This window comes from Phragmites australis, chromosome 13 (genome assembly GCF_958298935.1).
Source record: "Phragmites australis chromosome 13, lpPhrAust1.1, whole genome shotgun sequence".
Lineage (NCBI taxonomy): Eukaryota > Viridiplantae > Streptophyta > Magnoliopsida > Poales > Poaceae > Phragmites > Phragmites australis.
The window spans coordinates 25,866,194-25,935,881 of NC_084933.1; the positions used below are offsets into that span (position 1 = coordinate 25,866,194).

Sequence of the window (69,688 nt, forward strand, 5' to 3'; positions counted from 1 at the left end):
GTGGATCAGGATTATCAAGTGCTGGTTTGTCATTTGTTATTTACCTTTCACTTCTGTATGCATGTTCTTCTCTGATGTGTTAGGTTGTCAAGTTGCATACTGATACTATTAAGTGTCCTGTTAGGCTGTTATTTATCAGTCAAGTGTTAATATGATGATTTGCTATTATGATCACATTGTTTGCTTATTTGTTTGATAAGTAATGAGTTCTTACATTAAGGCTACAACTCATTTCCTTTATGATTGCATGCTGATAAGTGATAAAACCATGTTGACATGTTGTAGCTATTATTCTTAAATTGATATCCTGATGGTTTGCTATTATGGATTTATGGTCAAACCATTTTGCACTTCTTGTATGACTGCATGCTGAAATGAATCAAAATATCAAATGATGATTATTGGTTGTATATATGCAGTATATATGATGATTCTGAATCTTAATGGTTGTATTACTGCATGTTGAAATGATGATCCTGAATCCTGATGGTTGCAAATCTTGTATGACTGTATGTTGAAATGATTATTTATGGTTAAATCATGTTGTAGCTGAATTGTTGATTCATGATAGGTTCTGTATGATTTTGGGTCCTGTATGACTGAATCCTATATGATTGAATTGCTGAATCGTTGATTCTTGTATGACTAAATGCTGGAATTTCCTGTTTTTATATGATTTCGGGTCTCCATCGGGTTTCACGTCCTCACAAGGTTCGGGTTCAGGATTAATTTTACACACGTCACATGTTTCGGGTTCTAGTCGGGATTTTGTATTTGGGTTCTGGTCTCGTAGTCTCGCGTGGGCTCCCACGTTTAACAAGCCGTCACCAAAAGTCCGCCAAGCCAAACCGCCACGTCCGTGCCGCTCCGCTCGATAAAATCCCTCCGCCCCAAAGCTCCCAAAGCCAAAGCAACTTCCACTCCGAACGCAACACATAGTCCAAAGGAAAATCGACCAAACGGGCTCGTTCTTGCACGCCCGCATGGCTGCCCCGGAGGCAAGCAGCCGCCGGCGCGCGGAGCTGTGCGCGGCGGCCGTGTCGGTCGCGGACGCGGCCTCGTGGTGGTGTGCGGTGGCGCTGGTCGCGCTCGTGCTGCTGGGCGCGCTCCGCGCGGAGACCGCGGACGACGGCGACGTGGTGCGGTTCCACGGCCCGCGGCTCGGCGGCCCCGCGGCGCGGCCTTGCGAGGAGGTGTACGTGGTCAGGGAAGGCGAGACGCTGCACAGCATCAGCGACAAGTGCGGGGACCCGTTCATCGTGGAGCGGAACCCGCACATACACGACCCCGACGACGTCTTCCCAGGGCTCGTCATCGCGCTCAGGCCTACCAAGAACACCTAGCTCTGGGCTCTGACATCGCGGTGGTGCGTTTTCTGCACGGCCGATCGAGATGAGCAAGAACTCAAAGAGTTCTGTGTAGCCTTCTCCTTTCTTCAGTTTGCTTCAATCGATCCTTGAGATCTTGACAACATCTCTCCTTTCCGGATGAGAGGAAATGATAAGCTGTGTATACTAGAAAATCACACGAAAGTATAGCTAAATCAAAAGTCGATGGACCGGCTCTATGTTTTGTTTGCGTGCATGTTCTTTTTGGGATATTCTTCCCTTCCCTCTTGTTGCGCAGCTCCGGTACTTTTCGTGCTTACGTATCGACGCAATCAGGTGGAAAAGAGACGTACAGTAGTTAGTTTCGGAATAAAGTTTTGGAAATCGTATTTATGCAGGTTGGTCATCGAGTGAGGTGAGAGGACTATCAACCGCCTTCAATTTTGGTTGGAGTACAAGCGCTTTTCGCGTGACCAAGAATGCCTTGTTAGGTCACTAGCTCACAACAAGGAAGCCTAACACCCAAAGCAAGTGTACGTTGCATACGCATGTACCAAGTAATGGTTATTTTAGCTAGGGACGACAGACTAGAATAGCAGTTGAAGAGATCATGAACGGCTGTTAATTAGCATCATCCACCACTTGCCGTACACCGTCCAGGTCCAGCCGATGAACTGCCCTGTTGGCGGTTGGCCATTTCTTGTCGAATTTTGTGGATACACGGAAGAATGCTCGAGCAAATAGGACGTACATCTGCAAAGGAACAGACCAGCAGATGGGGGCTAGTGCGAAGAAAAATGCGCGTGATCTGTGCACCGTAAGCCCACGGCAACACAGTACGGACTGGGCCCTTGTGAATTGTGATTCCGCTGGCCGCCTAGGTTTATCAGATCAAGGGTGGGCCTGGCAAAATGTGTGGAAACCATACAAGGGGGCGGGCCAGCAAGTGTAGCGGCGCGGCGCAGGCCTCAGTGCGGGCTGCCGCGCTAAGATTCAGGATTCGCACGGTTCGGGCCGAACGTGAGTTTGGTAAGTGGGGGCGCGAGGTGGTCTGCGCGGGGGCCCAATCACCCGTTAAAATTGTAGGTGTTTCGGCCTACCGGCCCCCGCCGAGCGTAGGCGGTGCCCAGTGGCACGGTGAGTGATGATAGTGGAGTAGGTGATAATTTGTGCAGTAAGTGGGAGGTGACGGTGGATGGATGTAGGTGATACTGGGACACTTTTCTTTTGTTTAGAGACAAGAAACTCTCTATAATTTGCTAGATTTAGATCGTATCAGTCGTGAGGTGGTCCATATGCCCCTCCAATATCTGATTATACATCATGAACTGATCTATGCTTAGATCATGAATCAACCACTTAAATTATGGCTCAATGTTTTAGATCTTTTTTTTATGTCTCCTGCTTATTTCATTCTTTAGTTCATGCTGTAGTCATCATGATATTGCTAGCAATATGTTTTACTTGGGACTTAGCAACGCTGAGAAGTGATGAAAGTATTTTCACCACAACAACTAGGAGATCATTGTATCGTCTATGCATGCAGACAACCAAATAAACTACCTTGTATCTCATTTTTAAAAATTCATGTTCACAGATCAACTAAACAACTTTTCTACTTAGCCAGACTATAGATATACAGACAACCAAACAATAAAATATTGCATGCACACAATCTAACTCATGTGAGCGTGGCTCACTAGTGCGACCCAGAGCAAGGAAACACAACTATGCCACTTAGGCACGTAGCGGTTGTTACAGGCACGGGCACGACACAACTATGCTTGAGCCTCTCCTCCTAGCTACGACATGGACCTGTTCGATCAGGAAGTAGGCACATTACTTGTGGAAGATGTAGGAAGAAAGAGACAAAACGTAGCGGCCGGATGGTTGGATCCCACGTGTACTCTCGAAACGAGCGTACATATAGCGGATGGAGACCGGAGAGGAGAAGCATGCAATACTCTCAGAGTCGTTGTACGATAAATAGTTACCCATCGCATTCGATCGCAAGTAGGATGGCAATCAAATGTGACGGGCACAGCTAGTGTTCTCGTGGGCATATTCGTACCTGTGAATTTTAGCACGCCCGTAGGTACCTGTCGCTTGTGGGCATACCCGTTACCCACTCTCGGGCGACAGACGATGACGTGGGCATTTAGACAGCTAACGAGATCTCACTCTCACTCTCTCCAGCTCTGCTCACCTCATGCTTGCCTCGTTGGCCCTGAGGGCGGCGCCTGGTGCCATGAGGCATGTAGCGGCCTTGATGGATGGTGCGGTCATGGGGGAGGCTAAGGAGGTCGACCGCTGTCGAGATCTCGTGGGCGCCAAACCTCATGACCGACCACTACTACCTGGCCAACTGGGCAACCACTATCGATTCCCACTGACATCCGAGCCACGCACCTCGCCAGCAATTACGCCCATGTGTGAGGCAACGAATATGATACATATGAGGGAGGTTGCACACGTTCTAGGGATGCAGATGGGCGAAGGAGGAGCGAGGAGGCTCTTGGGTAGCGGATGACAGAGGGGCGACGGGGCACTCGGGCCGTCAGGTGGCCATTGGGCAATTCTGCCTATGGGGATTGGGGATTAGGCTTGTGTGAGATGTGACTGTGAATGGTGGCGATGGGCACGAGGATTAGGGTTGGAGTTGACGGACCTGAGAGTGGGAGCATGAGTATGTCGGACTGGGCTCACCTATCATATGTATATATGGGTAAATAGGTGTCACATGTGTGAGTAAGTCTTACCCATATCCGTATCTATATACCCGTTAGGTAGCGATTTGTGCACATGAATATACCCACGAACAACAAATAAGGAACAAATCCAATCCTATTAGGATATTTACATGCGAATAAACATGTAAAACTATCATCTCTAATCGCAAGGCATCACTCTCCGCTAGGCTTGAATACAAAGCATATATTTTCCACTCCATATCAAAAAAATGGATCTAGAAAAACGGATATTGATGGTCTTATCTGGATACAGATACGAATATTTCCATATTAGATATAAATATGGATGTTCCTCATCTAGATAGGGATATGGAAATGGAAACACTTTTTGGACCGAATACGGATACGAAAATGAATATCCGATTAGATTCAAAATGGATAATATCCGTTTTCAGTTTTTCAGATTCAAAACTTAGAGATAACAAGATTAAAATAACTATATTTTTCAAACTATAAGTTTAATTTATAATCTGACTGCACCATTATTATCTTTGTAATTAAATCTACAAAACAAGACCACACTTGGCTATATTTTGATAGGAAAATTTTTATATGACAAGTGAGCCCCACATGTCATACTCTCAATTACTTCAAATTTTGATATGGTTGCAATCTAAATTTATACATAATTTAATAGGTCTTTATCATTTGAATGATATCCATATCTGTATTTATATACGGTTCGTATTTGCACTATATTTGTTTTTGATACTATCCGTATTCATTTCTATATTCATTTTTATTTCCGACTAAAAATAAAAATAAAAATATAGAATAACCGTTATCTATTATATATATCCTATCCGTTTTACCCCTACTCTCCGCATTCTTTCCGTCGTGTCTAACGCCTGCACGAACACAGGCAGCGCGGGTCAAATTCATACTACCATCGCCATGGCTGCATACACATTAAATAATTCTGGTGGTACATCGGATTGTAATCCGTGGTGCTGCAGACACTTGGATAGTTGGACACGTGACGATGGAGCCACATCTTTCCTTCCAGCTTTCAATTTCAACCAGGAATTAATCAAGGTACGCTTCATCTAACGAATTTAAAAAAGAATATGGGTACTCTTTGTGGTGTTAGTTATGATCTTGACTAACGGAGAGGTAAGAGAGGCCTTAGGCCCACAACTTAGGGATCGGAGATGGAAACCAATTATTGATTTCGGTCTTGAGACGCACATCGCTAATTAAATAAAAGGGAATGGGAAGATGGACATCTCATTGTGATGGATGCTCTCGAGATTAGTCTCACCTTGACACTCCCAAATCTTAAAAACCGATCACTAAGGGTGCTGCTACTATTTGAATGCCATCACCGCCGTCGGGTCATCCCGGCGTTCGCCCTTGATGCCACTGCATCATCAACAATGATGCGGGGCTACATTAACAAAATGATCCATGTAGCTTCTTCACCGAGCGACCGAGATCATCATGATGGCTTCTCCTAGCAACAGTTAGATCAATTAATTTCCGCATAAATCTAAGTGTTCATGTGTTAGGCTGGTTGAGCCTTATCACTTTGTTAGTCTAATGTCTAACATGAAGTTCATCGAGTTGGTTGGCGGCGATGAATGCTGTGCCTAGGTTTAGTGGGAGTGTCTTCATTCCAACCTTGTCGCTGATTCATTCAACACATGCCAAAAATCTCGTATCATCCAAAAGTAGGTTAAGGAAGAGAGAGATCCTTGGGCAGCCATTGCTTTATTGATGCTGGTTTTGTGGATCTCTATGTATCAAGGGCACACATGATATAGTTGGTGATGGATGCATATGTTGTAATTTTGATATGGATATTTCAGGTACTACTTCCTCTAGTCCCTTATATATAAGTCTAACTCTTTTCACATTGCACCAAATATAAGTTTATCAACAACTCTAAGGCATCTTTTTACTTCTACTTTCTGTTTTGCCCCTATAAAAATGCACCTAATCAATAGAGTAAATAAGCCAACTTCCACTAATAATGACAGTGAATGAAAGAAAATAGGGTCTTTGCATCATCTACCTTAATTCGTGTGCACAAATCCAAATAGACTTGTATAAGAGATAAGATGAAGTATATAGTTCAGAGTCAATGAAAAGAATCACCATGAGAGCATGCATATGTGCTCTTAGAGCTGGAAACGAGCCGAGCTGGGCCGAGCTCAGCTCATTCAGTTTCCCGAGCTGAATATTAGGCTTGGCTTAGGCTCGACTGAGCCACGAGCCAGCTCGACTGGCTCGCGAGCTAGGAGTTTTACAATGTCTAAGTTGACAAAGCAACATCATTGGTGAACTCCCTGACATAGCCTGAGACACACACAAAGTTAGGCTCAACAACATAGCCAGAGACATGCAGGGCACACACACAGCAACATGGTCACTCCAACCCACACAGCGGCATGACCACGCCGGCACACATGGGGACATACTCATCAACACCGGAGACACACACAGAGTCAAGCTCAACATCGGCACGACAAAGGGGAAAACACACACAAATCCGAACAGCGACATGACACAAAACCATGCACACACTCGGTAGAACAACTCGATTGCGCACAGTACACACACAACACACGTAGCCAGAGACAAGCAAACAAAATGGCTTGATGACAGAAATGTCGGAGACACAAGCTTCAACATCCAACATGACACAAGCTTTGACGACACGAAGGTCGGAACCTAACACTTCAACGACACACCGGTTGGAGCCCAACACAGAGAAATTAGCAATGGTCAGGGATAACACACACATGGTGATACAAAGGCCGAGCACAAATCAGAGAGGGAAGCCAGTAACATACCTCGTACAAGACGGTGACATTAGCAAATGGCTCACCGATGCACGTTCAGGGGCCACACGGCGACGACAGCATACTCAGGCAGTGGCAGCAGGGCTAAGCCACTCCCCAATCCACGCCATGGGTGCTGGCGCGTCTCTGGCAGAGTGGTGGTGACGCAGTGGGAATCTTTAGATTGAGAGACGTAAAGTCACAGACGCAGTCACCGGGTCATGCAGAGTGGGCGAGTGGTAGTGGCATGGTGAGAATCGTCGAATTGGGAGATGTAGTAGCAGACACGGTATATGCAAAAGTTATGCTCGTTTTACTGAAGACAATCCGGTTCACCTATCAAATTGCGATTGTTAGCATGTGATATTTAGAAATTTATAAAATATTTGCACAACTTTGGATGCAGAAAATTTTTATATGTAAATCAACAATTCAGTAATCAATAATTCACTGAATTCAATATCAAATAATTTAGTACTTGTCACTTTATGATCCATCACCTATGACATTTAGCAACAAAGGTTAAAAGGATAAAATATCTTATTTCTTTCACAACAATATAATAGCTGAGGTGGTAAGTAGGTTCGCAAGCGAGAGGAGGTCGCGGGTTCAATTTTCACGAAACGCAAAGACTGAAACTATTTGAAAAATAGTGTGGCATGTGGGGTATACGTGATGTGCCCCTGTGTTAGGGTGGCTCAAGTGATTTTTTTTTTTACCTTTTCGTGTCTTAAAAACACGAAAAACACTCATGGATAACTATTAAGATCCGTCACTTATTTTCAATCATAAGTGATAGGTCATTGTTACGACCTGTCACCTATGATCTTCATTAGTGACGGGTTAAGTTGGTTTTTATCATCACCAATAACAACTAATCAGTGACACATTCAGAATGACGGATGTGAAACCCATTACTAATGACGATTACCACATGTCACCAATAATATTTTTTCACATAATTGCTAGCTCGTGAGCCTCCAGCAACATTTTTAGCCCCATGTGCACTACCACTAATTACTTCGTTTAAATATACATTACCTATATCAATTGTCGTATAGTAATACCGGGTGACACATATAACTCAATGGAGAAGGGACGATCAATCGATCCACACATTTTGTCATCCCGTTTGATTAGGTACGGTGAAACTCCATGATCAGATGCTCAAGACCCACATCACATGCTTGATCACGGAAGCTCAACGATATATAAGCAGACAAGAGAGGACAGGACGATTCTCTTCTGTAGCCTAGCTGTGCATAGGGGTTGAAACTTGAAACAAGACAGATGCGTGCCCTATTAGTAGACAGTACAGTGACTACGTCTGCGAAAGCTTGTTTTGGCCATCTTACTGTGCAGAGATCTTGGCATGACATGACTGAAAAAAAGAGAGGATTAAATGCCATGGCGTATTCGGTCGGTATCAGTCCTGCGTAATCGTTGTACCTCCTTGTCTTCAAATAATTCAAGGTCGGGGTACGGCGAGTAGGCGCACTGTCGCAATGCAAAAGCTATCTATGTCCATTTCCATCGGAAGAGACCTGAAGCATACAAGACAATTGACCAATGCACAAAACTACGACACCAAGCCCTTGTCCTGCTGCCGGAGCAAGGGCCACGAGTTCCGAATTCCAAAGAGCTATGTTGGTGAAAAACCAAATTAAGATATGTCTTAATTTATTTATAATAATTTATTTGATAATATTGATCTTGAGTGAAATTTGTTAACATGCGTGTGTTTATATATGATTTTACCTATTGCTAACTATTGTTGGAACGTACAATATAGTTGAAGGGAGTCTAAGAAAAATTATCTCATCGGATCATCCGTGCGTTAGAATTTTGCACTCATTGGATTGTCCGGTGTTAAGGTGAAGAGAGCACTGGAGCATTTCATTACATAAAGAAAAGTTGGAATAGTGCACCAGATGGTCCGATGAGGACAAGCGATGTCACCAAACTAATTCTTGTGGAGAGAGTGCAGAAGCGAGTCAAGTGGAGATGAAGGCATCGGATGATTCAATGCTTATGCCTTGTGCACACCAGACTATTCATTGGACAAATTCTTATAGAGAGATTGTAAATTAGAGTTTGGTGCATGTGAACTGACTATATGATCCTGTGATGGACATGAGTTTATTGGAGCATCTCACTGGAGCTTTTCTTGCAGAGAATAAATTTTTTGTGCGTAATCGAAGTTGAACTCACCAGATGGTCTGGTGTTTAGGAGCAGAACACACCGGAATATCCGGTGTTCATGATTTCTGCATGATGTGCTTTCATTTGAGGATTTTTGCTTTGAGCTAACCTGGAGATGGTTTTGGAATGGGAAAAATATGTTTGCTTGTTTCATGATATTCTCAGCTGGATTAGAGGGCAATTTCAAAATCTTTTGATAGAGAATGAGTATCTCATTTCTCTAGTTGAGAAGTGCTCAAAGGGCAAGGGAAAATAAATTTGATCTTATCCAAGATCAAGATCTGTGCTGATAAAGCAGGTTTGTCTCTTGGATTAGGTTTTGAAAGGATTGCTTACAATGGGGAGAGTAAGACTATGTTTACCACACCTACTATCCTAGAAGCTGAAAAGTTCAAGATTGATGCTACACCACCACCTATCAAGAAGAAACTCACATCACAACCCATCAAGAAGAAACTCACACCACAGCCTAAGAAAGGTCCACAACCTAATGTGAAGCCCCTGTGAGAGAGCCTAGAGTGACCAGCAATCGAGCTCCTGAGAGACTTTACCATTACACCTACTATCAGAGGAAGGGTCACTTGATTGGGTTTTACTTTCGCTGTAGGAGAGATGATCAGCGTGAGTGGGAGTGGAGTACCCGGAACGTGTACCGCCCCTCTGTTAGTGTACATGAGTCTTCTCCTCGCTCCTACCCACGAGTCTCTAGCGCTTTTCAGTCTTTTCTTAGAGGTGTTGCTCGACGTGAATTTTATCATGACTTATATGGTTTTGGTCCACGTGTAAAAGGCTTTGAGTCTTAGCACTTATGCGGACTATATTTTTCTCATCGTGGTACTTGCCCTGAGCATGTTGGCATTAAGTTGCATGCATCTACTATTTCTACTTTAGGGCGGATGACCTAGTACTGGATTCCAAGGAGGTTTTTGACTATTCCTAGTACTGAGCCACTCATATGTAGGTGGTAAACGGAGGTCTGGAGAACAAGTGGCTCATCAACTCTGGTTGTTCACGTCACATGAATGGAGATTCATAATGGTTCACCCCAATGAAGCATCACGAGTACATCACATTCGGGGATGATCAGAAAGTTAGAGTGAAGGATAAATGAATGATAAAGGTAAATGAGAGTTTCACTCTCAAAGATGTGACTTTAGTTGAGCATCTGGGATATAACTTACTTTTTATATCTCAGTTGTTTGATGAGGACTTGGAAGTGCGCATTAAGCGTAATACTTCTCAAGTTCTTAATTCTTCTGATGCTTTGATTTGTAAGATTTCTCAAGTTGGGAGAGTTTTTGAAGCCAATTTTTCTGAGTCTTCTAGTTCTTCTTGATGTTTAATTGCCCACTCTTCTTCTAAGCTTTGTATGTGGAATAGGAGACTATGACACTGAGATTTGATTTGCTTACCTGTTTGAGTGCTATAGGCTTGATCCAAGGATTGCCTAAGCTCAAGCTTGAGAAGAACCTTATTTGTACTCTTTATCGGTATGGCAAGATGGTTGTCGCTCCTCACCCACCAATCAATCTGGTGATGATTGAATGACCAGAAGAACTTCTCCATATGGATACTATTGGTCCTTCCCGGGTTTGTTCATTGGGTGAGAAGTGGTATGTACTTGTTATTGTTGATGATTACTCTCACTACTATTGGGTCTTCTTTCTTGTAAGCAAGGATGTAGTGTTCTAACATTTTCGAAGCTTAGCTTTGAGATTGGATAAAAAAACTTCCAGGTGCATCGAAAGCAATTCACAGTGATAATGACATCGAGTTCAAAAACTATCTCTTTGATGCTTTCTGCCTTAAACATGACATTGAACATCAATTTTCTACCCCATGTGTTTCTGAGCAGAATAACGTGGTTGAAAGAAAGAACATGACTTTGGCGGAGATGGCTAGGACGATGATGCTCAATGAGCATAGGACTCTTAGGAAGTTTTGGCCTGATGCCATTTGCACAACATGCTACATCTCAAATTGGATTTCTTTGCGCTCAATTTTGTATTTAATTTCTTATGAGTTGCGCTTTGGGAGGAAGCCAAATGTTTCACATTTGAGAGTTTTCAGTTGTCGGTGTTTCATCCTAAAGCGTAGTAATCTTGACATGTTAGAGTCACGCTCTTATAATAGCATTTTTCTTAGGGTATTATCTTCATAGTCATGCTTACAGAGTTTACAATGTTGACACTGACACCATCATAGAATCCTGTGATGTGACTTTTGATGAATCAACCATATGTGCTAATTTTTTCTTTGAGTGTGCTGCTGACCAAGAGATAAGCAAGATCATCTTTGTAGATAGCGACATTCTAGCTCTTGATGATGACGAGTATGATCCACTACTTCCCTCGACCACACCTCCTCCAGAGCTGGCTCCTGTTTCTTCTACTCCAGCAGAGGGTCCTATAACTTCTACTTCCACTTCAGCTACTCTCGAGCATGCACTAGTTATGTTTGAGGAGGAGGTTCTCTCAAGGCGTAAGGCTCCTCAACATATTCAATAGTGACACCCTCCACACATGATGATCAGTGATCTCGATGAGAGGGTAACTAGGTCCAAGTCCACTCACCATGCTTATTTTATTGATTCTGCATTCATTGCTTCATTTGAGCCCTATGATATTAGACATGTTTTATATAATTTAAGTTGGGTCAATGCCATGCGTGAAGAGCTTGAAATTTTAATAGAAACCAAGTTTAGGTCTTTGTAGAGCCACCCTTAATGTTCACACCATAGTCTAAAAATAGGTTTTCAAAAACAAACAGGGGGAGGATGGGTCCGTAGTGAGAAACAAGGCTAGACTAGTAACTTAGGGTTTCACTAAAAAAGAAGGGATAGACTTTGGAGAGACCTTTGCACCGGTAGTTAGGCTAGAAGCCATTAGAATCTTTCTTGCTTTTGCGGCATCCTAGGGTTTTAAGCTGTATCAAATGGATGTTAAGAGTATGTTTCTAAATGGTTTCATACAAGAATAGATCTATGTCAAGCAACCCCCTAGGCTTTGAACACCAAATACCCACATAGAGTATATAAACTTCAGAAAGCTTTGCATGGGCTTAAGAAAGAGACTAGGGCTTGGTATGATAGGCTTAGGTCTTTCTTATTAGAGCATAGGTATGTCATGGGGTTCGTTAATAAAACTTTATTCACTCTCAGATATAGCAAATATTTCCTACTTGTTCAGATTTACGTGGATGATATCATTTTTTGTGGCTCTTCTCATACACTTGTGGCCAAGTTTGCAGAAACTATGAGCAGGGAGTTCGAGATATCGATGATGGGCGAGCTCAACTTCTTTGTTGGACTTCAAATCAAGTAATGTAAGCAGGATACATTCATCCACTAGACGAAGTAAACCATGGAGCTGCTAAATAAGTTTGACATGAGCGACACGACGGTACCTCGACTGTGCTTGATCTGGATGAAGATAGCAAAGCGATGGACCAGTAGGAGTTCAGAAGCATGATTGGCTCCCTTCTATATTTGACGGCGACAAGACTAGACATCCACTTTGCCATCTGCCTCTGCGCGCACTTCTAAGCTTCACCGAGGACATCTAACCGCTAAGTGGTGAAACACATTGAGGTACCTCAAGCACACTTTTAAGTATGGACTTCGGTTTTCTGCTTCCTCTTTGCTTTCTCTTCAAGGTTTTTTCGATGTGGATTTTTCTAGGTGTAGAATTGATAGGAAGAGTACTTTTGGTACGTGTTATTTCTTGGGTACTTCTCTTGTGTGCTGATCTTCTTGCAAGCACTCTAGGGTTGCACAGTCTACTATTGAAGCTGAATATATAGTTACCGCTAGTTGTTGCTCACAGATTTTGTGGATGGTTGCTACCTTGAGGGAATTTAGGTTAGATTTCAGGAGTGTGCCACTTTTGTGTGACAACTCTAGTGCCACCAGCTTAGCTAACAACCTAGTTTAGCATTCCAGAACAAAATATATAGATGTGAGATTCTATTTTCTGAGAGACCACAATGAGAAAGGGGACATAGATTTAAACTATATTGATACCCAAAACTAGCTAACTGATATCTTCACCAAGCCTCTAGATGCTACTAGATTTGTCTATTTGAGAGGAGAGCTTGGTGTGTGCCATTCCTGTAGTATTGTGTAAGGGAGAGTCTTTCATGTACATACTCTATCTTATTTTTGTTGCATTTGTATTTTCATCACATTTTGAATGATATTCATAGTAGTTAAACTCATTTATATGTTCATTGCACTTTTTTTACTATGTGTGAATTTGTGCTAAATGTAGTGGATCTATAACAATTTTGCGAGCTTAGACTTTTTATTGCAGCATATCATAAAATATGCTGAGCAAGCTTGTATTTTCTAAGGATGAACTTAAAATATGAATGATAAACCTAATCACTTGTCACCCTTGAGTGTTTGCTTTAACTTGATTAGTGTTTATATTAGGGCTAGTTCTGTGAAAAGCTTGTGCTAGGCCGCTTTGTTCAGCTTCACAAATCTGGGGTCTTTGATCTTTATATATGTAAATGTTTGACCCATGATTAGCCCTTGAGAGAGCATGTGCTCTTTTGTGTCGCAAAGGCATAATTTATCTTGGCTTTGTAAAAAATTATATCTCTTGAATCCTATGTTAAGTTTATCAAATGAATGATCAAAATTTGAGCTAAAATTGCATCCAATACGATGGCTTAATGCTTCATGTGGTTTGCCAAAGAAGTGAACTCATGGTTGCTAAAGTTCACCTGAGGATAAAAAAAATGTTCAAACGATAAATTTAACTTGTGCTTTTGTAATGTTCTAAGTATGTTCTTTTTCATCTTGTCCAACTAAAGCTTGGATTGATATGTTCTGTTTGCATAGCTCGTCGGGTTGAACTTGGTTGCCTAGTTTGAATTTGATATAGCACTAGTTTCTCTGATTTTTGCACTGACTATGAAATTGTGGATGCTTTTGTAGTGACATCTTTTTGATAATTGAACAACATATTAAAAACTTATATACTTCCAGTGCTTGTGATATAGAATCACTTTGAGACTTTGTGCGCTTTTGAGTTATATTGTTTACTCCTTATAGTACTTTGAACTCTCTAGTCCTTGCAAGTGCTTTGTGATCTATATGTGAAACTTTGTAGGTTTACATTGTATTCGCACATTTTTTGTATTGTCCAATGGGAAGTAAAATGGACGAAATTGCATAAGATAGGGGAGCCTTTGCATGTCCTTATCCCTTTGTGCATTCATGATAAATTCATTGCCAATAAGCGGGGGGGGGGGGGGGAGGGGGAGAAAAATGATACAAGAGGGAGAAAATACAATATCGTGAGTTTTGATTGCTTCTTTTTGGCTTCTAGTTTTAGGCTTTTGCAATTCCATCTTATGCTAAATGATCTTATTATTTTGCTTTTCTTTGGTCTTTGGATCACTTAGATGTGCTTATTGGTTCTTGTGTTTTAACTCTTTTCTTGATCTTCATATGTGTTGTGAATGGACTCATCAAGGGGGAGTCATTGACAACGTTAGTTTTGAGTGGAATTTGGTTGGCATGAGTGTGTTTATGCAAGATTCTGCTTATAGCTAACCATTATTGGAAAGTACAATAGAGTTGATGTGAATCCAGGGAAAATTACCTCACCGGATCATCCAGTGATTGGGATTTTGCACTCATCGGATTGTTTGGTGTTAAGGTGAAGGGATCATCAAAGCATTTCAGCGTAGAAAGAAAAGTGAGAGTAGTGCACTGGATGGTCTGGCGAGGGCAAGCGACATTACCAGACTAATTCTTGCAGAGAGGGTGCAGAAGCGAGTCAGGTGAAGATGAAGGCACCTGATGGTCTAGTGCTTATGCCTTGTGCACATTGGACTATTCACCGAATAAATTTTTGCAGAGAGGTTGCAAATGAGAGTCTGGTGCATGTGAATAGACCGAATAATCCGGTGATGGACATGAGTTCACCTGAGCATCTCACCGGAGCTTTTCTTATAGAGAACAAATTAGCACAAATGAAGTTGAACTTACCAGATAGTCTGGTGTTGAAAGGATCTAATGTCCCTAGAGGGGGGGGGGGGTGAATAGGGCACTAAACAAAAACACTAAACCAACTACCAAATTCTAGAACAAAAAGCAATCTTAGTGTAGAATGAATAAAAGCAATTAGACGACCTAGCAAGCTAGAATGATAAGCACAAATATGCAAGCATACAGAACATAAGTAAACTGCAGAATTGAAACTTGCATGAAGGAAATGCTAGAAGCAAAATACGGAATGTAACAAGCGTAGGAAAATGGGACATCGAGTTTTTCTCGAGGTATCAAATAGTTGACACTCTCCACTAATCCTCGTTGGAGCATTCACACAAAGATGTTTCTCCCCCTTGAGTCACTGAGACTCAAGTGCTCACTAGTGATTGCCACTGCTCCATCTCCATATTGGCGGGCATCAAACCAAGTACACGAGCTTCCCGGGGCTCCCACAAGACCTCCAAGAGCTCACAGAGAACACCTCCAATCTCCACGACCGGCTAGATATTTCCAACCACCAAGAGTAACAAGCTAACTGGTTCACTTGATCCCTATCAAACCTAAATAGCAGCTAAATGCACACTCGCTACTCTTGAAGCACTAATGGAGTCATTAATCTTCAATTAAGAACTTGCAAATCATCTCAAGTGCTCTCCCTTGCTTCTAGATGATACACACTGTGTATGAATGCTTCTGAGCTATAAGAGAGACGAATGAAACCAAGTGAGGGGGTATATATAGGCTAAAGGTCCAAATCTAGCCATTGCCCAACCACTCACATTTTCTGTGAATACCGGATGGTGCTGTGCACACACCTCTATTAATAGCGGACAATCCAGTGAGTATACTTTTTCCACACACTGGTCTGCCAGTTGTCAGAGCCGTTGAAAAATGCTCCGGTGAGTTATAGTCTTCTGGACTGTGACACAAGTCACAAAATACTTCGGCGTGATATCCATCTCATCACCGGATCATCCGTTGCCTTATAATCCATTTTCTCTGAAAATACCAAGCTTCTGTTAAATAGTCTAGTGATAACTCCTTTAAGTCACAGGACAACACGGTCAGTTCAACTCAAATTTTCTCCAAAAAAACAGTCCTTCTATTAAATAGTCTGGTGTATACATCCTTCAGATCACCAGACAATCCGGTTCATGTAACTTCAAATTTCTCTGAAAAATGACTCTTCTATTAAATGCTTCGGTGCAAAATTCCTCCCATCATCGAATAATCCAATGAGGTCATTTAAAATCTTCACAGAGAGGGAAAATAGTCTGGTGAGTTTAATCCTTCTCGCACCGAACAGTCCAGTGAGAACTAATTTTCTGGAACTCGTCCAATTCTATCGACTTTGAGTTCTAACTTCTCACCCATAGACTTCTGTGAGCTACCTAGAGCTAGAATTTCACAAGTATGTATCCAACTATGTATAGACTTAACTAGATCAAGATACAATACTTAGCCCCCTTTATAGTATGGTCAAAAGACAAAAAAAAATCTATATCTACTCTAAGTGTCCTTTATCACTTTGTAACACTTAGAACTAGAAGATCCTTAATCTTGACGCAAAAGTCCTTTGATCGACCAATAGAATTCTATGAGGGAAAAAACCCCATTCAATCATTGTGAACTAAAAAATTTGATTCCTTTCAAAACATACGCTTTAGTAACAATGATGTGGTTGTCATTAATCACCGAAACACTTACCACTTGTTTAGGGGCCTATATGCTACATGTGTTCAAGAGCATAACACATCGGAACATCCGATGTTTATGATTTCTGCATGATGTACTTTCATTTGAGGATTTTTGTTTTAAGCTAACCTGGAGATGGTTTTAGAGTGGGAGGAACATATTTGCTTTTTTCATGGTGTGTAGGTGATGGATGCATGTGCTTGAATTCCTCTCCTTCTAATCTCTCTCTGTTGGTTCTCTTATAAGTTTGAAAGTTTTTTTTTATTATGATTTTTATTTTTCTTTTGACCAGTAGTTTTATCACCTTTGTGAAGTAATTTTTCTTGTTGCTAAAGGCATATACGTTCATATGCTCATGTATTTGAGAGGATCTTAAATCCTCTTGCCTTTAGATCATCAACTTCGAGAGTTGCTTCTTTTAGTCACTATCTTTTTACTTTGTTCTTCATCAAGTTTCAAACTTTTGTGTATAAAGACACATAGAAAGGTCTTAAATAGAATCTATGTTTCATATTTTATCTATAGAGTCATATTATTTTGAAACTTTTTTCTCGTTTTGTCTCTCTAAAATTTACGATCCGTTATATGTTTTAAAGAGCGTCGAGTGAAAAATATATATCATATATTTTATAAAAAATCAGTAAGATGTCTATTGATCCATCTCTAAGCGACTATCTCGATCCTACATTTCCTGAAGATCCTAGTCCACACGCGATTTTTTTACCCATGTATTAGTACTATGGTTAATTGTATCAGTACTCATCAGTAGAGAAGGTTGCAGGCCCATCATATACCTGGACGCAAGCAAAAACAAAGGCCGGACGTGGACGTCGTTAGCCTAGTTAAACGACAATATCATGTCGTTGAGCTGAATGTGTATCGAGTGGACCAGAGACGACGAGCCATGCTAGCACTTCATCCCTTGCACGGCGGATTGCTTTGAGATTGTATCTGGCAAAAGGACGGCGCGTCGTGTTTCTCGTGTCTCGTGTTTGTTTACGAGATCGACTGGTTGCTGCATCTACGCCAAGACATAACCAGCTGGGTCCTCGATTTGCTGGTCTGCGATGCAAGTTATTTTGGCACGTACTACGGCTAAGCCAGGCCAGGCTACCACGAAACGGTCCCTGGATATCGTTGAGCTCACATGCCCCGGACTCCTGACGCGAAATATTGCATTCACGGAGCACGAGGGCGAAGACGGGTAAACGCTGGCCACTGACGCTCGCAATCCAGAATGACGTGGTCCGGGTCGAAATCTTCCACGTCCGCGACCGTTACACGCGAGCACAAGGCCACCGCAGCCGCGAGTGCCGTCTCAGCCACAGCAGTTCGGAGCAGCCCGTCTGTCCCTTCTTCCTCCCTCTCCTCCCCACGCGCGCGCTCTATAAATTCCACTCCCCACTTCCGCCCGCAGCCTCCTGTCTTGCCCGGCGGCACACGAGGTAGCAGCAGCGCCATGGCACCCTTCTGACCGGCCGCTGCTGACTGCTGTGCTGCACATCTGTCCTTCCCGTACCGGCGGTACCGCGTTGTACATGTGTGTGAGTAATCCTCTGACCTCCGCGCGTGCCACCTGCCCGCCCACGCACATGACATGGTTTGCATCTTGCTTACATGGGTGATGGGTGGGTTTCTTTCCCGGTTTCTTGGGTCCTCTTCTCCGGCAACTTCTTAATCTGTGCGTATTCCCCTGCAGGAAGCCAGAAGCTGCAGGTTTCCCGGTTCGTAGGTTTGGTGGCTCCGTACATGCGCGCTTGAGTTTGCTGATGTTCATCTAATTTACTGCGGGGAGAAGTAGCTATCTGCTGAGAGAAGGCAAAGGGGGAGAAATTGAAAGGTCACTGGGTACGTTGAGTTACTTGATTCCTTCTCTAATTTCGCCTTGCTGCTTGCTGCTCATGCCGTGCTCCCTTTTGGTGCGTTTTCGCTCTTCTCAGTATGATGTGATCATTTTTTTCCAAAAGGATAGCAAAAGTAGTATAAATTTTTTACAGAAGAAGAGAATTGATCTAGTTTATAAGAAAAATCGGGTTTGAAAGTCTCACAACTGCGTGGTTTTAAAGGAAACCAACAAACAACCCTAAGATAACAATACGATATCAACTCGAGATAGACGCCAACACTAGAAAACACAATGAGACAAACATACAAGTTCAACCCAACTTAACTCGCATGCTAACCAAACAAGCGACAGACTTCCTCATAACTCGGTCAGCGGAGTCTTGCTCCCGTGCCACCACAACTCAACCAGCGGAGCCTCGCTCCGACTCCGCTACAACACAACCCGGTTGGTGGAGCTATGCTCCCACGTCGCACCTCTCTATCACACAAGTTGGCAGCGCATCACTTTGGAGGAGCTCGCATTGGAACAAAACGCTATTGAGAAGCGTCAAAACCATTGAAGATCCACCGCGAAACGAAGACGTAGGGATAGATCTTACAGAAGAAGGCGGCAATCCAAAGAGCAGACAGAGCCAAATCCAAACACGACCACGCCACCACAAAGTCGACTGCCACCATGGCGCGAGAAACTGCATCTCCATAGCGACGCCTCCAAAGAGGACGCGAGGTCGAGTCGCCGCTGTCGCCTATACGGTTGCCCAAACTAGGGTTTTACCCAAAGACTCCAGTGGAGGGGAGCGGGGAGATGCCATGACAACGCCTCCAAGGAGGAGAACAACGTCGGAGGGTGTCGCCATCGTCGATGCCGGTTAAAGACCAGGCAAAGCTTTTGCCAACGGTTCCCGCCTTTCACCCCTCGTGCACAACCCATCCGCACAAGGCCAAAGACCATAGCAGCAGCAACAACAATACCACCCTACAATTGTGTCGTCCCTCAGACATACCAGCGACACGAAGCTCCCCACGGGCCCAACCTCAGAAGAGGAGGCTGGGCAAGGGGAGGAGCAGTGCAAACACCTCCTTGCAACCGCACCATCCCACAACCATCCCAGCATCATGAAGCTTCCCACGGGCCTAAACTGTAGAAGAGGAGGAGATCGAGCAAGGGAAGGAGCAACGCAAAAGCCAAGAGCCGATCACACAGGCGAGCAGCACCACGACGGCAACAAACACACGGGAAGCCCATGATGGCAAGGGAAGCTGGACGGCCGTGGCGCCCGGCAGCACGACGCCCAGCAACGCCAACAACGGGAAACGCACGTGGAGCCTATCATGCGATAGCCAGCACAGCAGCAGCAGTAAGCGGGAGGCCTAGACGACAAACAACGCACTTGTCAATCACGGCATCATCGCGCACAATGAGCGGCGGAACGACGAGCACGTGGCCTTAGGGCTGGCCATGCTGTAGCTCGAGGAGCTCGGCTCGAGGCAGGCCCTGGTGAAGCACCACCAACCCGCCATGCTGCACCAGCAGGCGCACACCGTCGCAGCGTCCACCACCTAGGCAACAACAGCATGGGCAGCAAGCCAGAACACCACCAGGTAGGGGTGGTCCACCACCACCAGATCCGGACACAGAGCCAATGGATCTGGTCGGGACGCACCTGGATCCAGCGAGCCACCGGCAGATCTGGCTGGGAACAGCCAAAAAACACAGGGGGAGGGGGGGGGGAAGAAAGGGAAGAGAGAGGAGGGAAGCACAGATGGCACAGGGAGAAACCGGCCACCGCCACCGCCCGGCTGCCGAGCGGGGAGCGGTGCTACGAGCTTAGACAGCGTGGCACGTTCACCCTAGAGTAGAGGGTCACTTGCCAAATGAAGATCCATACTGATGTGATCATCTTATCCGCCATGCGACGGCGACGAGATTTTCAGAGAAATGTCCGGCGTGGGCGAGCTCTAAACCGGCGCTCTCGTATATGAATGTTGCTTCTGATTGGCCCTTCTGATAAGTGAGAGGCAAAAAAGTACTACTGTTTTGGAAAGATTCGATGGAAAGGTGTGTTTCGAGCGCTTGTTCTGCATGCCTTCCTATTTTCTTTTGTTTCGAGCGTTTGTTCCTCATGGTTTGCTTCCCACTTTCCATGATGTTGAACCTTTTTTCTTGTCCCAGCGAATTTGCAAGGTCCTAATATAAAGAGCAAGAGAACACATCTTACCTTTTCAACTCCAGAACAACCAATCATTCAGGACGAATGAGCAAGTGAGATAACTCTTTGTTTCTAAAAGACAAGTTGAATTAGAACTCTAGCTATCCCTAGTGATGATTCCGTATCCTAAATGAGCTTCTCCGGTGAATGGCCATGATTATGTTGCCACGTCACATGCTGGCTCTGTGTCATTTTGCTACCTGGCTTATCGACTTGGACATTATTGCTCACACCTGGCGACCAGTCAATTTTTGCAGATGTTGATCCATCTACATTTTTAATCTTTTGCCAGAGCTGTTAATATTATCTCTGATTTGATCTGTAGCCACTTCTTACGTAGAGTTTTGTCCTACTGTCCTTTGTCATTTACTGTACGCAATGGCCACATATATTTAGCACGTTTGATATTCTGCTGTAAATAAACATTAGGAAAATTACAAAAAATAAAAAAATAAAAACGCTGACTCATTACTTGTTTGATTTCCTCTACTATATCAAACTTACACAACTTACAGGTAGCTATTTCCAATTTTCCCATAAATGCGTTGCCTTAGACTACATACATCTTGAAATGATTACGTGGGCGGCCAAATCACCATTGATTCTTGTGCACGCAGAGGTCCAGCCGTCTGATTTAGACAACAGACCGGTTCCACAGGTTCGTCTACCCTGCCCCCAACGCTTGAGCACCGAGTAATACTTGGGTTCATTAGTATTTATGGTTTTAATCCGTGTGGCTCGAATGTTATCATGTGATGAGTAAAGATGAAAGTTTTGCTAAAGAGTTTGCTTGGGAGAAAAAAGATTTTACTGAGTTGGTTGGGCAACCCTAAATGGGAATCCCTGAATGTTATAGCCGTTCTATTGACTGACTGAAACGTTTCTCAATAGTGTACTTAATCGGTACAATCCTAACGCGTGTGCACTACTTTTGGAGGAATGAAATGTGTTGATTGGTAGATGGGATTTTTTTATTGATTCTCTAGATAGATTTTACGGTGCTTGGAAGTTATGATAGTCGTCCATTTAGACTAATTAAAGGGTTAAGAACGGAGAAGTACCTGTTGAAAGATATTTAAGTTGTGGATCGGTACCAAAAATTATGGATCAGGTCCGAAGTTGAAGAATAAGTCATAGAGTAGATTAGCAATTTTGTTACTAAGATCTAATTAGGCAGAGGGGTAGTTTAGTAAAAGCTCATTCATGGGCATCAACGAGGTGTGCATCCTCGACGACACCCTCCGCAACACCCTGCCGTCCCCCCGTCGGCGGCGACGGTGTAAATCTGCAAGAACTCGAGCAGGAACGTGACGTCGACGAGCATCATCCACGCCAGCGTCTCGCCGCTGAAGTCGAGGTACCGGTTGTAGTATGCGCGGACCTTGCGCTCGAGGCGCGCAAACTGCTCGACGAGGGCGTCGAGCTTAAAGCCAGCGCAGAGCCGCTTCTGCGCACGCCGCGCCACGACGAGCTTGTAGCGCTCCATCTCGTACAGCTCGGGCTGCCAGTGGTGGTACGGGCCGAGCGCGATGAGTTGAGGCATGTAGGCCTCCGGCTTGTGCACCTGCAACTGATTGGGAACGTTGAACATGGATATTGGGATGCCGTTGTCGTCGACGCTGTCCTCCTGGAGGGATTGCCGGATCTGGACCACCCACCTGACCTCATCGAACACTAGCGGCATCACATGCCGGCTTGCGGCCTGGTGATCGGAGGCGGCCATTGCTACCACTAATGCCTAGCTAGCTCATGCGTTCTGCCTCTCACCGCCACTCACTAAGTCACTATAATTTATACGAGAGATGCTGGTCGTTGCGTTGTCTACTTGCCTGTTAACCAGATCAATGGCGGTAATATATCAGACGATTAGTCAATTCAATTTTTCAAAATAGAATGGACAAAGTAAAGTTGGTGGCAGTGGTCCTTTCGGTTGGAAATGCTGAGACTTCATGTCGATCATATCTCGCCTTCATTTTTCACACGTTTTCCTTCTGCAGGGAGACAATCAGAGCTGCAGATGCCGATCAGATTACGGGAGTACAATTAGATCAAAGATCAATTACTAAATTGCCCATATTTACATTTATTCAAGTTCCTAACCTACCCTCGTAGAAATCAGTAGTGATCACAATCCGGAGGTGGAGGAACCGGAGGTTCCCCCAAGCATCGTAACAAACCTCGATTCTCTAAACCAAACACGCTGTTAGTTCCTCTTCTGTTCTCCTTGAGATCTACTGTAAGATACTCATTGATCATGATTTAGACTTTGAGATTGTGATTTTTTTAATAAAAAAATCTTTATTATTTCTTATCATTATAACAAGGAGATACAACAGCATAAAAGTTTACTTCTAGTCTATGCACCACCATGATACATACAACCCGAAATAAGTATGAACATCACAAACAAAATAAAAAACATGGAATTGTGATTTATGAATAAAAAAACATAAAAAAACATGGGATTGTGATTTATGAATAGAAAAACATGGGACATGGATGGTGTGTGATCAGCAACCATTTATTTGGATTTAATTTGACTACGTACGCTGAACCGTGCGAGCACATACTGAATGATTGGCTAAACCTTAGTTTTGCATCGTTATCTTTCCTTGTGTTGTACTGCAAGGCAACCACTAGTTTGATAGAAGCAAATAAGTCGACTTACCGATCAAACAAATACAAAACGGTAGCTTTCAACAAGTCTGTTTTCCAACAAAAAGAAAAGAAAAGAAAAGGAAGCCTGCTTATGTAATAGCATTATATCGTTTTTTTTAAGGAGAAAAGGACTTACACTAAAATAGTAGCAAAAATCATATAGCTCTATTCATTTTCTAACATTTCATCTAACAATCTATATTCAGTTTCCGTATCAGATAGTGAAACGGCAGGATGGTTAACTTTGGAAAGAAGTTGATGCAAAATCAAGTAGAAGAATGGAAAGGGTATGGCTTTACTCTTGGTCCTTCTAAAATGATATGTTCCTTTTATATTTTTAGGACAAAGGTTTTATATTTTCATTTTTGCAGGACTAGAATATATTAATACATCAAACTAGTTTTTGGTGTCCCTCATATTTTCATCTGGTTCAATCTTTTAAATGAAACAAAATGTAGCACTTATCCAATGGCAAGGTTGCTCCACAATTATGAACTCAATGCTCACTAATGCAAGCTAGTTTCTCTGTGTCTCACAGTTTAGCGGAAATCATATGAGTTTTTTGGTCTTGCTATTGACAGGTACTATATCAATTACAAATTGATGAAGAAAATGTTAAAGCAATATGTTCAACAGACCCAACTTGGTGGGAAAGATTGTGAACAAGTTCTTAAAGAGTTCTCAAGAATTCTTGATGACCAGGTATGTTGGGGAAAATACCTCAGCCCATGAATACTCTGACGATGTACGACGGCATACTATTATGACTATAATTTCTAAATTAGTATAGTGCAAGTAAAAGTAATAATAGGTCAAAAATAGCTCTATATATATGGTTATAACATAATCTCAGAGGCAGGATGTTAATTTTTCTTGCCCTATCTCCCTATAAAATAAGCCCCCAAGGGGCAGATAGGGGGTGGATTTTTTTCATCACTCCACTTCTTCTCCAAGCTTGAGCCACTTCAGTAGATTGGCTTTCGCCGCACCTTGCTCCTGGAAGATTTTTTCTTCCACCAACAGATTTCATAGGGATCTTTGAGCAAATCACTAAATCAAAAAGGTAGGGAGGGGACTGAGGGCATGCGATGTGCAACCACCTATGGCAACCACATTGCGAGCACACTGTGCTGCACATACGATGACAATGGGGCCCATTGCTCATCCTCGCCATCCCTGTCGGTGGGCATGAGGGGGTGGCCAGCCGTGTAGCGTGGGGCCAACTTGGGCAAACGACCTCAAGGACCACTCCCACGTTTGTGGGATCGTCGGTGTCTAGACCGTCGTAGCGTGGGTGGGTTTGCCATGGCTACCATTCGCGCCATCGATGTGCCCGAATCTGCTATCATTTAGATCACCACCGCCATTTTGTTCAACATCTTCATCGAAGCCCCTGCCACGCTGTACGCTTACGTGTATGGGCTCTAGTTCCGCACCTAGACCGTTGCTGCATGGCCCGTAGGGCGCTCACGAAGTTCGTGTTCAAGCCCAGGCTAGTCCCGGACCCCGGGGGTTCACGAAGTTGCAGATAAGTGTGTTGCCCCTGTGTAACCAAATAGATAATTAGCATGAAGATGCTCATCGGTAAAAGTTGCTCGCATTAAATTCATACATTGGTGCCTGTGTTTAGATATGCACGTTGTTGCTAGCCACACAGCTAGTGCTAAAAAGGGGGACACGACTTGTCAGTCCATGAACACTCTAAGCTGTGTGGGAGTGCCACGCTAGCTGCCAGCTACCGCTAGGTCTAGTCTTAGTGTTGAAAGAATCAGTGACGTCCTAAGAAGGGAGTAAATTAGGATATTTAAAACTATTCGGCTTCAAAAACTTCACAAGATAAATATATATCGATTTCTATCTAAATGCGATCTAGGTTCATCTAGTGTATCTACTCTACCATTAAAAAGGATTGCAACTTATAGCCAACCTTAGTAAACTACTCTAGGAAGTTAAGCAAGCAAGGGTAGATTGCAAGTATGTAAATACGGAAACGTAAAAAAAAGTAGAGAGACAAGATATTTTTATCTCATGATATCGATAGCATAAATGTCACCTTTACTCCATGTTGCAGCAACCACCTAGGTTATAGCTCACAGACGGCATCCGGTCACGACCCTTGAACCACCTAGGTCTCAAGTAGGTTGAGCCACCAAGCCACTAAGACAATACCTCACTACAAGCCTCTCTTCTGGTCACTTGCCGTTGTCTTCACTTCGAAGCTTGATCCACCAAGGCAAGTGTCTTCGTGTCCCTGTATAAGCGTCTTGCCACCACTTCACATTAAGTTGGAGGGTCAACAAGCATGAGCCACCAAGGCTCACGGTGCCGGTGTGTAGGATCGAGAGTGGCAACAAGAGGAGGGTAAATAGAGGACTCAACAAATTTCTTGTGAAATAGATGACCTTCACCTATTTGATCATCCAGCACACCTCTAAAAGAGAATCGTAACAAAGCATAACACAAACACGCAGCGAAAAATCTTCACCCAACACAGAAGTTCCAGAGGTTCTGGAGAATTGTCCGGAGAGTCCGGAGAATGCAGAGATTCTGAAGTTGGGTCCAGAGATTCCGAATTTTGTAGAACAACAAACAAAAAATTAAAAACCAAACTTGAAGATCCAATAAGAAGTGAGTCTCATAGTCGGAATAGAGCACAATATGTCTCAGCAAATCAATCCATGACTCAACCCCACAGAAATCTCAGATCTTGAGAAGAATCACCGAAAGATCAAAGATGGTCACTAGGTGAAGATGCTCCCCAGGTTGATGATCTAGATGTAAGGAAACTCAAGACCCTCTCGTATACATGAGTATATGAGATTTATGCATCTAGCAACAAGAAGAACAACCCCACAAGATGAAAAGATCGTGTCTCAAAGGCAAAAACGAAAATCAACGTGAAAAAGGAAAAACTTGCAATGAAAGCAAGTGCCTAGAAGGAGATGACCACGAGCATATGCAAGAGAAACATCTTCATTAAGCACAGAGATCAGCCCTATTTTCGGTAGTTTACAATGATTTCTCTTACAAAAACTCTAACCTATTACAAAGGCTAAGCCTACCCTCTCCTCTCCTCCAAAACCTATCTCTAGGCACTCAAATGACTGGCTCAATAGGATTTACATAGCTCTATCACTCTATTTATAGCCCTAGGGAGGCTTCTTGGTGGCCAAGTTTCCTTGTTACAAAGTGCCCCTCCTACCTACCACCCTCCAGTGTTCTCTCACTACCACCGAGGGTATTTTTGTCTGTTTTTAGCTCCAACCATTGAATGGCCATAACTTCTCCATGACTTAGCTTTGCCTCAATCTTTGCGATGGTGCCACATGGTCCTTCAGCTCTTCCACGGTTCTGAGGCCAAACCGTGAAACCCTAGCATGCTCTTCCACTAGTCGCTACTTGCTGCTTCGCAAGTGAGCGCTCCGATGTCAACGCGTGTTCTTCGTCTTGCGATCTTGAACACCGGCAAGTCTCTCCCGTTCTCGATGCCTCGGGCTGCCTTGTCACTTGCACCAGTATCCCCTTTGTTTGACTTTGTCAACACGCCGCCTTCATCATCCTTCATCCCGTGCCTTGCTCGACCTCCATATGTACTGCTATAATCATCATTGACTCCATCTGGCCTCCTCGATCATCCGACACCAAGCTCCCCGCTTAACCCTGATCATCCTATCGTCGACCACCAAGTTGCATCCATCACCTGCACACCATGAGACAAGCAAACACATATCTCCAACTCAAACTCCAATTAGTCCATAATCAAAATGCTCAATTGAAACCTCAAATCAATTCAAAGCACTTCCCAAAAAGTTCTAATACATAGAAGAAGATCAGAGGTGAAAATACTATTCATCATTGCTGAAAATACTATTCAAGTGCGGACTCTCAACAAAAATATTCAGACACTCCACAAAAGTGCAGACTCTCTGCAAAAATATGCGGACACTCCGCAAATCCTAGGCAATCGGAAACTCGACAAACCAAATCAAAAACCTTATCAATCACTCATCATATATAAACTAAGTCACATTTCAACTTGGTTTCTCACGGCGAATCACCATGACTCCAAGGTGTCGGTGTACCACTTGGTACAATATAGGATATGTCGAGGGTTAATCCCTGATAGTGATTTCGGAGTATGTTGAACAGTGGGTGTGTGAATGGCGTTTCGGGAACACAGGGAGTTGATGAGTTGTGCGTGTGATGAACTCTAAGACGCAAGGAGTTATACAGGTTCGGGCCTCCCGGAGGATAATAACCCTATATCCTGTGTATTATGTTTATAGAGGATTTGAGTGGGTTACAAAGGATGTTCTAGCTGGTTGTCAGGCTTCTTTCTTCTTTTTTTTATAAACGTAGTCCTCATCCCTTTATATAGGAGGGAGAGGATAAATTACACGTCGGTCCAAACAGAGGACTCCTGCTCATCCTAATATCTAACCCAAGCCATCATTACAGAGGACAAAGCGTGCCCACTTGCCCTGCGGGTTTGATACATCCCCTCGTCGTGCGTCAGAGATCTTTGGCTGTCACGCCGTCTAGTCCAGGTGCTCTGACTGCCGCTTGTATATGGAGTTATCAACTTGCCCGATCGGCCTGCTGACACTGTTCCATCCTTTGTGCGGCGCTGTGCTGGTCTGCACTGCCTCACCCCATAGCATTTAATGCCACAGGATGGGACAATACCATTCTGCGCCGTCCATGACTTTGTTCGTAGGGGAAGGCGCCTGGGGAAGGGAAAAACAATTGAGTAGATATCAATAAATGCGATCGGATAATTTGTCAGGTCCGACCCTACAACCAGTGGGGCTGGTCGCGGGTTCAGGTGAGGTCCCAATGAGGCTGGTCGCGTAAGACTCCATACACTGACAGGATCACTCCTTAATCCCTTCTCTAGACAACAACACCTAGCAGCAACTCTCTCTACACCTATTAGCACTAATCACTCCTTAATCTTGTACTTAATTATCTTGGATGATCACTTTTCACACTTTGGTGGCTTGGATGTGTTCTCAAGTGTCTATGAGCTTATCTGGACTCTAGCACACTCGATGGCCGAGTGAAGGGGTATTTATAATCTCAAACTTGTGCACTAACCATTGCTCCAACGGTCACAAAATATTGTGAACTTTGGATGATCTGGCATTAACAACAATACAAACACTAGATCATCTAGTGTGTACAGCAGTAGCAATTAGTCGTTAGAACTCCACTCAAACTCATTTTTTCTTAACGTCGGATGTTCCGGTGATATCCTTTTCTAAACACTGGACCATCCGATGTGTGGTCCACCCTCGTAGCCTACCAATGCCAACTGTCACTAGCTGTTAATCCTTCGGTGATTCCTCCAATGCCATCACTGGATCATCCTCGTCGGGTCGAGGCGTGGTTAGTACGGGAGGGAAGGAGAGGTACCTTTTTAGCTCTTCAAATGTTGCCTTTGCCTCTGGCATCCACTGGAAGTGGTCGTTCTTCTTCAGGAGCTTGAAGAGTGGTAGTTCCTTCTCCCTTAGCCCCGAAGCCGGCCCTCGTGGTGGGAGACACCTGAAACATAGGTGCTGCCATTAGGGAATTTTAGCGTCATTTTTCGTTGTGCTTCCTTCTTCCAAGTTGCAGTAGAAGCTAGCCCTCGAACCGCCATAGCCATCGGACGAAGAGGAGCTAGGGGACTCCATGGTCTTCCTTTTCACTGCCTTGGTCTCCTCCTCCTCCTCTTCCTTCTCCTCCTCCTCCTCGATCTCCTTCTTGAGGAGGTCCCAGTCAGTTTCCCCCTCGTCATTTGAGGAAATATCGATGACTTCAACCAAGGAGCCCACTCGGGTTAGAGAAGAGGATGGGGCGTTTGGCGATGGTGGGAGCACGACGGTTGAAATTGGCTCTAGCTATGGAACCACCTCCAGCCCTAGGCTCAGGCCCATTGGATCGTCCGCCCCTAGTAGCATTACGACCAATAGAATTGACACCAGCGCCAGAGGTGACCTGACCGGATCACTCGCGTATAGAGTGGGAGAAGATGCCGTGATTAACGAGGGAGGATTTCTCTCTCTTGCTCAACAATAGATGGCTCGCGAGGTAAACCTCTGTTTATAAAGCTCTGCCAGTCATAGGCATATGCCTCAAGAAGGAAACGGGGTCGTCGCAATGCTAGTTCCGTGACTTGTCTGATTACTACTCGGGGGCATGTGGCAACACCCCAGTTTTCCCCGTAATGTTTCCAAGTTCCACTCGATGTCTTGGTTTTTTGCACACATGTCTCATCGCATTTAATGTTTGAAATCCTTTCGGTGCGTGTGAGGGCAGCTGACGCAGAACCCCAGGAGAACATGCACATTTCCTCATCAGATGCACTATCGTTACCTTGCGTCATCATGTACTTACACCAAAAAAAGAGGAGAAATATCTCACCGCCACATAAAATCTCCACTGTGATGATTCAAATTTTGAAAGACTTGCCATCAGAGAACCTGCTCGAACCGCTTCACCGCCTCTTGGCTCTGACATCGACTCCACCTCCGGTGGAGACGTTGACTCCACCTCCGGCAACCACTCTGGACCGCGTCACCCCTGTTGAGCCTTGCCACCATCACACACGACAACTACCGAGGGGGTCGTGGCGCCACACTGCCCCTCAGCTCCCCTGTCGACTTTGCTTCAAGTCACAATCGCGGGGCTCTAGACCACACTGTCTTCGTTGCTCTGGAGTCATTGACTACATCTCTAGCCACCACTACAGAGTTCTATATCACACCATCAACGTTGAGCCTCGTCTCCACCGCTCGCGGCAATCGCTGAGGGGGTCGCGGCACAACACTGCACCTCAGCTCCACCATCGACTTCGTCTCCAGCCACTGTCACAGGGCTCTGGACAACATTGTCTCTGTTGATCCTCGCCGTCCCTCGGCTCCTTCGTCGACTCCGCCTCTAGCCACCACCAAGGGGCTCTGGACCACACTATCTCCGTCGAGCCCCGCTGCCCCTCGGCTCCTCCATTGACATGACCTCTGGCCCTCGCCACGGCCCACAGGGCTCTGCACCGTGTCACCCCCGTCGAGCCTCGTCGCCGCCGCTTGTGGCTACCACTCGGAGGGTCTACACGAACGGAAATTTGTTTGGGATATCTTGACTCTAAGGCGGACTGGAGGTAGTTCTCTGTTCATTCGCTTGCCCCTCAGGACCTTGGAGCCAGCGGATGAGAGGGTACTGTTGGGGAAAATGCCTCAGCCCATGGATACCCCGATGATGTACGACGGCATACTATGTTGACTATAATTCTCAAATTAGTATAGCGTAAGTAAAAGTAACAACGTGTCAAAAATAATCTCATATATATATGATTGTAACATAATCTCATAGGCATGATGGTAATTTTCCCTGTCACATCTTCCTATAAAATGAGCCTCCAAGGGGTAGGTAGGGGAATGGATTTTTTCATTACTCAAGGTATTCTCTTCCTCTCTATTTCTTCTTCAAGTTTCAGCTGCTCCGGTAGGTTGGCTCTCACCGCAACTTATTCGTGGAAGACTTTTTCTTCCACCAACAAGGCATACAAAGAAAACCTTCTCTTGAAGTGATAAAAAGAAGTTTTGAACATCATTTTTATTTTTTCTGCAGTCACTTGTACTTTGCCAGGGACCAGAACAGTGGCACACGGCAAACTTAAGTGTCTTGGAGAAATGGCGTAATTTTTCTTGTTTGTGAGCTAAAATTCACATGCATGCTTTGTTCCAGATTGAAAGGATCGTGCTCTTTCTGCTACAACAACAAGGCCACCTTGCTAGTAGGATTGAGGAATTGGGAGAGCGACGCGCTGCTCTTCTGGAACAGTATCATATGTCACAAGTTGCCCAGCTACGTGATGCATATAGAGAAATTGGGCTTGATCTTATAAAGCTTCTCCGCTTTGTTGACATGAATGCTACTGGTATACGCAAGATACTAAAGAAATTTGATAAGCGGTTTGGCTATAAGTTTACAGATTATTATGTCACCACTCGCGCAAACCATCCTTATTCTCAGCTTCAGCAAGTATTTAAGCAAGTGGTAATTTTCTCGCATTTTGCATTTTTAGGAGCCATGCTGTTGTTCTTTCTTGATGCGGCAGCTAATTCAGCACTGCCTCTTACTTATCATGCACTCCTACCAACGCAGGGAATCGTAGCTGTTGTAGGTGCATTATCACGAAACCTTGAATATCTGCAACATCATCAAGGAAGCTTTGGATCCATCTACGATCATCCGTCAGTTACCTTGAAGGTATCATATCTTTACTATTCCGTTCTCTTCAATTCAAAACTCTTTCTGATAAGTTTGTAAAAGGAAGGTACTTTCTGACCTCCGAACTGGATGACTTATTTTGCCGCATGAACTAAGAGTGTGATGTGACTCTTTTTTATGATATTCAGGACCCTATTATAGACCAAGTGAACCATGCAGTCCAGAAACTTACACATGCCACGAATTTTATGCAATTCTTGGGACAACACTCGCTTATAGTCCAGGAAGATGCACAAAGCGGATCGGAGGATCTTGTTGATGATCAGAGCTACCATTTCATGTCTCTGCTGCTTAACCTAGTGAGCACGTTTATTTATATGGTGAACACATATATCATTGTGCCGACTGCAGATGACTATGCAGTAAGCCTTGGGGCAGCCGCAACGGTTTGTGGTATAATTATTGGATCAATGGCAGTAGCTCAAGTGTTCTCCTCAGTCTATTTCAGTGCATGGTCAAATAAGTCATACTTCAGGCCTCTTGTATTCAGTAGTATCATGTTGTTTTTCGGAAACCTGCTATATGCATTGGCATATGATCTGAATTCACTAATAGTTCTCCTGATTGGACGGCTACTATGCGGGTATGCAATTTTTTTATCTTCCATTCACTCCTCTGTGTTACTTCATTTATGTCTCGGCTTTGTAAGCTAGCATGAAAAATTTTATTTTGATCTTACTGATGGGTGTGAAGTACTAGCATGGTAAATGCAGCTTGTGGGTTGAGGATCTGTGAGCTGAGGGCATATTTGAGAGTATATATATATGTCGCTACATACAAAACCAAATGGAAACTGTTTAGCTTAGTAGCATTAGAAGTAACTTCCTTCCATTTTCTTTTTGGAACTTAACTAGTTATCCCTACCTCCCAGCGTGCTAGTGTGATAATTTGTTAATACATTTTAAGGCTCCAGACTTTCTGAAGGTGCTTCTGTGATCGAACTGGCGACATGCAATGTGCAGGTTAGGCTCTGCAAGAGCAGTGAACCGTCGCTATATCAGTGATTGTGTGCCTCTCAAAATCAGGCTACAAGCCTCTGCTGGATTCGTTAGTGCTAGCGCTCTTGGCATGGCATGTGGTCCTGCTCTTGCTGGTTTTCTCCAGACAAAATTCAAGATATACTGGCTCACTTTTAATCAGAGCACATTGCCTGGATGGGTCATGTCCATTGCTTGGCTTATTTACTTGCTGTGGCTATGTCTTACATTCAAGGAGCCGGAACACTTCACTGAATCTGCAGTCAATAATCAGCCGTCAGAATCTGGTAAAGTCTCAACCCATGAAATGGTTTGCTAGTGGCAATATGTTTTGTGTACGCTGCCACTGGTGCTACTTTTACCATCATCAGCAACAATTCTGACCTGAAGTTTATTTCTTTATGAAATTAGGTCACCAAGGAAGTGCTAACTTGGAGGAAGGTTTAGCTCAACCATTGCTTCTAGGCACAGAAGGAAGACAGGACGAGATCTCAGAGGATAATGAAGTAGACTCGGAAAACTCTCATGAACCAGCAACATCAATTGCTTCAGCATACAGATTGTTGACTCCTTCTGTGAAGGTAAGCTTCACTTTTGTCTTGCTCTGAGCATGCCGGGAAAAAAAGTGCACAGCCTAAACATGTTTCTTTTATAAAGAAAGTTAGGTAAATGAATATAAAGAAATGATATCTTAGTAATGATAATGGTAAATAGATTCCAGTTACTAGAAGATACATCTGCATAACACACAAGCAAACATGCACTGTATTACTATTACACGCTATGTCAAGTGAACTGAGCCCAGATGAAAAGCTTGCATGTGTTTACCATTCATTTCTTTGGACCGTTGCATGCTCAGTTGCCCTTAACTTATTTTCAATTTATTTGTTGGACCTAGCACCTTCTGTACATGTCTTTCCATATCTTTACAAGAGGTTATTTCTCAGGCCCAGCTATTGATATACTTCATGCTCAAGTACGCTATGGAAATTTTACTATCTGAATCAAGCGTTGTCACCACATACTACTTCAGCTGGTCAACGAGTGATGTGGCTATCTTTCTAGCGATTCTTGGATTAACGGTTCTTCCATTAAATGCCATTGTTGGTAGCTACATTACAAATTTATTTGAGGACAGGTAAGCTTTTTGCTCTTGACAAAACATACTACAGGAAATTCCATCTTCTCTAGACATTGTTTTTTTCTCTCTTTATTGAGATATGCTATGCATATAGATCGGCAACTGTTCTGTTTTGATTTTGGATTTAAAACTTACTCTGCTGATCACAGTATTTGCATATAATCAAGAGATCAATTGCAAAATCATTTCAGTTTCAAAACACTAGACCGTAATGAACAGCTGCTGATGTGGTCCTTCCCATTTGCAGGCAAATTTTGTTGGCATCTGAAGTCATGGTTCTTATCGGTATAATCATGAGCTTTCGTTTCACCCCTCACTACTCCATTCCTCAATACGTCGTTTCAGCTCTCATCACATTTGTATTTGCTGAGGTGCTGGAAGGTATGTATTTCGTGCTTATGCAAATATCTCAAAGCATTAAGCACAGATCATATACTGTTGCTAATAACCGCCATGGAATTTCTGACGTCGAGAAATGCAGGGGTGAATCTATCCTTGCTATCAAGAGTAATGTCGTCGAGGCTTTCCCGAGGAACTTATAACGGCGGACTCCTCTCCACAGAGGCCGGGACGCTGGCCCGTGTAATTGCAGACGCGACGATTACCGCAGCAGGTTATCTAGGCACGGACCTCCTCCTCAACGTCACCCTGCTGCCACCTCTTGTGATCTGCATAGTCTCCATCGCTGCAACACTCTACACCTACAACTCCCTCTACTGAAGAAGCTGTTTCTCTGTATCTGTACAGCCCTATTCCCTGCAAAAGTTTTTCATGCCCACATTGGGCTGCATCGCTTGTTAAAGCATTTGTGATTTGTGGTCCTCGATCAACAATGTAAATGTCCATTTGTTAAATCTACATATACCATGGACCGTATCGCTGTATTGTATTGTATTATTATGCATTGAACATCCGTAAATTTAAATTCATTGTGGACAACATCGTGTCGGAAATACAAGATGGGCCTGAAGATGTCCACCTTGTTTGAAGACATGATTCCAACCCGTCTGAAGAGGCCGGACACGCAACATCAAGAACTTCTCTGTAAAATCATGCATACTCATCCCCGTGCCAGCTTCTGGAGAAGCACTAACCCCGAAGCAAACTGTGTGTTAGAGATATCCGCCACCGAAATTTGAACATAGTTAATAGCCCGGTTCGTAGAGCGGAAGAGGGATCCAAAGTCAACATCGTAATAAAATCACCACTTTTGCCGTCTGGTGTACCACCGGTTGTTGATGTCCTTCGTCGGAAACGTATCGTTGTACTCCAACCGTAGCTGGAAGTTCACACTGCCAAAGCTGAGGACCTTTTTCTCTCTGTCCTCCGTCCATATCTTCGGTTGATAACTCTCCCTTCGCATCTCTCTGCCCGCATGGTCCACTAGAAGACGGCTAAGTGGGCAATAGCGTTGATCGACACAACAGATGCGGGAGCTCCACCGTCATGATGCTCGGCAGGTAATCGCTCCTGTTTGCATCTTTGGCATTTCTGTATATGCACCGTTGATATTTAATCAGTTCGTTTTTTAGCAATTTTTAGACATGCCCTAGTGGTACTGATTCTGTCTCGAAGATGGCACTTTTAGGTCGAATCCAACCAATCTTCCCATGAATGATTATGTCTCTAACTTGACAAGTTTTTTTTTTTTTTTTGAACGGTTAACTTGACAGGTATATGGGCGTCAAAAACCAAAATGAGAGATTGGAAGCTGAAGGATTAGGGAAGAGAAAACTGTAATTCTCTTAAACAAGTTAGTGGGCACATTAAGTATTCGTGTTGCAGTATGTAGTGCTTGGTTGATTCAATATGGATATTCTCATAATAATATGTTGCACATATAGTTGGGAAGTGTCTCGTGTATGGTCCTATGTACTACTATCTCTATGAAAATTGCATGTACACCTTCATGAGGTGAAGTCACTAGTTTTAGTATGTGGTCAAATATTGTACTTATCATCATTTTTCAGGGGAAAAAGTAAATCACCAGCAGTGAGTGTCTTGTGCCTAGTGCCAATTGCCAAAGAATCGTCTCGAAACGGGAGAGAGAATCCTGTAGTGGGGTGGGAACTCTAGAGGGACATAAATGGATCAAAAAGGGAAAGGGAGATGTTGGATGCCAAGAGGATATCCATGGTTTAAAACCCTTCGAAAATCTAGCAAGCATGTGCTTCCTGCTAAGCTAGTCCCCTATAAATCCTTGCGATGCGGCTGAGAGGAGAGAGCAACACGGTCGAGAAAAGAATGAGGAAAGAACCGGCTGTTCAAGTGATAAGGAGTGGAATGCCTAAGCTGTCCAGTTTCAGGGCTTCTCTTTCTTGGCAGGGAGAGTATGCGAAGCTGTAACTCTCTTCTACTCAGCCCTCTGCCAAAGAAGAGTTGCCCTGTAACAGGACCCAGCTTAAGGTTCAGTTCTTCAGGATTGTAAAGGACAGTTTTGACAATTTCAAGCTTTCCGCTGCACTGCTAACTGAGTGTCGTTCCGAAGCTGATGCGAGGTTCGCATGCTTTGTATTACTGGCTTTACCTGTTTGTGTTCAAGCAGCTGAAGGAAATTGGTTCTTTTGTGTGCTTTCCTGTGTGGTTTGCTCTTTGCTGAATGTCAGGACACTAGATCCTTCGGGTTTACTCTTATTATGCAAAAAAAAGTTTTTCCTATATGGATGAACCAGATGTTGTAATTTTCAGAAATTTTAATGTGATGAAAAATTTTTGTGGGCCGAAACCCTGCAGTAGGCTGGGCCTTCTCACCTTAGGCTGGCCCAGGCCCGCGGTCACTTGGCTTTAGTGGTGTCGGCTGCTAGGGTTAGGTAAAAGAGCTCTAGATGAGGATGAGGCTTAGGGGCTCCTGCGTCTGGCGATGGGCGGCGGCGGCAAAACGGCTAGGTCCGAGTCTTGCAAGGGCTCTAGGCAGACTGGTCCCTCTGCTAGCCGCCGGATCTGCCAGGGACTGCTAGATGTGAGGAGAGGGGCGCACACGATTCAGGGGATGAATCCCTCAGCCTCGACGTGCGCGTGGGTGAGCCTTCCTTTATTGACTCCCTCTGCTCTCCTCTTGGTAACTGCAGATTGAATCACAATTTCTCTTTTTTCCTTCTCGGGTTGCACCGGCAAGTTTGTGCCCGAGATCTCCTCGTGCTTGGTCGGTGTGCTTGCTACCATGAAGGAAAAGCTGGTGGTGTCCGGAGTTGCACAACCGAGGCTCGCCCACACGTGCTGTCACAGTGTGGTAGGGTATTGTATCTCCGTCTTCCTTCTCCCTGGCAGCAACGACGGGCGATAGGATTTATGAGACTACGACCTTCGAGTCGTGTCTTGCCTCTATTGTCAGCTCCTTTTGTCAATTCTCTCTATGAGTTTTTACCTTCTTTTGTCCTGAACAGTATGGCTAGTTGCGTATGTATGCTCTATGATGATGAAATTCATTGAAATTGGGTGTGTAGTGTAAGTACAATGGTTAGAGTCTGAGTAATTCTCTGATTATCTTGTTGATCGAGGAGGTTGTGCTAGTTGTGTTACTGCCTGTATACCGAGTTCCAAGTCTCTTTTGTTCCCTGTATACACAACTTGTTATCTTGTTTCCTGGTTACAGTGCTGCTGTTATTAGGTGGAGCTATAGAATTTGATGGTCTATTCTCTATTTCAATCTCAGTTTGCATAGCTTTACTTCTTACTGTGATTCTGAACTATTAAGTAGCACTGTCCAGATAACTAGTTAGGTTTCAGAGATTTTTTTGTTAGATTCTGTTATTATGTGTGATCTTAGCTACATGCCCAGTTTTGATGTATATTGTGATCAGCTAGGGAGCGGAACTCTGTAGTTCTAGAGCCAGCTGTACAGAATCCTTTGAGAGCAAACATTAATTCTTCAACTTGTTGTTCAGTACTATTATATACATGATGAATGATCTCTTTGTTTATGTACTGGTAGCTTATTCTTGCAAGCTCATGTATATCATTTATGATTTGTACTACTCTTGTTATACTATTTATGGAATATGGGTATTCATAATCTTATTATCGCACATATTACAACACCAGGGCCATCAGCAGCTCTGTGTGTCATCTAATTTCACTGGGGATGTAAGAAAACACAAATTAGTCAAACCTAGGGATTCCTGCTGGCCTGATTTTTTGTTGGTACATTTGGTATGTACAATCAGGAATGCTGTATAGAACAAGTAGTTCTAGGCCTATTACCGTATTACGGAAATTCACTCACGGTACTTCCACATTAGCCATACAATTTCGGCAGGAATGCTACCAATTAAAGTTTTTACCCCTGCAACTCTTGCAGTGATAATGCACAAATACTTAGAATGGAATAATAATTTTTTTTTAGATTAGAATGGAAGAATAGTAAGGAGGTGAGATCTTGACCATCCTTCAACTATCATAATTAACAATACCCACCTCCAAAAGTCCAAATACCAGGACTTAAAAGACAGTTAGAAAAAAAAAGGATCCACAATCAACAATACCTTCAATTGCTTCCCTTGGAGTCTTGAAGCCAAGCAAGACCAATGCTCTTCCAGAATCGGTCAATCGGTTGCCCCCCTGGCCAGCTTTCTTGGTGCTGATATCAAAGAGAGGTTTTGTTAAATAATTTTTTATCATAAATGCATATTTCTCATAGGGAAAGGAAAGCATGAAAGGAGAAGCAAAGCCCTTACCTCACGGAAACTTTGGCTGCTTGATGAAAGCCTTCTCAATCTGAAAAATGGGAGCATATGCAGAAACATTAGACACAATATCTTAGCTAGAAACTACATAAACTGATAATAAATAAACCGATCTTGCAAACGATCTATAACTAATGCAGTAAAAAGATCCACACAAACCATACAAAATCGCACCGTCACCGATGCATGGCTACCATTACTGCACTGTGGATTTAGTAAACAGAACAGGCGTAATCACCACTGAATGCAACGGCGGATCTTGACTTAAAACACTTCTTGCATACAGATGAAGTGCAGCAAACAAAACTCGATATATCTCATGTCTCGTGAAACATACCACGACCCAGTGATCAGAATATACTGCGAGTCTGCGATTATCGTGTCTTGACGAAAACTAAGACGAGGCACCCAACATTAACAAAGTGATAAGTGATATCGGTAAGTACAGTACACAAATAAATCACACCCAATCCCCCATCAGGAAAACAAATCACACCTAATCCAATACCAACCACATAATCTCATCAAACTCTAATATACACAACAGACGAATCCGCAACGGTCAAGGGCCCTCATCAAGGAGGTGCAGCACTAGGTACCACCAATACACGATCCTTTGAGATGTATCAAGCTGCAAATCTCCACTCGTTGCCATTCCACGTCAACCCACGCAAACTCAGTGGCGACAGAATGACTGCAGCAACTCAGGAAACTTCTCCGCGGACATGGCATGGCGCCTGAACACAAGCAGAAAGCACAGTTGCATGGGACCAGACCATATCAGGGACAGGAGGCGCTCCTACCTAGCCACGCGCAGTTGGCGAGGATGGACGAGGACGATGTTGGAGAAGACAGCGGAAAACTACGGCGCTGGAGCAGAGGAAGAAGAGGTTGGAAAGGGTGGTGGAATCGCCATAGGGGCGGGCGCCGGCCATGGAGGCGGCATGAAGACGGCGGGCCGGCGACTGGGGCGCCGTCGCTGTCGCCGGGGCGGACGTGGGACTGGAGTACTGGACCCAGTTTTGGAGGCTGACGCGTGGGTCCGCTTTTCTTAGCCCAACGGATAATATCGGCCACACCGCGGCAAGTTTAAAAATAAGCATGTCACCTTCCCACGAATGACATGTTAAAAAAAATATACAACATTCCATTACTCTTAAAATTCAGAATACTACATAAATAGTCATGAAAATTCTAAAAAAGACTTATAGTCATGAAAAACACTTCTCATTGTATAAGTGATTTTCTGAGATGAAAATTTTGTGAAGCTAGACGATAAAATCCTCTACGCTATAATTTTTTTAGAATTTTTATGACTATATACATAGTATTTTGAATTTTAAGAGTAATAGAATGTTGTATTTTTATTTTTTTTAATCTATTGCCGGTTGAAAAGTCGACAGATTTATTTTTAAACCTATCGCACGTTGAAAAGATGACATACAAATATTCGTGCTATTTTTTAAAACGATGCTTAAATTTGCAAATATTGAAAATTAAAAATAAAAAAGAAGAGAGGCCAGTGTGGGCCTGGCAGATTTGGGCCTCTGGGACCAGTGCGGATCAGGCCTCGTCCACCTATATCGGCCTAATTCGAGGGCCCATTAATCTTCGGTAAGAGAGCTGCGATGGAAGAAGGCCCAACGCTTCTTCTGGGCTGTGCCTGGATTTGAGGCTGAGCCCCCGATGTTTCTCGAGGCCGCTCGAGAGAGCAACCGCGACCCGGAAAGCTGCGGTTCTGAATCCTGAAACGAAATCTGCAACCAATTTTCAAGCGCAGAACGAAAGCTCGCGGAGCTACTTGTCGTTGACATCCCGGCTCCCATCCAACCCACCCACCGCCGCGCGAAGTATAGAAAACCAGAAGAGGCTACAAAAGCTAGGGGCGCAACGCGAGATGGTGGGCTTCCTCCGGGCCTTCGCCGCCGCCTCCGCTGTGCCCGCAGCAGCCTTCGCAGCATACGCGCTCTCCTCCTCCTCACCCTCCACCTCCAAGCTCCACTTCCCCCTGCCCGCCTCCTTCTCCTCCTTCACCACCACCACCACTTCCGCGCGCGCCGTCACTCCGATGGCCGCCACCGCCACGGCCGATCTCTCAGCCCCTGATAAGGTTTGGTTGCTTCCTTTCGTCGTTGCCTATACGTGCTCGCCTCGCCTGAGTTCTGGAGTTTTTCTGACCTTGTGCTGTCCTTTGGTGTGTTGCAGGAGACGGCGCTTCCGGAGCTCACGGTACGTGCTCCTCAAATCACTTGACTAGAACCTCCTGTTTTAGACTGGCCGCGACGCTACTGGGGCAGGAAGACGATTTCGGGAACCTTAATTTAGTTTTTTTCTGGGATTAGATACTCGATTGGGTTGGTGATTGAGAAGTGGGGAGTTGAGTTACAGGAATTCCAACTCCAGGTTTAAACAGCTGGCCACTAGGTCGGGTGCTTACGGTGATATATGTTCAGGTAGGCTTATTGCTGTAGATGGCCTGCTGACTAGATTGTTTTCTGTAATTAGTGTTAATTTTGCACTTAGAAGAGCTGGTAAGCCATTTAGTGGGTGTTCGCGCCATTAGCAATCTGACTTAGATTAGGTCAGTCGAGTTAGTGAATTTTGGATGCACTTGCATATGTTGTGCTAAGGGAATTCACCTGAGTATTGTGTATGCATTTAGTTTCATTGTTCTCCCTGTTGCTTGAAGATACCTGCAAAAGCTTAAATAAATTTTGGACATGGAAGGGCTAGGGGGAAGGCTAAGTTGAGCCATTTGTACACCGAGTATCTGATCTTCAGTGTGTTGAAGTTCAGGCTGTAATAGAACAGTTAAAAGGGATAGGTATTTACTTAATTTTACAGGAGTTTTATTGAAGGGAGAAAACAAAATCTGAGTATGATGGCCAGATTTTCAGTATCATGATATGATGTTGACCAACAAATTATCCAAATGCTTATGTGTTTCTCACACATGAGATAAAATATTAAGAAGGTCCAAGGTTTTAATTCTAATTTGCTTGAACTAAAGTTCTCTGTCATATTTGTAAAGAACAGTGCCTTTAGCACATATGACTAAAGAACATATTGTAAATCTTCCTTACAAGGTAAGTTCTATTGTGCAAATGTGATCTAGTCATAATATATGATTAGGTACTTCAGTAACTAAGTTGTGCGGTTCTAAAATCTACTGCAAAGTGTAACTGTTTCATTCTGAAAAGAATGACATGTTCAAGGTGGATTGGGATGCTCCTGGCATGCAAATGCAGCTGGAACTACACGATTCAGTCCTTTTGGAGTGGATTTTGGCATTATCTTCTGCAATTTCGAGTTCTTATGTACTGTAGATCTAACTACGAATGCAGTCTAGAAACACAATGGTGCAATGGATACATTTTATTTCTTTTAGTTCTATAAATCACGCTGTCTGTAGATTTTGTCTCAACAAACTATTTTAGCTTGTGTTTCCTTGTACATTCCTTAGTTGGGAAATCAAACAGCAGATCGTTCATATTCGTTGTGTGTTTTCTTGTGATATTCTTTATTTCTCAATGCAAAGAATTATTTAATAATCTAGTGCCTTATACGGTCTGAAGACAGAGTTCATGGTGGACATGAAATGTGAGGGCTGTGTTACTGCAGTGAAAAACAAGCTTCAAACTCTTGAAGGTACAGAGCCATATTATTTACTTCTCTATTGATTGAATGAACTTCTATGCTTTATAATTCATCCATTTCTTTGGTTTAAGAAGGCTGCCTATTGCTACAGGAATAAGAAACATCGAGGTGGACTTGGATAACCAGGTTGTTAGAGTTCTTGGGTCTCTCCCAGTGAAGACAATGTTAGATGCTCTGCATCAAACAGGCCAAGATGCACGTCTGATTGGGCAAGGAGACCCAAATGGTTTGTGTTAATTTATATATTTTTCAGCGTCTTTTCTATATAAATTCTTTCAAATTAGCCTGCGTATTTGGTGGTATTATTGTCATTTAATTGTGTGATGCTTATTTTTTATGTTTTGTTATGAAGCTTATAGATCAATATTGGGTGATACGATACTGGTTTCTTTCTTTGACAAGCCATTCTAGCATTGAACCTTGGCACTTTTGCATGCACCCCTCTTTCACATTGAAAGTTGTACTGACGTTGTGAAGATCTTTGCTTTTACTGCAGTGCTCCTCCAGTATCTAGTTTCATCTTTAAAAGCTTTAACCTGCACCAGTTCTAGTTTGGCAAAGTATTGTTTCATTTTTCCATTGGCGTTTACTAAATAAGGCAGTCTGCTGATTGGTTGCATGTTTTATTTTGCTGATGTCCTGCACGTGTTTTCTATTGTGAGGACTAATTGTGTGCCCTAACATTTGCAGATTTTTTAGTTTCTGCTGCTGTTGCTGAATTCAAAGGGCCTGTTATATTTGGTGTTGTTCGTCTGGCCCAAGTTAACATGGAATTGGCTAGAGTTGAAGCCACCTTTAGTGGTCTATCACCTGGTAAACATGGATGGTCAATAAATGAGTTTGGGGATTTGACAAGAGGTGCAGAAAGTACTGGCAAAGTATATAATCCTCCAGATTATTTATCCGATAAGGTAATGATCAACACTTGAAATTATTTGGAGAGGCTAATTTATGGTTTATATATATGATTGGGTGGGGTTAATTGGAGAGGATTAGGGATTTTCAACTGTTATTTTGATTTTTCGAAGAATAAGAAATGACTAACCTATGCCATCAGTTATGAATGATAGAGTACTACAATTTCGAAGCCATGCGTTTTCATAGCTGATGGTTGTTTCCAGACTCCATTGCACTTCATTACATGATCTTTTAAAATTGTATTGGGACCTGCTGCTATATGACTATCTCACCAAATTGGTTATTTCTATTTCTTTCGCAGCCCGTCCTACTACTATTTATTCATAAATACAAAGGTCAAAATTGGCCAAATTAAATAGGTTACTTGCATATACCATTGTAAGGCACGCGTATTCCAAGCAAATACCAGTGTCAATGGAGATAATTAGAGCATCTTTAACAGGCTAGTCAAATTTCACCCTTCATCCATTTGGCTATCCACTCTAAAAGATTTCCTCTCTATATTTCTACACACTTCAGCAGACTAGCCAAATTTCACTCTTCATATCCCATTTCATTGTCGGGACCCACACGTCAGCCTCTCTCCTCTTTCTTTTCCTCCCCTGCCTGTATCGATTCCTCTCTCTCCCGTTCCATTGCAACCCCAATCGGAGAGAGAGAGAACAAGGAGGCCAGGGAGCCACGTGATGGAGGCTGAGCGTCAGAGCGTGGCGGGAGGCGGTTGCTGCCGCGACGACGGAGGCAGCGGACGGCGGTTGATGACGCGACGGGGCAACCTCCTGTGGCGACGGTGTTGGCAGAGGAGGCCAGGGACGGCGCACGTCGGCGGGCTGACGAAGACGAGTTGGCCTCCTGTGGCGCACGGACGAGGGAGCCGAGTTCGGCGGCGTCAGTGGAAGAGGGAGCCGAGCCTGTGACGGCGCGCGGCGTTTGGCCAAGTCAGAAAAGGCGGGCCAGGGAGCGGTCAGGGTAGCGAGCTCGGGGGCGCCAGTCGATTCCGAAGGAAGAAGTGAAGGGAGATAGCAGGAGGAGGACGACCGTTGGCCGATGGCGTGCGAAAGAACGCCCGCTACATGTGGCATGTGAGGACCTAGGTATGGAGGGCTAGGCAAAATAGAGGGTGCAATGGCGTGTCTGTTGGAGAGTGTTTTTCAGACCATTTGGTCGTTTTGGCGGATAGAGGGAACTATGGCTATGCTGTTGGAGTAGCTCTTACTTGTTCCATGCAGTTCATTTTTTGTCACAGTTCATAAAGCAAACAACCACAGCAGTATGTCTCTACAGCCCCTGGTGAGCTACTGATCTAATACTACTGTGCATTCATTGTGACTTGAATGCAATGACCGAATTCACCAAACTAAATAGCTCCTGTAAATATCAGTAACACAATGGTCTACTAGCTTGTTTTCATATGCTGCAGCACATGCGCTGTCACCTGTCAGATCATAGCAGATTGGAATTGATTGACTGTGGTTCACCTCACCGGTGAGTCTGGTCGGGTGGGCCTTCTTTTTTACTTTTTGCATTTAGTACATTAGATTTGTATAGCATAATTTTACAATGGGAACATCTTTCGGGAAGATGACGATTGACTGCAAACTGAAGGCTGGATTTGTTTTCCGTTAGAGGTTTGAAGGAGTCACGCTGTATTTCCTTGAGTGGTGAGTCCTTCAAAATGGTTTTGAGAAATAACATGTGTGCTTAGAAAGAACAATGTTTGACCTCTATCTTAACACAATATTCAAGCATTTTGCTATTTTGGGTCATGGCAATTTGATAACATATGTGTTTTAAGTCATGGCAGTAACCTCTAATCCTTTTCGAATTAATTTGGAACCTCGGACATTTATACTTTGCTGAGACAGCGTCTTGGTGACCTGGGAACACTTGTTGCTGAGGAGAACGGGGAAGCCCATTTCTCAGGATCAAAAGAGAAAATGAAAGTTGTCGACTTGATTGGCCGCTCTGTTGCTCTGTATGCAACCGAGGACAGATCAGACCCCGGCATTGCAGCAGCCGTGATTGCAAGAAGTGCCGGGGTTGGGGAGAACTACAAGAAGCTCTGCACCTGTGATGGTGTCACCATTTGGGAATCAAGCTAAGCCTATTAGTACCGTCGAGTTTTCCATACTACTGCAATTTGCTCCCATATGTTGTTGTACACGCATTAATGTAGAAACAATGAACCAGCTAAGGTGCATTTGGAAATAAGCATGATACATTGAGGAATAAAGCTTGTTTCGATGAGGAGCTTGACATCATTTTGTTTGCGCCGGTTAGTGGAACTCCCGTGCTGCCGCTGCTGTGCATAAACTGGTATCTCTTGCTTGATTACCCATGAGGCAGATGTTTCTGCTCCAACGCCTGACTAATGCAAAGCAGAAAAAACAAGCTCACATTGGTGGCAGCCATGTGAGGACGACGGGGCTCCGGACGATGTGGACGCCGTCGCTCCAGGAAAGTGCCCCGAACTCCGGTGTCTTCTGGGCAGCCTTGGTTCTCATTGTGACCTTGTAGTTTAGCTTCTGGTTTGAGCTTGTGAAGTGCAGGGTGCTCGGTTCAACGACAATGTCTGCGCCTTTGAACTCTGTGACCTTGACATGGTATGTTGAAGACGGAGGGCCAACGTTCGTCACAGTGCGGTGCACCGCCAGCGCCGAAGAAGGCTGCTCTGCGAAGACGGCGGAGATGGCCGGATAGTTCAAGTCGCCCGCCGAACCGAAGGCGTGCTTGCATGTCATGTTCGAGTTCTTGGTAAAGGCCCTGAGCTGCATCGGCGTCAGGTTCTGCGTGCAGAGGAACTCCAGGTAGTCGCCCTGGCCGATGTCGTAGACCAGGCCGGGGTTGAGAGCTCGAAGGGGGTGTATGTGCCCAGCTCCGTGCTCGAACGGCGTGGACGCTTTGCCGGTGGCCGCATCCTTCAGCGGCTGGTACGTGTTGTCGTGGACGTACGCCGTGGTCATCAGCGCGGACTTGATCTGCGCGGGGCTCCAGTCCGGGTGGCTGGCCTTGATCAACGCGGCCACGCCGGCGACGTGCGGGCACGACATGGACGTCCCCGACAGGATGTTGAACCCGACGCGGCGTTGGTCGCTGGACAAGCTCGACGGGCTGGCATCGCCGCTCCATGCGGCCAAGATATTCACGCCGGGGGCAACCACATCCGGCTTGAGGATCTCCAGGGTGAGGAAGTTTGGTCCTCGGGACGAGAACGCGGCGACCACCGGCGATGGCCGGATCCCAAGCTGGGTTCCAGCGAAGCTGAGCGTCGCGGTTGGTTTCTGAGCGGTCTTGCTGTACTTCTTCGCCGCAACGCCTTCGGACTCCCCGACGGCGACCGCCGGCAGGAGGTGGCTGTCGGCGACGAGCTCCTCGCCGTTTGCTGGAGTGTTGGCTAGTATCATACCGACGCCGCCGGCATTCTTGACAACCTGACCCTTCTGCACCCGAGGACTGATGCCGCGGTCGCAGATCACTATCTTTCCAGCAACTTCTCGGGGCTGCAGTGTTCCCTCGAGGCACAGAGACCTGGGGTCCGGGATGCTCGAGTTTCCCCCCATGTAGACCAACGGGTACTGCTCTTGGGATGAAAGATTTCGCCGGCCTTTGTAGAGTGAGACGCCGGTGATGTTTACTCGATTGCCCAGCGTCACCATGGCCGGGAAGTCTCGGTCCATGGTGCTGGCGCCCACCGTGGTTATCCACGGCGACAGGTTGGTGAGGCTTATCGGGTCTGGGCCGGCGTTGCCGGCTGAGCAAGCGACGAACACGCCCATCTGCATGGCACCGAATGACGCGATGGACAAGCTGTCGCGGTAGTAGGAGGAGGCGCCACCGCCGAGGGAGATGGAGAGCACGTCGACGCCGTCCGACACGGCGCGATCGACTGCCGCCAGGATGTCAGAGCTGAAGCAGCCGCCCGCCCAGCACACCTTGTACGCCGCGACGCGGGCGCGTGGCGCCATGCCACGCGCGACGCCGGTGGCGTAGCCGAACAGGTTGGCGTCCTGCACGGGCGCGCCCGCGGCGGTGGCCGCGGTGTGCGTGCCGTGCCCGTCCTGGTCCCGCGGGGACTTGAACTCGCTCGTCTCGTTGATGGGGCCCGACGAGGTCTCGTAACCGTTGTAGAAGATGCGCGCGCCGATGATCTTGCGGTTGCAGTTCGCCGCAGTGAAGCCGCGTCCGGTCTGGCACAGGCCTTTCCACTTGGACGGCACGGGGCCGAGGCCCTTGTCGTTGAAGCTAGGGCTCTCGGGCCATATGCCGGTGTCGAGCACGCCGACGACGACGTCGTGGTCTGTGAGGCCGGCGGCCCATATGCTGTTGCTGACCTCCGGGCTAATGCCCAGGAAGTCAGGGCTCCTGGTGGTGTGCAGGTGCAAGACAGTCTCCGGGAGCACGGTCACCACACCGTCCGCTTCGGCCATCCGCTCGGCTTCGTCCTCGTCGAGCCGAGCCGCGAAGCCATGGAAGGCCGTCTCGTAGTTGTAAACAATCCTCGCGTAAGGGTCATCCGTTTCAGTTTCCAGCCCCGCAGAGCTCACGGACTTCACAGTGGAGGCGTACCATTCGTGGTGGTAATCGAATGAGCTCGGCATCTCAGCCGAGGCCATCTGAACGATGTACGTCTTCGGAGCTGGCGAGCAAGCAGACAGGCTCGCCTGGACAAGCACGAGAGCTAGCCACAGGGAAAGAACCTTGCATCTTCTGCTGCTAAAATCCATGGAGGAAATCTAGGCTGAGATGGATGCAAAGAAATTCTAGGACAACAAGGTGGAGGATTCGGCTGCTTATGTATGCTCCAACTGTGGTGTCTCCTTGTGGAGTAGACAGAGGACTGAGAGGAGTGGGGAGCGGAGAGCGGTGGCTTCTGTTCGCATCGAAGTGAATTCATTCGGTTGCGCGGTGGGGTTTGTAAATTGCAAGGGCTGTTGTTAGGTGTGCCCATGACATTCTGCCATTACTTCTTGGAGATATTTTAGGTGGGCCATTGACCCTTGTGTGCTTCTACTACTACCTTCCAGGTAGATCCAGAGAAAAGAGCCGTGTTAAAGCAGGTGGAATTTTTAGATTTTTGTTATTTTTAAAAACTTTTCTTATGCATCGACCTATAGGAAAATAATGTTTAAAAATAGATTTTTTTTTTACGGCGTCATGACTATGATGTCGTTGTCAAATAGCGCAATATTATGATAATTATCGACGTGGTAGCTGTCATATATGATCTTGCTAGTTCAATATAGAATATGTGAGCATATCAGCTACCACGACGTCTTACTATTTAACTACGACACCAAATGATATGGCGCGGTGCAAAAATGACTGTTTTTAGAAATTATTTTTGTAGAGATCTATTTTATATAATATGCTTTTTAAAAAGCGTAAAAATATAAAAATTCAACAAAGCTGTGAGTCCGAAGTATACTTCGTACCAGCCAGCCGAACGGCACATCAGAGGACGGTGCTTATGGGGTAAAACGCATTGAATCGTCTTCGTAGACGGTTGCTCGGTTCGTGATAGCAATTCATGCGCTGCAGTAGATGTTTACTGTGCTACTGTTACCGCCGGTGACGATACGTACTAATGGCAGCGAGTACGGTTTCAAATGGAGTACGAATGGATTGTACGACGAATACGGCAATCTGAGACGAGTGAAGGTGTTGCTGCCTGCAGAGAAATGCTGCCTTCTTGAGCTTCTAGAAAGACAAGCCACGGCATGGCCTCTTTTCAGAGGGGGGGGGGGGGAGCATCAACGTTGCATGAAAATGCTGGTTAACTCCTGATTGGACGATACGGGCGAATAAACTGAGGATGAACTCATAAGAAAGTTTGAAGCACCACATGAACAAAAGGGACATAACAGACTATTGTGTCTATGATTGAGTACGTCACAACCTATGTTCCTGATGAGTAGTATGTTCCTGTCTCTGTGACATAACCTAGCAGGGCGATGTCACACTCTGATCTTGGCCAAACCATGATCGTCCATCTTCAGGCCCCTAACTCCGTGATTTAATATACAGAAGATTATTGCAGATCAGTCGTTCCTTTTTGCATTTCTGCAATGTAGTATGAGTAGAGCCTTCCTATTCTTGAAACCTACAGAACCTGAAGACGGTCAATAATACTTGGCTAAGATGGACCAAAGATAGATCCTTGGACAATGCACATCTATGTGCCAGAGCGACAGATCTCAGACGCTCTTCTATGGTACTTGATGCCACAGACTCGCGAGCCAGAGTGCCGCTCAAAACTATCAGGCGATTATTGGTTGGTCAGAAAGAATAATACTAAGACGTGTACTTTAACCGAAGCGAATAGTAGTTTGAGTTGCAGCGTCAGTCAATAATCTATATGGAACCTGACCTTTTCAAACTTGTTTTACAGTTGCAAAGGTGTCTGGTGAAGGTTGGGGGATTATTCGTTTTCGCAGACTGTTATAGGGGGGAACATTGACTCTTTGGCAACAGCTACAATTGGAATGCATAGAAGTTCGGATAACTGAAGATAGGGACAAACTTTGTTTGAATATAACACAAAGTAAACAGTTTTCAGTGAAATATTTCTATGTAGCTTTGAAAACTAGTCAAACTCGGTTTCCACACAGGTTCTTGTGGAAATCAAAGCTACCCCTCAAGATCAAAATTTCCATCTATCTATCTATCTATTATACTATTATTTGAAGAGAAAAAAGAGCCACCATATTCACTCTCAATGTCGTAAAATTAACACTTATTATTATGAACATCTAGAGGTGTAGATTAAATTAAAGAGCTTATATCAAATACGATTAATAAATAGTTAAATTTGAAAACCAAAGAGCTCATATAAAATACAATTAATAAATACCTAAATTCGGAATTAAAAATTATGGAAAATTTTGTAATTTGATTTCCATATGATTTGTAAAGCAAAGTATCTAAATAAATACTCCAAATAAAATAAATTAATAATAATTAAAATTAGGGTTAAAATAGAAAAATAAGGATCTATATCAAACATAGTCTTATAAAAAATAAAATTATTATAAAAATCAAATACCTAAATAAAGAGTCAATGTAAAATAAAATTGATCAATAGCTAAAATTTATAATAAAAAATAATGCTTTTTTTCAAAATTCTTACTAAGTTAATAGACTAAGAAGCGATGTGTAACTCAAGTTCATCACAAGCAGTCAATAGGTGAGGCTCAACACGCAGACGAGGCAAATAAATTATGATTTTGGTTGGGCTGCCTACACCTGATGCACGATTTTGATAGTTGACTAAAACATATACAAATCGAACCAATACATATATACGATTCAGATATAAATTTGGAGCATAAATAATATTCTTTTCTACTATTATATTTTTTTTATTTCTTCTTCTAATTTTATGTTTTGTAACTAAATGATATTAAACTCATAAAAAACTAAAGAGATTAATTTTTAATCAAAGATTATCTGATAAAATATTACAACAATATTAGCCACATTATCAGTGTGTACCACTTGCTAGTTTCTAGAGAAATAAAAGTCCACATGGACTTGTGAGACGTATGCTTTATCTTAACCGCCATCTATCTCATTTGACATTTGGGAGCGACTATATTCCAACAGTGTATGCTATAAGCTTGTTATCCGCACACACAAAAAAGGAATGACGCGCTCCACAAAAAAAACTATTTTTCCCATGCCAGGCTCACCTGAGAGACCTGCTTACCCACCTGACAGCCTCACTTAGTTGTTGTAATATTTGCGATATAATGAGCATATATATATATATATCCCAGATAACAAATAAAATGAGCAGAATGAACCTCTGAGCAAATACAAAAATATAGCAATAAGTTCTGTCATACTGAAATAACAGAACCTAATAAAATTGCATCTGAAACTGAACTGGACTGGATGCATTATTGCAATGGCTCTCAGATTATTATTATCAAGTGGCCTCAAATCTTTAAAGATTTGTACCATAACTGATCTAGACAGTATATCATCGATTAAATTAGAACATGAGATCACACCTAGATAGTATTCTTGATCTACTAAGCTCTGAAAATTACATACACTTGGGCAAAAGAACAATACCAGAATGACCTGATAACAGAACCAAATATAAACAAAAGGTTCCTCAACAGCATAAGCCATAGGCGCATGGAACATACAGAAACAGATATGAATCCATGTTATGCTGTGATCTAAAGCACGATCATAAAAGCTCATATCACAGAACAGAACATACTAGGATGTTCCTGCCCAAGTGTATCTATCAAGACAGTGACAATAATTGAACAAATCAAGATCTAAAGACAGATAGTGATCTTGACAATCAAACTCAAAACATATCACTGCAAATGATTTAAGCAGAGCTTCAAGAATACATCTATTGTACTCAACATTCTAATTTAATCTCATCTAACTAAATCATCACAGAGCATGGTTTATATAGGCATCCAACAGTTCAGATCTGAGAGAAAAACTCACAGGGAGAATGATGCAATCGAATCGGTCACAGAGGATAAGCACGGCGAGGGAGCCGCTGCCCCAGAAATCCAATTCGCCGACGTAGACGCCGACGTGAAAGACGGAGGTACAAATCCTCACCGCACCGCGGACGGCGCGTGCGGGCGAGCCTTGACAGTCGCAGCACCAGAGAGCACCAAAACAAGGAACTCACTCACTAATTCCTTCCTGTATCACTATCATCAACATTCAATCCAAGCTTCACTCGGATTGTGCTCGGGAGATGATTCCCAGGACCAAAGAGGTGAACCAGTGAGAGAGAACAGGGTATGGAGGGGAAAAACTCATCTGCGCAGAGGAGTTCAGCGCCTCTTTAAAGTAGCGACAGCCATGGTGCCTTCCAGCCCTCGTTCCCGAAGGAACCGGAGGCAGTTGCGCCCTTCCACCGCCACTGCCGAGCAGCCGCCAGCTCTCTCCATCGTGCGCCCCCAACTTCCAGGGATGCCGAATGAGCTAGAAGCCCTAGCCATCTCCCTTTAGCAGGCCATTCACAGATCTCGGTCCAAATGGATAAAGAAAGCCCGCCGGACAAAGCACAATGAGCCCATAAAGGAATATTAAAATTTTCAAGTAAATACAACATTAGTCACTTGCCCTTCCCCCACGTGCGGCCTCCCGTGGACCTGAATGGGACAAAAACGCGCTAAGGCGCCGCTAGGGTTCCGGTGAAAAAGCAAAAAAATCTCCATTAGGGTAGCACATAAAGTAACACGAAATTATTTGAAGATCAGGTATGCTTTAGTAGCTATGTTTTCCTAAATTTTGTGATCAGCTTTACATCATTTTTGCACAAAAAAAAGGAACACACACTCTTCATCCAACGAAAAAGCATCTTACACTAAAATTTGTATGAATTTCCACCTACAAAATTCTACATGTTTACTTCCTAAAGGAAGATTTATCCTGTATGATTCAAATTATATCATAACTTGCCTGCACCTTGAAAAAAAGAGCACACAAACTTGCTTTTCTGTACGTTTGCTTCTCTGAACCAAAAATATTTGAACAGTCAAAGATCTCCCACCGCCGGCGGCGTGCGATGCGACACGCATCCTCCAGCTCCCGCCCGTGTCACGTACAGCATTCTGTGTTTGGTCACCGTTGGCGAGGGAAAATCTGCGATTCTGCGACATTCCTAATCTTTTTGCCGGCCGTCAATCCTCGTACGTGCAGAGTGCCCCGTCCTTTTCCGCTGGCTGTTAGGTTGTCCCATTATCTTACTGGATTGTGTAGGTTTCTTGTGGTGGTTGCGAGCTGTGACGGCGTCGTCGAGTTTGGCCGCGGCATCGATGCCCGATCGCCTCTGTCGAGCTCGTTTCTTCAAAGTTCGAGCTCGCAACGAATGTCAGCTAACAGGAAATGGCTGATAGCCAAAAAGGATGTGATGTTCACGACCGTTGTTCCTTTGTTACCGCAAAAGCATCTCTATTCTCCTGGACTGGAATGAGTCCTGTGAATTATCTCGTCTCTCCGGCCGGCAACTAAGAGAGCCACGATCTTCCATCATCTTTAAATACCTCTTCTCTTCTCTGACCCAAGAGCAGGCATTCTCAAGTTCAAAAAATTCTAGGATATTTTTTTATGAGATACTATAATTTACATACAACCTACTTTAAATGGTTTGACCCAAAACATCTGAGCCAAAATTAACTAAAAATTCTTCAAAGTTACAACCTTTCGTAACTTACTCTAATTTTTAAGGTCTCAATTTAAATCCTAAAATCTAGAGAAAATCACTAATATTCTTCATATGCTACGGACAAATTTTTAAAATTATTTTCAGCCCTATATTGCATAGTAAATTTGTGAGTTCCTTCACAATACATCACTTATTATTGAATTTAACAATTCCAGTTTAATTTTAAACGCATTTAATTACTTGCTCAAAACTTTAATTATGATGTCAATTATGCTCATAAACATTTAATGGCATGTTTAAGAATTTTGGGATGTCACATGTCTATATTAAACCAAAGAGCCTATATTAAATATGATTAATAAAAAATAGCTAAATTCATAAACCAAAGAGTTCATATCAAATACAATTAATATATTCCTAAATATGGAATTAAAAATTATAGAAAATCAGCAACTTGATTCTCATACGGTTTGGGAAGCATATCATTTTTGTTGGGGAGAAGAGACGGTAGATATTTTTGTTTTTTAGTGTCCGCTAGCATAATACATTTGGGTTGTATTGTAATGTGCATTTGGTTTAAGAAGTGTGGCCTAACTCTGTACAACAGTTATTTGAGGACTGGTTGGATAGGTTTCGGAAGAAAAATATGATGTTAGTAGTTGTCGGTTGTGCTGCAGTGGTTTGGTAAATATGGAAAACTGAAATCAGACGTGCTTTGATCAAAAGCTACCGTGGGACCCTACTGAGGTTGTGTACTCAGTTTGTTACCAGATTGATCTTTGGGCTACTTTGCAAAAAACAGAAAACCAAGCACAGATGAAAGAAGGGGTGGCAAGAATCCGTAACATCATGGTGGAGATGCGCGGCAATCCAAGCTAGTGGAATGGCGGCCGGCGGCCCCAAAACGCTCGGGGAAGAAAATTATATGAGAACTTCTGCAGAAAGGTCTCTGTAAGATCCTGATCTACGCCGTTTGTTCTGGATCCAACGGTCTGATTGAATATATGTGAGAGAAGTACAAGACACGTATCACGCAGAGATAAGGATCTTTCTGTGAAACCCGATCTCACATAATTTCTTTCCAACGTTCGGTGCCTGAAGACATAGGAAAAGATCCTAAGCTCCAGCAAAACCTAAAAAGCATGCCGTACCACTGTAGCAGTACATATGCCGCTTTTGCTGCCATTGCCGTCCTCCAACAGAAGCGGTCTCCACCGCTACAAATTTGAAGCACAACAGTGATATGGCAACAACGGCAACAAATTTATTGCTCTTACCTCCCTCTCAATACTGTTTATAGAGGGTTATTACATGTTTAAAAGGGGAAGAATAATAATAGAATATATGAAATAAGATAACAGTTAGAGATAAAAATAAAAATAATTAATAATATTAGAATGCTGTAATAGTATCATAGAGAATAAATTTTTAAGTAGTTATTAAGATAACTTAAGTCCATATGAGAATCAGTTTGGATGATCAAAAGCCTTGAAAGTGCTATGTCTATTTGGAAAAGCAACGTATTAGATTCGCATTTTTCTTTAGTATGTGATGGTCAGCAGCGCTCCAGACTTTCTCTGGCTTTTACATTTGTTATCCTTTTTACGTTGGTCTTTTAGACAAGATCTTTTAATGCTTTATAAGGTGGTTTCGCTAATCGAGGTCGGGGGCTTTCCCATATCTAAAAATAGTCTATATGGGTATCAGAGAATTCACAAAACTGGTACTAAGTATCACATGCCCGTACGGCCGTATCAAACAAACGCCGGGTTTGGCTAGCCTACCACCCTACGCATCTCTGCCGTTGTCCTTAGGACTTATCCCTTGAGCGAATCACGGAGGACGCAGCGGCACTGCCCCCCGGCTCAACCCGCTGGACAAGAGAGAGCATCCGAAGCACCGCTTTACTGTGATCGGTACGCACTCGTGGTCGTGGCAGGCGACGCAGCGGATGCGCACGACCAAGCGGCCGACGTGGCGGCTCGGAACCCGAGCCGCGCCGTGCGCGCACGCTCTCCGCTCGTCTTTTCGCGTCCGGACGTTACCGGGCGGGGACGGGTGGTAAACCCAAGGCCGATGACACACAGCGGGCGCAGAGCACACAGGACGCCTCTCCCGGTTTGGGCCATGTACGCGTCGGCTCTGCCACGCTGAATCGATGATGGTCGCTTCTCCAGCTCAGGGCACGTGATGTTGTCTGGTGTTGTAGGAGTACCACCATAGTCAGTACGGACGGCATGACCGCCAAAAGATGTAGCCCGGGGATAAGGATTAAGGAGACGGAGAAACCCCAAAGCAAAAATATCCTCATCAACGGTAGCGCCGAGTGCGCCAACAGTAGCAAAACAACTCAATTCTTGGATGCGCTGCTGTCTTGTCATTCTCTGGGAATGATAGGGACGAGAGGAAATGAAGGAGAGTTACTGCTACTGTCAGTGACCGTTAAGGCCATACGAGCTACAGCGTCCCGTCGAGTTACAGCAGCAAAATTAACTTGCACTGAACTGAAAGGTACGCAAAATTCAGAACTGAGCACATACACTCTCTCTCCACCCAAGTCAATATCAATTCAGTAGACTCCATTATTTGTGCACTATCAATGTGCTCATGCCCATAAGCGCAACGTCAGAAGATGGCATCACAACACTAAAAACGCTTCCTGCCCTTGGTATGGCGAGGGGCATGCATGGGCCGCGCTTCATCCGCGCTGGGTCCGCCGGTGCACATGTGTAGCCTGCCCGCATTGTCCCCTCCGGCCGCTTTGCGCCAGTGACACGGTACTCAGATCCCGGATTCAATGGTACAGCTTAAAGGCGCCACCGCAGCGACCGGATACCTTTAAATGCGACCGCCTAGCTTGACGATCAGGCTTGCACCTTGCAGCTCCGCCGATTCATCGAGTACAGGGATCGTCTGCAGTAATGCAGAGACCATCAGTATTCTGCGAGTGCACCAACAATAGTATGCGGTAAAAAGAAGCGAACAAAAAATTGTTCTCGCGTACTGTGGCTGTGCGGTCCTGTTCATCAGTGCTGTACAGATTCATCTGAGCCGTTCAGGTAAGATAAGAGGGTCAAACGAGGGGCAGCTACTGCAGAGGATCCCGGTCTATTCATTGATGAGCGCACAGTGCAGCGTGCGGGCGAGCTAGGGAGTGAAGCGCGGCCAAGTGCGCAGCTCATCCGGTACGGCGTCAGAACGACACGTTTCGGCCCCGGCGCCGAGAGGCCGAGCCCTGCAGAGCGTTGAGTATGACGAGGGGTTGGTGAACGTTGGTTGTGTCCGGCCAGTGAGAGTTCCAGCTCCGTCTCCGATATCCGGTGCTCGGTGAGCAAGATTTACAAATGCGATCGAGCACTAAAAACCGACCCAGCGTATTCTTTGAAAATCGGAGAATTCAGCCAAAATTAGAAGAATTTGGTCAAAATACGGTCGAATTCAATCGAATTTCGTTAAATTTTGATTTGAACTTAACCGAAAACCGGTTGATTTATGAATACAAACTGCAACAAATTAGTCGGTAACCACGTATTTCGAGCGTTTACCGACATATTGATGAACCCTGTGGGTGAGTCCAATTCACGGAACATAGCATCCGGGTCTCATCCAGTGTCGGGTGTCAGCTTCATCCAGGGACTCTTTGTTTCTTTCCGTTGAGTAGCGAGCGTTAGCACGCCAACTACTTGTGTTAGGGAAGCTAGGAGATTTGATAATTTGCCACTGAATAATTTAACATGTTTATAACATGTGTATTTAAGTTCTACATATTATTTTCATAAAAAATGATATATTAAAGATTAAACAGTTATTCAATGGTATGTCGTGAGTTTATTCAACGAAGCCCGTAGTTGGCCCATTGCGATAGCCCTCTTAGCACAGATGGGTGTACTTCGCTTCCCACTCAACGGACTTGCGCCAATCAACTCATGGATGAGTTAGGACCGGCCCGTTAGTTTTCTCGAGGGAAAAGCCCATGGGTTTCTCTGCTCTTCTTTCCCTTTCTTCTTTCTTCCGGTTTTTGTCGAGGATTTTTTAAGTTGTTAGAGGGATTACAGCCATTAGTAAGAAAATCTGATAGTACTAAAAATTCGTTACGTTGAGCAATTTACACATACGAACACTCCATAATTGCATCGCGCGTAGAAGCGCTGCAATGTTAGCTCCTCTATGCACGTAACCATTTCTTAGCTCTTGGTACTTCCGTAAAAATTGTCAAAACTAGCGAGTGATTCACGCTAATAACATGAATAGTCTTACTGTGATATTTTATTATAATAACTTTTGATTATAATTAGTCTCTTTATTTTTTTAGTTAGTATTGTTTACTTACAAAATATGTAAAATTAGAAGAAGAAATAAAAAATTATGTTAGTGAAAGTGAAAATTATTTATACTCTAAACTTGTACATGAATCGTGTATATGTATTGGTTCGATTCATATATATTTTGATCAACTGCTAAAATTGTACGTTAAGTATAGCCAGTCCAACTAAAATCAAAAAAAAAATTGTCTTGCCTGCTACATGCTTGATATGATGACTTTAAGCTACATGGTGTTTTTTAATCTATTACCTTAGTAAGAATTTTGGAATGTTTTTATTATTTTCTTATATAAATTTTAGCCATTGATTAATAGTATTTTACATGGATCTTTTATTTAGGTATATGATTTTTATAATAATTTGATATTTTTTAAGACTATATTTGATATGGATCTTTCTTTTTTCTATTATAACCCCAATTTTAATTATTATTTATTTTATTTTATTTGGACTCTTTATTTATATATTATTATTTTCAATTAATATGGAAATCGAACTACTAATTTTTCATATCTTTTAATTTTGAAAGCTATTTATTAATCGTATTTGATATAGACTATTTGATTTAATCTAGACCATTAGATGCTTATAATAATAAATGGTATATATATCTTTTTTTATTAATATGATAATTTTGTAGTTCTAAAAGTGAATATAGTGACTTCTTCTTCCTCTCAAATATTAAGATAATAAATAGCTGACCGTTATAGCTGAGTGCTAATCCGCACTTACACAGCGAGACGAGTTCCTGAATGTCAGCTTCAACGATCACTTACAGTAGTCCTCCACAGTGACTCGAGAGAGGGGCAAAGAACAAAGGAAATTCAAAAATATATGGCACTTTTGATTTCTGATGGTGTTGCCTAGGGTGTTTGGTTTCCTTGCTTGTTTTTTCTTCTTCTTTCTCCTTCCTTTCCCAATCCCTCTTCTAATCAAATAACCTTCATGCAACGTGTGAGCTCGATTTTGATCCCACATGTGATGAACCTAAAGGATGGAGAGTATAATTTCACTCTAGGGTAAACCGTTGGATAGCGAATGGATGTAACAAATTCAGTGCTACAATACTGCAACAACAAAGATGCTACAGTAAAATCACTACAATATCCTAATGAACAACACTTTCGTTACGGTAATTGCTACCAGAGCACTGTACCTCTCCTCACAATGTACTATTCTCCTCTGACTTCACTAAGAGGAATTGGATCCCTTTCTAAGCTCGTGTGATGGACCCTTTCTAAGCTCGTATTGTTTTCATTCAACACACGTGCAACTGTGCTTGGATGTTCACAAGTAAGACCAAACCCAACGGGTTCCCGTCCCGGGGCTCGTTCCCTTCGCGATGGGAAAACGCCCGAGACGGGAACGCCAGCGCACTCCCAATCGCTTCCCCTCCCGGCGCGGCATGGGATGGGAAAGGAGAGAGATTCCCTCGGCCGTGGGAACCTCTCTCCGTTCCCTTCACGCAGACGGAGAGCGGAGAAGTGTCCGGCAGTTGGCGTCGCGCGCTGGTGCGGAAGCCGCGGAGAGCCGGAGCGGAAGCGGCACGAGCAGGGAGGACGGAGGCGAAAGGGTCGTCGGAGCGGCGACTAGGGCCAGGGGGGCAGGGCGACCGCGCGGGGACGGACGCGTCGACGTCGGCGGAGGTGGCCAGGCGGCGCAGCGTCTCATTGACGGCAGGTACGTCCCAGCCGCCATACCCGATCCGTAGATTCGGGGGAGAGTGGGTACCTGGATTGGGTTCCGGCGTGTAGGTGAGGTCAGGAGGGTCGTCGGCCCTTGCGGCGCGGGGGACAGAGCAGGGGGGGGGGGGGAGGCGGCGCTCGCGCTAGAATGAGCGGTCCTCGGACATGGGGGAAGTCCGGACGGGGTGAGCGAGATGCAGTGAACAGGTGGAGGGGTGGGTAGGCGGCGGCGGCGGAGGTCGATTGAGGAGTCCTCGGGCATGGGGCAAGTCCGGATGGGGTGGGCGATGGAGGCATCGCAGGGGTCCTGGGTTCTGTGCATCGAACTACGGCGGAGGAGGTGGTGGGAGGGCGCGGTGAACTTGCGTTGCCGTCGGTGAAGGGGAGTCTTCGGGCTCATCGGATTGCCGTGGTGCACTCTGTAGATGGACGCGGCAGCTCTAGCGATGCTTGTGTCGTTGATGCAAGACCAAGTGCAGGAAGCGGCCGACGCGTTGAAGAAGGTAGCATCCGACAACATGAGCCCAGAGAGCACACCAGCGGCCGTCGATCTCAACATGGCGCTTCTACAAGTGGATGCAATTGCCAGCGATTTGGGTCAGCTAGTCTTCCAGGTGGAGGATGCGATGCGGCGGTGTTCTCTGTCCTTGTCCACCGAGGACGAGGACAGGACTACCGATGGGGTCGAAGGAGAGGCATGGGCTTCCTTCAACATCGCCGGTGATGACTCTGACCAAACTGAAGGGAGCTCGGAAGACGTGCTGTGCTCCAGTAGTGTAGAGTGTGGGTCGGTTGAGTCCGATAGGTCGTGGCGGCTGTAATCTGGGCGCCGGTTAGGATGGAAAGGTGTGATCCTCAATTCTGTTCTTGTGCGCAGTGCGTGTGGTACCCGGAGTTAGTTTGCTATCTCGAAAATGCTGGTTTGTTGTCGCCTTAAGCACTGTGATGAACTGAACTGCTATCATGTTTGTTGTCCCCAATTATTTTGGATCAGTATGGCACTACTATTTCCTCTGTATGGCAATAAGAATTTGTCCGCATTTGGTGTCCACATTTTGATTGCTTGTACTGGTCCATGGAATGGCCTATTGCACACTGTACACTAGCAAATTTTACTGAACCAGGTGTATGTCATTTGTAATTACAATTTCATTGTTCTGGTATAGGGTAAATGCATCATCTTTTGTAGAAACTACAATACTTGATAATGTATCGTGTATGGAGCAAAGCACCTTCTGGTGAATCAAGGATTGCTGTGCTATGCATAATGTATACCAATGTTCTGCTTGGTGGGGTGAATTGTCTATTAGCATTGGGACTGTAAGTGTGCAATAGGAGTGATTAGGTAGTCTTGTTTATGAATATGCCATTGATGGTCCGAAGGCCCTGAGTTGAGTACATTCTGATGAATCAAAGATTGATGCACTATGCACCATGTTTTGCATTTTTCGGCTTGCTACATTATCAAGTGATATGTCTATTAGCCTTTGGACTGTAACTGTCATCTTGGAGTGATTAGGTAGTCTTGTGTATGAATATGCCATAGGTGGTCCAAAGGCCCTGAGTTGAGTACATTCTGCTGGATCAATGGTTGATGTACTATGCACAATGTTTTGCAATGTTCGGCCTGTTACATTTGGTTGATATGTCTATTAGTCTTTGGACTGTAACTGTCATCTTGGAGTGATTAGGTAGTCTTGTGTATGAATATGCCATATGTCTATTAGCCTTTGGACTGTAACTGTCATCTTTATCACATATTACCTGCTTGTTGCCCTATTACCTGTGATGTTTATCATAAACTTTGAAACTTATCTTAATTGAAGGGGCCGAATGGATCCTTTTTACGAGAGCATCCTGCAGGACGGTTTCGACCGTATGAATTGGGGGGGTCAAGACATGGGTACCCAGGGGGGTCAATCGACGGTCCACAAGCAGAGATGTCGCAGTTCTCACAGCCTACTGATCTTGGAGGGCAGTCCGAGTTAGGGCAGTTCAGTCTAGGGAGCGATGACAAGGGTACGAAGAAGGTCACCTCGAGGAAGAAGAAGAAGGTGGACGCGAAAACTGATAGAACCAAATGGACTGACGAGGAAGATGAGTTGCTGGTGTCGGCCTGGCTTAACGTAAGCCAAGATCCGGTTGTGGGCTCGGATCAGTCCAGAGAGACCTATTGGGGGCGTATCGCAAAGTATTTCAACACTTACAAGAAGGACAGCATGATGCCGAGGACCGACAAAGCGCTCATCAATCATATGAAGCTGATCACGGATGCCGTGACAAAGTTTACGGTGCATTACAGGAAGGTGGAGCAGCTGAACCCGAGTGGCACCAATGAACGTGACAAGGTAACTGTACATTTCGCTGAAATTGTCCATGCATGTATAGTCGAACATGACTTATATTTATATGCTTCGCAGATGGCAAGAGCGTGCTCCGCGTATAAAGCAATTGAGGGAAAACCCTTCGCATACACCCATTGTTGGGTGCTGCTGGCCGAGCACCCAAAGTGGCATGCACACGAAGCGGCAAAGGCGCAGAAGGTCTTGGAGCTTGCGGAAGCACAGTGCAGCCAAGCTGCTGGCAATGACATCCCAAATGATGCCGCTTCCAACGCGTCGACGGACCTTCCCCGTCCTATTGGCCGTGACCAAGCGAAAGCTTCTCGAGCGCGCAAGTCGCCGTCGCAGTCCTCAATTCCAACCGTGTCCGGAGGAGCATATGAGCGACAATTGCAAGACATCAGTGAAACAAAGAAAGTGATGGTGAAACTTAAGAAGGAGCAGCTGGAGGTGATGCGTCTCCAAGCGACTGTCCGAATGAATGACCAAGACGAAAGAATTATGAAGGTCGATTTGGACACGGTTTCGGGACCACTACGGGAGTGTTATAGGAAGCGCCAGGAAGACATAATGGCGCGGTGGAAGGTCCTAGAGAACCGAGATTAGGACGGTTGAACTCGTCAAATAGTTGTTAATCGGATTGTAATATTAATGGACATGTGTGTGTCATGGTACTGTGCAACTTCGGAATTATGAACTTTGCTTTCTAATATTTGTCACATTGAAGTAGTGTCATTGAGGACTGCAATAGTGGTTCATGTATTGATTCGTAGTACTAGCATTACAAACCAAAGTACATGACATAGCCGACTCAACTGGAAACATCACACAAAAGTACATGCGAACCGGTGACCCTATTGGGAACCTAAAACCAAACTTCATGCTTCAAACTAGCTTATTGAATACAAACTTTCGGCATTCTACTGTGCTCCATGCATACTCCAAAGGTGCTCCACAAGGTCCGCCCGCAATTGGCGGTGCACTGCACGGTTGCGGATAGCTTGAGTTGTTTCGACATAATGCAGGACACCTTCGTCACCACTTCGATGGACTTGAGTTGGTTCCCCCATGAAGTCGAACACCTGCACCGAGGAAGCGGTACCACGCTCGTCCTCAATAATCATGTTGTGCATAATAACGCATGCGGTCATGATATTATGCAAGGTAGACTGATCCCATACTCTAGCCGGCCCGCGAACAATAGCAAACCTAGATTGCAACACACCAAATGCACGTTCGACATCCTTGCGGAGAGCAGCTTGCATCGCGGAGAAATGGATGCTCTTGTTGCCTCGTGGAGCAGGAATTGCCTTCACTATGGTCGCCCATTCGGGGTATATGCCATCGCCGAGGTAGTATCCCATGTCGTACCTGTTACCATTTATGATGTACGAAACAGGTGGGGCACTCCCATCGATAAGCCTAGTAAATAAGTTAGAGCGGTGCAATACGTTTATATCGTTAAGACTCCTAGGCATGCCAAAAAAAGCATGCCAAATCCATAAGTCATACGACGCAACCGCCTCCAAAACTATAGAAGGCTTGCGAGTATGGCCTGTGTACGCGCCATGCCATGCTTTTGGACAGTTCTTCCATACCCAATGCATGCAATCGATGCTCCCGAGCATCCCGGGAAACCCACGGCGCTCCCCTTCTGCCAGGAGACGGGCGGTGTCAGTTTCATTGGGAGCCCGGAGATATTCTTCTCCGAACACCTGCACAATAGCTTACACATATTTTCGTAAAGCCATCATCGCCGTGCTCGCTCCTATCCGCACGTACTCGTCAACTGCATCGGAACTGACTCCGTATGCTAGTTGCCGTATGGCCGCTGTCATTTTTTGCAAGGGGCTAAGGCCGAGCTTCCCCGTTGCATCCCTTCTCTGCCTGAACCAGGTGTCATGCTCCTCCACAGCGGCCGCAATACGCAAGAACAACCGCCGCGATATACGAAACCTGGGTGCGTGAAAATACATGACTCAGTGTACAGAAGGAAGGTTACGACTTCCATTACAAAATCGAACTTACCTCCGACGAAACAGGATATCGCCGTACACAGGGTTGTCGGCGAAGTAGTCGTTGTACAGCCTAGCAGCACCTTCGCAGTGTTGCCGGTCTATAACCGCATGGCCGGGCATCGACCCACGCTGCCTGCTACGACGCACAGCTGCTGCTTCTTCCTCCTCGATGGCAATCAGCACAAGCAGCTCATCCTCTTCGTCACTCGAATCTGAGGAGAACATCATCATTTCCTCCGAATCTAAGGAGTTCATCTTGTTTTTGGCAAAAGGAGGAACTAGTGTGACTCCGCTGTGAGCATGCTGGCCCTTTTTGTAGTGCTACAAATCTTCCCTGAGAAGCCACACTTCAGTGGCTTCCGTTGCAAGCCGCTTGAAAAGTCCAACGTTTCCTTCCACCACAAGCCGTCTACCCATTCAACACTCTAATCCCGTACTGCATACGCCGTACAAATGCATTCATCGTAGATATACAGATTCGGTACCAAGTATATTAAAATATTGAAAGTCTGTTGGGGAAGGGAATGGGGAAGGGAATGCTGTTGGAGTGCAGGATCCTGAAGGGAATGAATCTGGGAAGGGAATCGTGCTGGGAAGGGATTTTGGAGTGGGAAGGGAAGGAAACGGTTGGGGTTGGTCTAAAGGGCTGCAATTTGTTGTCTGGCTCATCTAAAAGCTAGGCTTTACCTGTATTTCGGTCCAAAACAAAAGAGAACACGCATGTTATGTCCTGCAGAAAAGTCTCGTCAACAGAGCTCGTGTTTCAGAGACGGCAAAGAAAAGTAATTTCAGCAAGAGTTCCGCTGACGATGAGATTCGCTGCCTGACCTCCCGTAAGTTCCAGAGGCGAGAAGCTTTAGATGATCGTGATAACAAGAGTAGAGACAGAGCCGTGACATGTAGGAAGAAATCCAGAGTCCTCACAATCAAGAGTGGATGATGGAAGAAATTCAGAGGCCGTGGATGGGCATCTCACCCATCCGATCTTTTACCCTGTCAACCCAATGAGCTGCGCCCATCTTCCGGCAGACCACACACAAGCACGCACGGCTGCCGCCCACCTCGCACCGAGAGACCAGTGCTCACGCCCGGGCATGGATTCGCCACTGAGCCGACCGGCGCTCCTCGCCCTGTCGCTGCTCCTCCTCCTAGCGCTCTACTTCGCGCGCCGGCGCCGCGGCGGAGGCAAGAACCGGAAGTACCCACCCGTGGCCGGGACCATGTTCCACCAGCTGCTCAACTTCGGCCGCCTGGCGGAGTACCACACCGAGCTCTCCCGCAGGTATCGCACCTTCCGCATGCTCACCCCGACCTGCAACTACGTCTACACCGTCGAGCCCGCCAACGTGGAGTACATCCTCAAGACCAACTTCGCCAACTACGGCAAGGGGGTGATGACCCACGACGTGCTGGAGGACCTCCTCGGCGACGGCATCTTCAACGTGGACGGCGCTAAGTGGCGTCACCAGCGGAAGGTCGCCAGCCTCGAGTTCTCCACCCGGATGCTGCGCGACTACAGCAGCGCCGTGTTCCGCGACACGGCCGCGGAGCTCGCGGGCATCGTGGCCGCCCGCGCCGGGGAGAGGGTAGACATCCAGGACCTGTTGATGCGGTCCACGCTGGACTCAATCTTCAAGGTCGGGTTCGGGGTCAACCTGGGCGCTCTGTCCGGGTCCAGCGAGAAGGGCGCGGCGTTCGCCAGGGCGTTCGACGACGCCAGCGAGCAGGTGCTGTACCGCTTCTTCGACCTGTTCTGGAAGGCCAAGAAACTCCTCAACGTTTCGTCGGAGGCGGCCATGAAGCGCTCGGTCCGCACCATCGATGACTTCGTATACGCCGTCATCGACAGGAAGATCGAGCTGATGCGCAGAGACCAACAAGAATTCGTTAGCTCTCTTCAGCCTCGCATTGCTGGATGCACGACCGCTCCTACAATTTTCTGACACGGTGATATTCTCTCTGGCAGGCGAAGAAAGAGGACATCTTGTCGAGGTTTCTGCTCGAGAGGGAGCGAGATCCCGGCTGCTTCGACAACAAGTACCTGCGGGACATCATCCTCAACTTCGTGATCGCCGGCCGCGACACAACGGCAGGGACTCTGTCGTGGTTCCTCTACGTGCTCTGCAGGGACCAGCGCGTCCAGGACAGGATCGCGCGGGAGGTGCGCACCGCCACCACGGGCGACCGCGACGTCGGCGCCCAGGAGTTCGCTGCGTGCCTGACCGAGGACGCCATCAGCAAGATGCAGTACCTGCACGCAGCGCTGACGGAGACCCTCCGGCTGTACCCTGCTGTTCCCATCGTGAGTTGATCCGAACGTCGTCTTCCTGGCACGTTTCGCGCCGTACGTCACGTCTCATTGATTCGGCGGTGATCACTGATTTGTGCTGCTACATAGGATGTGAAGTACTGCTTTTCGGATGACACGTTGCCGGACGGCTACGCGATCAAGAAAGGGGACATGGTGAACTACCAGCCGTACCCCATGGGCAGGATGATGTTCCTGTGGGGCGCGGACGCCGAGGAGTTCAGGCCGGAGAGGTGGCTCGACGACGACGGCGTGTTCGTCCCCGAGAGCCCCTTCAAGTTCACGGCTTTCCAGGTGAACTTCGAGATTCGAATCTCCTTATATCCTTTTCAAGTTACCATTGTGACCATTTGCAATGTCCATGTGATCGACTTTGTTTTGGTCTCTCGTTTACGATACAGGCGGGCCCTCGCATCTGCTTGGGAAAGGAGTTTGCGTACAGGCAGATGAAGATCTTCGCGGCTGTGCTTCTCTACTCTTTCAGATTTCAGATGTGGGATGACAACGCCACCGTCGGTTACCGGCCTATGCTCACGCTCAAAATGGATGGCCCGCTCTATGTTCGTGCGTCGCTTCGATCATAGACTGGGCCGGGCGGCGTGCCAGAAGGTCAAAAGTCTTTGCATGTTCCACCCTCTTTACATCTGAAAATAGGATTTCAAGATGCGATATTTCTATCTTTGTATCATCGATAGCGTGGGTTCAGTTATTGTGCATATTATTTACTATCTTAGTAATCGTCCAAAAAAGAGCCTCCATGTTCACTCAAGGCCTAGAATTTACCATGTTAATCGGTGAAAAATAAAAGATCCAAACCTTTTAATGTTGTGGGTACAGATTATAACGATTTGATCAATTATCATATTATATTACGTGGGAGTCTATATGGAATTAACCAAGAGAGATGTTAGAGCACTCCACATGATCTTATTATTGGAAATAGAAACGAGAAAAAGACTGTAAATATTTGGACGCCCTCTGCCCCCTGATGTACCCGTCTTCACTCAATGGCCCGTGACTCTCCGCGGCACGGTCATTCTACTATTGTTTTGGGTCGCCTGGAAATGACAAAATGAACCTCATGAACATCGTGCAGCAACTTCGCGACCGCTTCCGCCTTTGGGTCGTTCAGGCCCCCTCTTCGGTCAACACAGAGACGCGTTGGATTGGTGTGATATCATGATAGATGTAATCACTTAAGGAAGCAACTCAAACCTCCCCCTCTCTTTGTACACCCCCTGTTGTATCTCCGCCATCTTATAGTGGTACCTCTGTACTTTGTACTTTGCAATGAGAAAAGAATTAGGTGGATAACCCCCACCATTGTTGCCTAAAAAAATTCTCTTTGCTTTTTACCACACTTGATATTGCCACAACAGTCATCAATAGTCGATTATCAGACGCCGTCTACGCTCCTGCTTGTAGCCGAGACTTCCATTGCTCTCATATATAGCACTACCCTTATTTGCCTTGAAATTTAGATTACTGCTGTTAGTTTTTATTACGTAGACAAGTTTATCTTTAATGTAGATATCCCTTATTTGCTCCAAAATTGAAACACATTCAATAAGCTTTCTCTTATTTGCCTTTTTTTTTTAATTTAACAAGGCTTCCCATGTTGCACAAAAAGTAAGCATGCAACAATATACCATTTTCACAATAGAATAACAACACATCCATAATAAAGTCACTAAAAAAGATATGTGCGAGCAAATCATGTTTCACACATCCATACACAGTTATCAAATTTAAGTTTCGGGATTACATTCCATCCACCAAGTAGTTTTGAACTGAAAGATAAGCAACAATAATACAATTAGTATTTTTCACCAAGCTTCTTTGTTGCTCTTGTTCCAAACTCCGGACCATCGGGTGTAGCAATCATCTTCCTCCTACGAGGTGGTGTTGTCATGAAGATTGTTCCATTGTCACAATTAAAATTGAACCTTCCTCTAGCTGATTTAATGCACCATCTAGTTGATTTGAGCCATCAACAATGGGGTTCTTTTTTGTTCTTCTCCTATGTGCAATAAAGCAAAAGAGAGTAAATCAATGAGGCCAGGCTAGGTAAACTGAAATAAAAAGATGAAATTATACCTCTTCTTATTGGGTTCATCATCAACATCAAGTTGCCCTCTTTTACACCTTTTCCATCTATGACTAGCATCACCATATATTGGGCATTTTGCAGGTGCCTCTTGCTAGTACCTCATGATTTCCCTTATATATTTATACCTTTTACTTCCCTGCAATTCTCCTAAGTATTGGAGGGTGCAATTTAAATCCAAGGTCCATTTTGGACCATTTAGATCGGTCAGTAAGTGGTGGAATGACTCAGCATAAGCTAACTTGAACTTCTCAATATAGTAGTATGGGTGTACAAAATCAGCAATTTTTTTGTGTGAGCAAGGCAAGCCGGTTACCTGCCATCGCCTACAAGTGCAAGTCCATGTGTGTAGATCAACAATGTGTCTAAAATGCCCTGATATATCCTTGCCACTTACTTCAACCATTGTGTCGCTACTACACTCGACTTCATAGCACAAGTTTGTGCTCTTCTCATTTATATCTCTCATGATACTTGGAAGAATAAGACCAACCATTATGTTGCTAATTTTTCTCCTTTTGTTGAATTTTATCATGAGCATTTTCCTAATCTTGTCAAGCAAATCTACTAGCAGCAAGCACTTGAGCTTTTAACCCAATTATTAAAGCACTCAGCTAGGTTGTTAGTAGCATAGTCAATCTTGCAACCTTCTGCAAACTTACTTCTACTCCACAACCGGTTGTGCCATACAGATAAATATTTCTTTATCTCAGTTCTAACTGCTAGGATTTGTGCCATATGAGACTCAAAATCCTTTGGAGTCCATGAATAAGCAGTTGGCCACGAGTGGTCATTAAACATCTTACCCATAAATTTCTTTCTAAAATTTATCACCATATGTCTCATACACTCTGTCGAAGGATTAACTCCTGTCGCAGGGATCCCGAGAGACCCATTTTTAGAGATTCGGCCGGAGGGATGATCCTGAATAAGTTCGTCGGAGAAATAAATGGGAATGAATGCAACGGCCGGTGGGGGGGGTGTTGACCTAGTGCAAGAAGAAGTAAATGCACCGGAATTTAGACAGGTTCGGACCGCACGGGGGCGTAATACCCTACTCCTGTATGGATGCTATAACTGTCTTGAGGAAGTCCCTCAAAGATGTTGCTGGTTACAAGAATATTGGCCTATCTAAGAGCTTGGAGCTCCTTGTTCTTCGGCTGGAACTGGGCTCAGCCTTACTCACAGTGTTTCTCTTGCGCTGTGTTCTTCGTGTCGGCTCTTAGTCTCTGTTTTGCTATTCTTCGTCTCTTGTTCTGTCGCCCTTGCTTCTGTGTCGCCGGCTGTTTTAAGTACTCGCCGGCCGCGACATGCCCCGAACGGAAGGAGGCGGCTCGAGTTCTGAGACACCATAAATGGAAAGGGCGTCATCATTTCTTCTGGGCGAAGTGACCGGAGGTGGAAAATGCGTCGCACGCCCGGTCACCCGTCACCATAAATGCCCTGGCAACGGGCGCCGTGGAGAGGGCCCACCGGGCAGCCGCAGAGCAACCCGGCGTGCCCGTCCTATCTTGTTCCCCTGCCACAGCAGCGCGGCAGACGGAACGCCTTGATCCTTACGTCGTTATCCTGAGACAAGCCGGATGGCACGGGACGGGACCCGTGCAATTAATGACCCCACGCCTCTTTGCC

General features: G+C 44.9%; 7 protein-coding genes and 1 long non-coding RNA gene across 17 annotated transcripts; 5 read left to right on the forward strand and 3 right to left on the reverse strand.

The window, feature by feature from the left end:
* Window positions 1-832: 832 nt before the first annotated feature.
* Window positions 833-1,572, forward strand: LOC133888845 (uncharacterized). The gene has a single exon (XM_062329217.1). The coding sequence runs from the start codon at window positions 984-986 to the stop codon at window positions 1,341-1,343; it is 360 nt and encodes a 119-aa protein (XP_062185201.1). The 5' UTR covers window positions 833-983; the 3' UTR covers window positions 1,344-1,572.
* A 16,509-nt stretch (window positions 1,573-18,081) lies between these two features.
* On the forward strand, window positions 18,082-34,751 carry LOC133888885 (SPX domain-containing membrane protein OsI_17046-like). 9 transcript variants are annotated; one of them, XM_062329269.1, is made up of 13 exons: window positions 18,082-18,306; window positions 18,462-18,610; window positions 20,781-20,870; window positions 23,682-23,762; window positions 24,057-24,177; window positions 31,204-31,515; window positions 31,624-31,728; window positions 31,878-32,332; window positions 32,712-33,013; window positions 33,138-33,307; window positions 33,674-33,864; window positions 34,115-34,248; window positions 34,349-34,751. In XM_062329269.1, exons 4-13 carry the CDS (start codon window positions 23,710-23,712, stop codon window positions 34,585-34,587), a joined length of 2,082 nt encoding a protein of 693 aa, XP_062185253.1. In that variant the 5' UTR covers window positions 18,082-18,306; window positions 18,462-18,610; window positions 20,781-20,870; window positions 23,682-23,709; the 3' UTR covers window positions 34,588-34,751. The 9 variants fall into 9 exon arrangements, with proteins under 9 accessions (XP_062185253.1, XP_062185250.1, XP_062185252.1 ...); XM_062329266.1 differs by lacking the exon at window positions 20,781-20,870 and adding an exon at window positions 22,815-23,053; XM_062329268.1 differs by lacking the exon at window positions 20,781-20,870 and having other exon boundaries at window positions 18,082-18,390.
* A 3,454-nt stretch (window positions 34,752-38,205) lies between these two features.
* On the reverse strand, window positions 38,206-39,597 carry LOC133889088 (uncharacterized). The gene is made up of 3 exons (XR_009903860.1): window positions 39,353-39,597; window positions 38,541-38,580; window positions 38,206-38,443 (listed from the first exon to the last, which is right to left on the reverse strand). It is a non-coding gene; the product is annotated as an uncharacterized LOC133889088 (long non-coding RNA).
* A 705-nt stretch (window positions 39,598-40,302) lies between these two features.
* Window positions 40,303-45,385, forward strand: LOC133889301 (copper chaperone for superoxide dismutase, chloroplastic). Of its 2 annotated transcripts, none has more exons than XM_062329817.1 (6): window positions 40,303-40,659; window positions 40,755-40,778; window positions 42,125-42,197; window positions 42,298-42,432; window positions 42,897-43,117; window positions 44,990-45,385. In XM_062329817.1, exons 1-6 carry the CDS (start codon window positions 40,447-40,449, stop codon window positions 45,224-45,226), a joined length of 903 nt encoding a protein of 300 aa, XP_062185801.1. In that variant the 5' UTR covers window positions 40,303-40,446; the 3' UTR covers window positions 45,227-45,385. The 2 variants fall into 2 exon arrangements, with proteins under 2 accessions (XP_062185801.1, XP_062185802.1); XM_062329818.1 differs by having other exon boundaries at window positions 40,545-40,659; window positions 42,129-42,197.
* LOC133889300 (subtilisin-like protease SBT1.3) lies at window positions 45,056-48,090 on the reverse strand. The gene has a single exon (XM_062329816.1). It carries the CDS (start codon window positions 47,846-47,848, stop codon window positions 45,518-45,520), a length of 2,331 nt encoding a protein of 776 aa, XP_062185800.1. The 5' UTR covers window positions 47,849-48,090; the 3' UTR covers window positions 45,056-45,517.
* Window positions 48,091-61,030: 12,940 nt separating this feature from the next.
* LOC133889567 (glutathione S-transferase T3-like) lies at window positions 61,031-62,229 on the forward strand. The gene is made up of 2 exons (XM_062330039.1): window positions 61,031-61,629; window positions 61,702-62,229. The coding sequence occupies exons 1-2, from the start codon at window positions 61,222-61,224 to the stop codon at window positions 62,227-62,229; spliced, it is 936 nt and encodes a 311-aa protein (XP_062186023.1). The 5' UTR covers window positions 61,031-61,221.
* A 314-nt stretch (window positions 62,230-62,543) lies between these two features.
* Window positions 62,544-63,872, reverse strand: LOC133889568 (uncharacterized). Its single transcript, XM_062330040.1, has 4 exons — window positions 63,652-63,872; window positions 63,445-63,579; window positions 63,222-63,338; window positions 62,544-63,045 (listed from the first exon to the last, which is right to left on the reverse strand). The coding sequence occupies exons 1-4, from the start codon at window positions 63,870-63,872 to the stop codon at window positions 62,544-62,546; spliced, it is 975 nt and encodes a 324-aa protein (XP_062186024.1).
* Window positions 63,873-64,438: 566 nt separating this feature from the next.
* LOC133889094 (cytochrome P450 704C1-like) lies at window positions 64,439-66,821 on the forward strand. The gene is made up of 4 exons (XM_062329554.1): window positions 64,439-65,527; window positions 65,608-65,943; window positions 66,040-66,243; window positions 66,351-66,821. The coding sequence occupies exons 1-4, from the start codon at window positions 64,646-64,648 to the stop codon at window positions 66,531-66,533; spliced, it is 1,605 nt and encodes a 534-aa protein (XP_062185538.1). The 5' UTR covers window positions 64,439-64,645; the 3' UTR covers window positions 66,534-66,821.
* The last annotated feature ends 2,867 nt before the right edge of the window (window positions 66,822-69,688 follow it).

Bases quoted from the DNA above. Each gene is read 5' to 3' on its own strand.
- LOC133889567 (XM_062330039.1), top strand. From the start codon at position 61,222: ATGTCGCAGTTCTCACAGCCTACTGATCTTGGAGGGCAGTCCGAGTTA. The intron at 61,630-61,701 runs GTAACTGTACAT...TATGCTTCGCAG, and splicing joins GCACCAATGAACGTGACAAG to ATGGCAAGAGCGTGCTCCGC.
- LOC133889300 (XM_062329816.1), bottom strand. From the start codon at position 47,848: ATGGATTTTAGCAGCAGAAGATGCAAGGTTCTTTCCCTGTGGCTAGCT.
- LOC133889301 (XM_062329817.1), top strand. From the start codon at position 40,447: ATGGTGGGCTTCCTCCGGGCCTTCGCCGCCGCCTCCGCTGTGCCCGCA. The intron at 40,660-40,754 runs GTTTGGTTGCTT...GGTGTGTTGCAG, and splicing joins ATCTCTCAGCCCCTGATAAG to GAGACGGCGCTTCCGGAGCT. The intron at 40,779-42,124 runs GTACGTGCTCCT...TACGGTCTGAAG, and splicing joins CGGCGCTTCCGGAGCTCACG to ACAGAGTTCATGGTGGACAT.
- LOC133889568 (XM_062330040.1), bottom strand. From the start codon at position 63,872: ATGATGATGTTCTCCTCAGATTCGAGTGACGAAGAGGATGAGCTGCTT. The intron at 63,580-63,651 runs GTAAGTTCGATT...TCACGCACCCAG, and splicing joins GATATCCTGTTTCGTCGGAG to GTTTCGTATATCGCGGCGGT. The intron at 63,046-63,221 runs GTATGGAAGAAC...CTTATTTACTAG, and splicing joins GCATCGATTGCATGCATTGG to GCTTATCGATGGGAGTGCCC.
- LOC133888845 (XM_062329217.1), top strand. From the start codon at position 984: ATGGCTGCCCCGGAGGCAAGCAGCCGCCGGCGCGCGGAGCTGTGCGCG.
- LOC133889094 (XM_062329554.1), top strand. From the start codon at position 64,646: ATGAGCTGCGCCCATCTTCCGGCAGACCACACACAAGCACGCACGGCT. The intron at 65,944-66,039 runs GTGAGTTGATCC...GCTGCTACATAG, and splicing joins TGTACCCTGCTGTTCCCATC to GATGTGAAGTACTGCTTTTC. The intron at 66,244-66,350 runs GTGAACTTCGAG...TTTACGATACAG, and splicing joins TCAAGTTCACGGCTTTCCAG to GCGGGCCCTCGCATCTGCTT.
- LOC133888885 (XM_062329268.1), top strand. From the start codon at position 23,710: ATGGTTAACTTTGGAAAGAAGTTGATGCAAAATCAAGTAGAAGAATGG. The intron at 31,516-31,623 runs GTAATTTTCTCG...CTACCAACGCAG, and splicing joins AGCAAGTATTTAAGCAAGTG to GGAATCGTAGCTGTTGTAGG. The intron at 32,333-32,711 runs GTATGCAATTTT...TGCAATGTGCAG, and splicing joins ATTGGACGGCTACTATGCGG to GTTAGGCTCTGCAAGAGCAG.